The 66,558-nt window shown below is 48.2% G+C and overlaps 2 protein-coding genes across 3 annotated transcripts; both read right to left on the reverse strand.

Annotated features, from left to right (window-relative positions):
• Window positions 1-14,469: 14,469 nt before the first annotated feature.
• LOC142721909 (uncharacterized) lies at window positions 14,470-17,003 on the reverse strand. Its single transcript, XM_075848856.1, has 3 exons — window positions 16,905-17,003; window positions 14,923-16,372; window positions 14,470-14,631 (listed from the first exon to the last, which is right to left on the reverse strand). Exons 1-2 carry the CDS (start codon window positions 17,001-17,003, stop codon window positions 15,392-15,394), a joined length of 1,080 nt encoding a protein of 359 aa, XP_075704971.1. The 3' UTR covers window positions 14,470-14,631; window positions 14,923-15,391.
• Window positions 17,004-50,386: 33,383 nt separating this feature from the next.
• PRR14 (proline rich 14) lies at window positions 50,387-58,411 on the reverse strand. 2 transcript variants are annotated; one of them, XM_075848853.1, is made up of 9 exons: window positions 58,209-58,411; window positions 54,869-55,043; window positions 54,139-54,176; window positions 53,749-53,813; window positions 52,951-53,650; window positions 52,486-52,591; window positions 52,293-52,408; window positions 51,323-51,394; window positions 50,387-51,219 (listed from the first exon to the last, which is right to left on the reverse strand). In XM_075848853.1, the coding sequence occupies exons 1-9, from the start codon at window positions 58,265-58,267 to the stop codon at window positions 50,955-50,957; spliced, it is 1,596 nt and encodes a 531-aa protein (XP_075704968.1). In that variant the 5' UTR covers window positions 58,268-58,411; the 3' UTR covers window positions 50,387-50,954. The 2 variants fall into 2 exon arrangements, with proteins under 2 accessions (XP_075704968.1, XP_075704967.1); XM_075848852.1 differs by having other exon boundaries at window positions 52,951-53,653.
• Window positions 58,412-66,558: the final 8,147 nt, after the last annotated feature.

Raw genomic sequence — 66,558 nt, forward strand, 5'->3', positions numbered from 1 at the left:
TATGTAGCAGCGTCACGCTCCTGTACCGTCATCTCCTCATTATATGTAGCAGCGTCACGCTCCTGTACCGTCATCTCCTCCTCATTATATGTAGCAGCGTCACGCTCCTGTACCGTCATCTCCTCCTCATTATATGTAGCAGCGTCACGCTCCTGCACCGTCATCTCCCCCTCATTATATGTAGCAGCGTCACGCTCCTGTACCATCATCTCCTCCTCATTATATGTAGCAGCGTCACGCTCCTGTACCGTCATCTCATTATATGTAGCAGCGTCACGCTCCTGCACCATCATCTCCTCCTCATTATATGTAGCAGCGTCACGCTCCTGTACCGTCATCTCCTCCTCATTATATGTAGCAGCGTCACGCTCCTGCACCATCATCTCCTCCTCATTATATGTAGCAGCGTCACGCTCCTGTACCGTCATCTCCTCCTCATTATATGTAGCAGCGTCACGCTCCTGTACCGTCATCTCCTCCTCATTATATGTAGCAGCGTCACGCTCCTGTACCATCATCTCCTCATTATATGTAGCAGCGTCACGCTCCTGCACCGTCATCTCCTCATTATATGTAGCAGCGTCACGCTCCTGCACCGTCATCTCCTCATTATATGTAGCAGCGTCACGCTCCTGTACCGTCATCTCCTCCCCATTATATGTAGCAGCGTCACGCTCCTGTACCGTCATCTCCTCCTCATTATATGTAGCAGCGTCACGCTCCTGTACCGTCATCTCCTCCTCATTATATGTAGCAGCGTCACGCTCCTGCACCATCATCTCCTCCTCATTATATGTAGCAGCCTCACGCTCCTGTACCGTCATCTCCTCCTCATTATATGTAGCAGCGTCACGCTCCTGTACCGTCATCTCCTCCTCATTATATGTAGCAGCGTCACGCTCCTGTACCGTCATCCTCCCCCTCATATGTAGCAGCGTCACGCTCCTGTACCATCATCTCCTCATCATTATATGTAGCAGCGTCACGCTCCTGTACCGTCATCTCCTCCTCATTATATGTAGCAGCGTCACGCTCCTGCACCGTCATCTCCCCCTCATTATATGTAGCAGCGTCACGCTCCTGTACCGTCATCTCCTCCACATTATATGTAGCAGCGTCACGCTCCTGTACCGTCATCTCCTCATTATAAGTAGCAGCGTCACGCTCCTGTACCGTCATCTCCTCCTCATTATATGTAGCAGCGTCACGCTCCTGTACCGTCATCTCCTCCTCATTATATGTAGCAGCGTCACGCTCCTGCACCGTCATCTCCTCCTCATTATATGTAGCAGCGTCACGCTCCTGCACCGTCATCTCCTCCTCATTATATGTAGCAGCGTCACGCTCCTGTACCGTCATCTCCTCATTATATGTAGCAGCGTCACGCTCCTGTACCGTCATCTCCCCCTCATTATATGTAGCAGCGTCACGCTCCTGTACCGTCAGCTCCTCCTCATTATATGTAGCAGCGTCACGCTCCTGTACCGTCATCTCCCCCTCATTATATGTAGCAGCGTCACGCTCCTGTACCGTCATCTCCTCCTCATTATAAGTAGCAGCGTCACGCTCCTGTACCGTCATCTCCTCCTCATTATATGTAGCAGCGTCACGCTCCTGTACCATCATCTCCTCCTCATATGTAGCAGCGTCACGCTCCTGTACCGTCATCTCCTCCTCATTATATGTAGCAGCGTCACGCTCCTGTACCGTCATCTCCACATTATATGTAGCAGCGTCACGCTCCTGTACCGTCATCTCCACATTATATGTAGCAGCGTCACGATCCTGTACCGTCATCTCCTCCTCATTATATGTAGCAGCGTCACGCTCCTGTACCGTCATCTCCTCCTCATTATATGTAGCAGCGTCACGCTCCTGTACCGTCATCTCCTCATTATATGTAGCAGCGTCACGCTCCTGTACCGTCATCTCCTCCTCATTATATGTAGCAGCGTCACGCTCCTGTACCGTCATCTCCTCATTATATGTAGCAGCGTCACGCTCCTGTACCGTCATCTCCTCCTCATTATATGTAGCAGCGTCACGCTCCTGCACCGTCATCTCCTCCTCATTATATGTAGCAGCGTCACGCTCCTGTACCGTCATCTCCCCTTCATTATATGTAGCAGCGTCACGCTCCTGTACCGTCATCTCATTATATGTAGCAGCGTCACGCTCCTGTACCGTCATCTCCTCCTCATTATATGTAGCAGCGTCACGCTCCTGTACCGTCATCTCCTCCTCATTATATGTAGCAGCGTCACGCTCCTGTACCGTCATCTCCTCCTCATTATATGTAGCAGCGTCACGCTCCTGTACCATCATCTCCTCATTATATGTAGCAGCGTCACGCTCCTGTACCGTCATCTCCTCCTCATTATATGTAGCAGCGTCACGCTCCTGTACCGTCATCTCCTCCTCATTATATGTAGCAGCGTCACGCTCCTGTACCGTCATCTCCTCCTCATTATATGTAGCAGCGTCACGCTCCTGTACCGTCATCTCCTCATTATATGTAGCAGCGTCACGCTCCTGTACCGTCATCTCCTCCTCATTATATGTAGCAGCGTCACGCTCCTGCACCGTCATCTCCTCATTATATGTAGCAGCGTCACGCTCCTGTACCGTCATCTCCTCATTATATGTAGCAGCGTCACGCTCCTGCACCGTCATCTCCTCATTATATGTAGCAGCGTCACGCTCCTGTACCGTCATCTCCTCCTCATTATATGTAGCAGCGTCACGCTCCTGTACCGTCATCTCCTCATTATATGTAGCAGCGTCACGCTCCTGCACCGTCATCTCCTCATTATATGTAGCAGCGTCACGCTCCTGTACCGTCATCTCATTATATGAAGCAGCGTCACGCTCCTGTACCGTCATCTCCTCCTCATATGTAGCAGCGTCACGCTCCTGTACCGTCATCTCCTCCTCATTATATGTAGCAGCGTCACGCTCCCTGCACCGTCATCTCCCCCTCATTATATGTAGCAGCGTCACGCTCCTGTACCGTCATCTCCTCATTATATGTAGCAGCGTCACGCTCCTGTACCGTCACCTCCTCATTATATGTAGCAGCGTCACGCTCCTGTACCGTCATCTCCTCATTATATGTAGCAGCGTCACGCTCCTGTACCGTCATCTCCTCCTCATATGTAGCAGCGTCACGCTCCTGTACCGTCATCTCCTCATTATATGTAGCAGCGTCACGCTCCTGTACCGTCATCTCCTCCTCATTATATGTAGCAGCGTCACGCTCCTGTACCGTCATCTCCTCCTCATTATATGTAGCAGCGTCACGCTCCTGTACCGTCATCTCCTCCTCATTATATGTAGCAGCGTCACGCTCCTGTACCGTCATCTCCTCCTCATTATATGTAGCAGCGTCACGCTCCTGTACCGTCATCTCCTCATTATATGTAGCAGCGTCACGCTCCTGTACCGTCATCTCCCCCTCATTATATGTAGCAGCGTCACGCTCCTGTACCGTCATCTCCTCCTCATTATATGTAGCAGCGTCACGCTCCTGCACCGTCATCTCCCCCTCATTATATGTAGCAGCGTCACGCTCCTGTACCGTCATCTCCTCCTCATTATATGTAGCAGCGTCACGCTCCTGCACCGTCATCTCCTCCTCATTATATGTAGCAGCGTCACGCTCCTGTACCGTCATCTCCTCATCATTATATGTAGCAGCGTCACGCTCCTGTACCGTCATCTCCTCCTCATTATATGTAGCAGCGTCACGCTCCTGTACCGTCATCTCCTCCTCATTATATGTAGCAGCGTCACGCTCCTGTACCGTCATCTCCTCATTATATGTAGCAGCGTCACGCTCCTGTACCGTCACCTCCTCATTATATGTAGCAGCGTCACGCTCCTGTACCGTCATCTCCTCATTATATGTAGCAGCGTCACGCTCCTGTACCATCATCTCCTCCTCATTATATGTAGCAGCGTCACGCTCCTGTACCGTCATCTCCTCCTCATTATATGTAGCAGCGTCACGCTCCTGTACCGTCATCTCCTCATTATATGTAGCAGCGTCACGCTCCTGTACCGTCATCTCCTCCTCATTATATGTAGCAGCGTCACGCTCCTGTACCGTCATCTCCTCCTCATATGTAGCAGCGTCACGCTCCTGTACCGTCATCTCCTCCTCATTATATGTAGCAGCGTCACGCTCCTGTACCGTCATCTCCTCATTATATGTAGCAGCCTCACGCTCCTGTACCGTCATCTCCTCCTCATTATATGTAGCAGCGTCACGCTCCTGTACCGTCATCTCCTCCTCATTATATGTAGCAGCGTCACGCTCCTGTACCGTCATCTCCTCCTCATTATATGTAGCAGCGTCACGCTCCTGTACCGTCATCTCCTCCTCATTATATGTAGCAGCGTCACGCTCCTGTACCGTCATCTCCCCCTCATTATATGTAGCAGCGTCACGCTCCTGTACCGTCATCTCCCCCTCATTATATGTAGCAGCGTCACGCTCCTGTACCGTCATCTCCTCCTCATTATATGTAGCAGCGTCACGCTCCTGTACCATCATCTCCTCCTCATTATATGTAGCAGCGTCACGCTCCTGTACCGTCATCTCCTCCTCATTATATGTAGCAGCGTCACGCTCCTGTACCGTCATCTCCTCCTCATTATATGTAGCAGCGTCACGCTCCTGTACCGTCATCTCCTCCTCATTATATGTAGCAGCGTCACGCTCCTGTACCGTCATCTCCTCCTCATTATATGTAGCAGCGTCACGCTCCTGTACCGTCATCTCCTCCTCATTATATGTAGCAGCGTCACGCTCCTGTACCGTCATCTCCTCATTATATGTAGCAGCGTCACGCTCCTGTACCGTCATCTCCTCCTCATTATATGTAGCAGCGTCACGCTCCTGCACCGTCATCTCCTCCTCATTATATGTAGCAGCGTCACGCTCCTGTACCGTCATCTCCCCTTCATTATATGTAGCAGCGTCACGCTCCTGTACCGTCATCTCATTATATGTAGCAGCGTCACGCTCCTGTACCGTCATCTCCTCCTCATTATATGTAGCAGCGTCACGCTCCTGTACCGTCATCTCCTCCTCATTATATGTAGCAGCGTCACGCTCCTGTACCGTCATCTCCTCCTCATTATATGTAGCAGCGTCACGCTCCTGTACCGTCATCTCCTCCTCATTATATGTAGCAGCGTCACGCTCCTGTACCGTCATCTCCTCCTCATTATATGTAGCAGCGTCACGCTCCTGTACCGTCATCTCCTCATTATATGTAGCAGCGTCACGCTCCTGTACCGTCATCTCCTCCTCATTATATGTAGCAGCGTCACGCTCCTGTACCGTCATCTCCTCATTATATGTAGCAGCGTCACGCTCCTGTACCGTCATCTCCTCATTATATGTAGCAGCGTCACGCTCCTGTACCGTCATCTCCTCATTATATGTAGCAGCGTCACGCTCCTGTACCGTCATCTCCTCATTATATGTAGCAGCGTCACGCTCCTGTACCGTCATCTCCACATTATATGTAGCAGCGTCACGCTCCTGTACCGTCATCTCCTCCTCATTATATGTAGCAGCGTCACGCTCCTGCACCGTCATCTCCTCATTATATGTAGCAGCGTCACGCTCCTGTACCGTCATCTCCTCCTCATTATATGTAGCAGCGTCACGCTCCTGTACCGTCATCTCCTCCTCATTATATGTAGCAGCGTCACGCTCCTGTACCGTCATCTCCTCCTCATTATATGTAGCAGCGTCACGCTCCTGTACCGTCATCTCCTCCTCATTATATGTAGCAGCGTCACGCTCCTGTACCGTCATCTCCTCATTATATGTAGCAGCGTCACGCTCCTGTACCGTCATCTCCTCCTCATTATATGTAGCAGCGTCACGCTCCTGTACCGTCATCTCCTCATTATATGTAGCAGCGTCACGCTCCTGTACCGTCATCTCCTCCTCATTATATGTAGCAGCGTCACGCTCCTGTACCGTCATCTCCTCATTATATGTAGCAGCGTCACGCTCCTGCACCGTCATCTCCTCCTCATTATATGTAGCAGCGTCACGCTCCTGTACCGTCATCTCCTCCTCATTATATGTAGCAGCGTCACGCTCCTGTACCGTCATCTCCTCCTCATTATATGTAGCAGCGTCACGCTCCTGTACCGTCATCTCCTCCTCATTATATGTAGCAGCGTCACGCTCCTGTACCGTCATCTCCTCCTCATTATATGTAGCAGCGTCACGCTCCTGTACCGTCATCTCCTCCTCATTATATGTAGCAGCGTCACGCTCCTGCACCGTCATCTCCTCCTCATTATATGTAGCAGCGTCACGCTCCTGTACCGTCATCTCCTCATTATATGTAGCAGCGTCACGCTCCTGTACCGTCATCTCCTCCTCATTATATGTAGCAGCGTCACGCTCCTGTACCGTCATCTCCTCCTCATTATATGTAGCAGCGTCACGCTCCTGTACCGTCATCTCCTCATTATATGTAGCAGCGTCACGCTCCTGTACCGTCATCTCCCCTTCATTATATGTAGCAGCGTCACGCTCCTGTACCGTCATCTCCTCCTCATTATATGTAGCAGCGTCACGCTCCTGTACCGTCATCTCCTCATTATATGTAGCAGCGTCACGCTCCTGTACCGTCATCTCCCCTTCATTATATGTAGCAGCGTCACGCTCCTGTACCATCATCTCCTCCTCATTATATGTAGCAGCGTCACGCTCCTGTACCATCATCTCCTCATTATATGTAGCAGCGTCACGCTCCTGTACCGTCATCTCCTCCTCATTATATGTAGCAGCGTCACGCTCCTGTACCATCATCTCCTCCTCATTATATGTAGCAGCGTCACGCTCCTGTACCGTCATCTCCTCATTATATGTAGCAGCGTCACGCTCCTGTACCGTCATCTCCTCATTATATGTAGCAGCGTCACGCTCCTGTACCGCCATCTCCTCATTATATGTAGCAGCGTCACGCTCCTGTACCGTCATCTCCTCCTCATTATATGTAGCAGCGTCACGCTCCTGTACCATCATCTCCTCCTCATTATATGTAGCAGCGTCACGCTCCTGTACCATCATCTCCTCCTCATTATATGTAGCAGCGTCACGCTCCTGTACCGTCATCTCCTCATTATATGTAGCAGCGTCACGCTCCTGTACCGTCATCTCCTCATTATATGTAGCAGCGTCACGCTCCTGTACCGTCATCTCCTCATTATATGTAGCAGCGTCACGCTCCTGTACCGTCATCTCCTCCTCATTATATGTAGCAGCGTCACGCTCCTGTACCGTCATCTCCTCCTCATTATATGTAGCAGCGTCACGCTCCTGTACCGTCATCTCCTCATCATTATATGTAGCAGCGTCACGCTCCTGTACCATCATCTCCTCCTCATATGTAGCAGCGTCACGCTCCTGTACCGTCATCTCCTCCTCATTATATGTAGCAGCGTCACGCTCCTGTACCGTCATCTCCCCCTCATTATATGTAGCAGCGTCACGCTCCTGTACCATCATCTCCTCATTATATGTAGCAGCGTCACGCTCCTGTACCGTCATCTCCTCATTATATGTAGCAGCGTCACGCTCCTGTACCGTCATCTCCTCATTATATGTAGCAGCGTCACGCTCCTGTACCGTCATCTCCTCATCATTATATGTAGCAGCGTCACGCTCCTGTACCGTCATCTCCTCCTCATTATATGTAGCAGCGTCACGCTCCTGTACCGTCATCTCCTCCTCATTATATGTAGCAGCGTCACGCTCCTGTACCGTCATCTCCTCATTATATGTAGCAGCGTCACGCTCCTGTACCGTCATCTCCTCATTATATGTAGCAGCGTCACGCTCCTGTACCGTCATCTCCTCCTCATTATATGTAGCAGCGTCACGCTCCTGTACCGTCATCTCCTCCTCATTATATGTAGCAGCGTCACGCTCCTGTACCGTCATCTCCTCCTCATTATATGTAGCAGCGTCACGCTCCTGTACCATCATCTCCTCATCATTATATGTAGCAGCGTCACGCTCCTGTACCGTCATCTCCTCCTCATTATATGTAGCAGCGTCACGCTCCTGTACCGTCATCTCCTCCTCATTATATGTAGCAGCGTCACGCTCCTGTACCGTCATCTCCTCATTATATGTAGCAGCGTCACGCTCCTGTACCATCATCTCCCCATTATATGTAGCAGCGTCACGCTCCTGTACCGTCATCTCCTCCTCATTATATGTAGCAGCGTCACGCTCCTGTACCGTCATCTCATTATATGTAGCAGCGTCACGCTCCTGTACCGTCATCTCCTCCTCATTATATGTAGCAGCGTCACGCTCCTGTACCGTCATCTCCACATTATATGTAGCAGCGTCACGCTCCTGTACCGTCATCTCCTCCTCATTATATGTAGCAGCGTCACGCTCCTGTACCGTCATCTCCACATTATATGTAGCAGCGTCACGCTCCTGCACCGTCATCTCCTCATTATATGTAGCAGCGTCACGCTCCTGTACCGTCATCTCCTCCTCATTATATGTAGCAGCGTCACGCTCCTGTACCGTCATCTCCTCATTATATGTAGCAGCGTCACGCTCCTGTACCGTCATCTCCTCCTCATTATATGTAGCAGCGTCACGCTCCTGTACCGTCATCTCCTCCTCATTATATGTAGCAGCGTCACGCTCCTGTACCGTCATCTCCTCCTCATTATATGTAGCAGCGTCACGCTCCTGTACCGTCATCTCCTCCTCATTATATGTAGCAGCGTCACGCTCCTGTACCATCATCTCCTCCCCATTATATGTAGCAGCGTCACGCTCCTGCACCGTCATCTCCCCCTCATTATATGTAGCAGCGTCACGCTCCTGTACCGTCATCTCCTCATTATATGTAGCAGCGTCACGCTCCTGTACCGTCATCTCCACATTATATGTAGCAGCGTCACGCTCCTGTACCGTCATCTCCTCATTATATGTAGCAGCGTCACGCTCCTGTACCGTCATCTCCACATTATATGTAGCAGCGTCACGCTCCTGTACCATCATCTCCTCCTCATTATATGTAGCAGCGTCACGCTCCTGTACCGTCATCTCCTCATTATATGTAGCAGCGTCACGCTCCTGTACCGTCATCTCCTCCTCATTATATGTAGCAGCGTCACGCTCCTGTACCGTCATCTCCTCCTCATTATATGTAGCAGCGTCACGCTCCTGTACCGTCATCTCCTCCTCATTATATGTAGCAGCGTCACGCTCCTGTACCGTCATCTCCTCCTCATTATATGTAGCAGCGTCACGCTCCTGTACCGTCATCTCCTCATTATATGTAGCAGCGTCACGCTCCTGTACCGTCATCTCCCCTTCATTATATGTAGCAGCGTCACGCTCCTGTACCGTCATCTCCTCCTCATTATATGTAGCAGCGTCACGCTCCTGTACCGTCATCTCCTCATTATATGTAGCAGCGTCACGCTCCTGTACCGTCATCTCCCCTTCATTATATGTAGCAGCGTCACGCTCCTGTACCATCATCTCCTCCTCATTATATGTAGCAGCGTCACGCTCCTGTACCATCATCTCCTCATTATATGTAGCAGCGTCACGCTCCTGTACCGTCATCTCCTCCTCATATGTAGCAGCGTCACGCTCCTGTACCATCATCTCCTCCTCATTATATGTAGCAGCGTCACGCTCCTGTACCGTCATCTCCTCCTCATTATATGTAGCAGCGTCACGCTCCTGTACCGTCATCTCCTCATCATTATATGTAGCAGCGTCACGCTCCTGTACCATCATCTCCTCCTCATATGTAGCAGCGTCACGCTCCTGTACCGTCATCTCCTCCTCATTATATGTAGCAGCGTCACGCTCCTGTACCGTCATCTCCCCCTCATTATATGTAGCAGCGTCACGCTCCTGTACCATCATCTCCTCATTATATGTAGCAGCGTCACGCTCCTGTACCGTCATCTCCTCATTATATGTAGCAGCGTCACGCTCCTGTACCGTCATCTCCTCCTCATTATATGTAGCAGCGTCACGCTCCTGCACCGTCATCTCCTCATCATTATATGTAGCAGCGTCACGCTCCTGTACCGTCATCTCCTCATTATATGTAGCAGCGTCACGCTCCTGTACCGTCATCTCCTCATCATTATATGTAGCAGCGTCACGCTCCTGTACCGTCATCTCCTCCTCATTATATGTAGCAGCGTCACGCTCCTGTACCGTCATCTCCTCCTCATTATATGTAGCAGCGTCACGCTCCTGTACCGTCATCTCCTCATTATATGTAGCAGCGTCACGCTCCTGTACCGTCATCTCCTCATTATATGTAGCAGCGTCACGCTCCTGTACCGTCATCTCCTCCTCATTATATGTAGCAGCGTCACGCTCCTGTACCGTCATCTCCTCCTCATTATATGTAGCAGCGTCACGCTCCTGTACCATCATCTCCTCATCATTATATGTAGCAGCGTCACGCTCCTGTACCGTCATCTCCTCCTCATTATATGTAGCAGCGTCACGCTCCTGTACCGTCATCTCCTCCTCATTATATGTAGCAGCGTCACGCTCCTGTACCGTCATCTCCTCCTCATTATATGTAGCAGCGTCACGCTCCTGTACCGTCATCTCCTCATTATATGTAGCAGCGTCACGCTCCTGTACCATCATCTCCCCATTATATGTAGCAGCGTCACGCTCCTGTACCGTCATCTCCTCCTCATTATATGTAGCAGCGTCACGCTCCTGTACCGTCATCTCATTATATGTAGCAGCGTCACGCTCCTGTACCGTCATCTCCTCCTCATTATATGTAGCAGCGTCACGCTCCTGTACCGTCATCTCCACATTATATGTAGCAGCGTCACGCTCCTGTACCGTCATCTCCTCCTCATTATATGTAGCAGCGTCACGCTCCTGTACCGTCATCTCCACATTATATGTAGCAGCGTCACGCTCCTGCACCGTCATCTCCTCATTATATGTAGCAGCGTCACGCTCCTGTACCGTCATCTCCTCCTCATTATATGTAGCAGCGTCACGCTCCTGTACCGTCATCTCCTCATTATATGTAGCAGCGTCACGCTCCTGTACCGTCATCTCCTCATTATATGTAGCAGCGTCACGCTCCTGTACCGTCATCTCCTCATTACATGTAGCAGCGTCACGCTCCTGTACCGTCATCTCCCCTTCATTATATGTAGCAGCGTCACGCTCCTGTACCGTCATCTCCTCCTCATTATATGTAGCAGCGTCACGCTCCTGTACCGTCATCTCCTCCTCATTATATGTAGCAGCGTCACGCTCCTGTACCGTCATCTCCCCCTCATTATATGTAGCAGCGTCACGCTCCTGTACCGTCATCTCCTCCTCATTATATGTAGCAGCGTCACGCTCCTGTACCGTCATCTCCTCCTCATTATATGTAGCAGCGTCACGCTCCTGTACCGTCATCTCCACATTATATGTAGCAGCGTCACGCTCCTGTACCGTCATCTCCTCCTCATTATATGTAGCAGCGTCACGCTCCTGTACCGTCATCTCCTCCTCATTATATGTAGCAGCGTCACGCTCCTGTACCATCATCTCCTCCTCATTATATGTAGCAGCGTCACGCTCCTGTACCGTCATCTCCTCCTCATTATATGTAGCAGCGTCACGCTCCTGCACCGTCATCTCCCCCTCATTATATGTAGCAGCGTCACGCTCCTGTACCGTCATCTCCTCATTATATGTAGCAGCGTCACGCTCCTGTACCGTCATCTCCTCCTCATTATATGTAGCAGCGTCACGCTCCTGTACCGTCATCTCCCCTTCATTATATGTAGCAGCGTCACGCTCCTGTACCGTCATCTCCTCCTCATTATATGTAGCAGCGTCACGCTCCTGTACCGTCATCTCCTCATTATATGTAGCAGCCTCACGCTCCTGTACCGTCATCTCCTCATCATTATATGTAGCAGCGTCACGCTCCTGTACCGTCATCTCCTCCTCATTATATGTAGCAGCGTCACGCTCCTGTACCGTCATCTCCCCCTCATTATATGTAGCAGCGTCACGCTCCTGTACCGTCATCTCCTCCTCATTATATGTAGCAGCGTCACGCTCCTGTACCGTCATCTCCCCCTCATTATATGTAGCAGCGTCACGCTCCTGTACCGTCATCTCCTCCTCATTATATGTAGCAGCGTCACGCTCCTGTACCGTCATCTCCTCCTCATTATATGTAGCAGCGTCACGCTCCTGTACCGTCATCTCCTCCTCATTATATGTAGCAGCGTCACGCTCCTGTACCGTCATCTCCTCCTCATTATATGTAGCAGCGTCACGCTCCTGTACCGTCATCTCCTCATTATATGTAGCAGCCTCACGCTCCTGTACCGTCATCTCCTCATCATTATATGTAGCAGCGTCACGCTCCTGTACCGTCATCTCCTCCTCATTATATGTAGCAGCGTCACGCTCCTGTACCGTCATCTCCTCCTCATTATATGTAGCAGCGTCACGCTCCTGTACCATCATCTCCTCCTCATTATATGTAGCAGCGTCACGCTCCTGTACCGTCATCTCCTCCTCATTATATGTAGCAGCGTCACGCTCCTGCACCGTCATCTCCTCCTCATTATATGTAGCAGCGTCACGCTCCTGCACCGTCATCTCCCCCTCATTATATGTAGCAGCGTCACGCTCCTGTACCGTCATCTCCTCCTCATTATATGTAGCAGCGTCACGCTCCTGTACCGTCATCTCCTCCTCATTATATGTAGCAGCGTCACGCTCCTGTACCGTCATCTCCTCCTCATATGTAGCAGCGTCACGCTCCTGTACCGTCATCTCCTCCTCATTATATGTAGCAGCGTCACGCTCCTGTACCGTCATCTCCTCATTATATGTAGCAGCGTCACGCTCCTGTACCGTCATCTCCTCCTCATTATATGTAGCAGCGTCACGCTCCTGTACCGTCATCTCCTCCTCATTATATGTAGCAGCGTCACGCTCCTGTACCGTCATCTCCTCCTCATTATATGTAGCAGCGTCACGCTCCTGTACCGTCATCTCCTCCTCATTATATGTAGCAGCGTCACGCTCCTGTACCGTCATCTCCTCCTCATTATATGTAGCAGCGTCACGCTCCTGTACCGTCATCTCCCCCTCATTATATGTAGCAGCGTCACGCTCCTGTACCGTCATCTCCTCCTCATTATATGTAGCAGCGTCACGCTCCTGTACCGTCATCTCCTCATTATATGTAGCAGCGTCACGCTCCTGTACCGTCATCTCCTCCTCATTATATGTAGCAGCGTCACGCTCCTGCACCGTCATCTCCTCCTCATTATATGTAGCAGCGTCACGCTCCTGTACCGTCATCTCCCCCTCATTATATGTAGCAGCGTCACGCTCCTGTACCGTCATCTCCTCCTCATTATATGTAGCAGCGTCACGCTCCTGTACCGTCATCTCCTCCTCATTATATGTAGCAGCGTCACGCTCCTGTACCGTCATCTCCTCATTATATGTAGCAGCGTCACGCTCCTGTACCGTCATCTCCTCCTCATTATATGTAGCAGCGTCACGCTCCTGTACCGTCATCTCCTCCTCATTATATGTAGCAGCGTCACGCTCCTGCACCGTCATCTCCTCCTCATTATATGTAGCAGCGTCACGCTCCTGTACCGTCATCTCCTCATTATATGTAGCAGCGTCACGCTCCTGTACCGTCATCTCCTCCTCATTATATGTAGCAGCGTCACGCTCCTGTACCGTCATCTCCTCCTCATTATATGTAGCAGCGTCACGCTCCTGTACCGTCATCTCCTCCTCATTATATGTAGCAGCGTCACGCTCCTGTACCGTCATCTCCTCCTCATTATATGTAGCAGCGTCACGCTCCTGTACCGTCATCTCCCCCTCATTATATGTAGCAGCGTCACGCTCCTGTACCGTCATCTCCTCCTCATTATATGTAGCAGCGTCACGCTCCTGTACCGTCATCTCCTCATTATATGTAGCAGCGTCACGCTCCTGTACCGTCATCTCCTCCTCATTATATGTAGCAGCGTCACGCTCCTGTACCGTCATCTCCTCCTCATTATATGTAGCAGCGTCACGCTCCTGTACCGTCATCTCCTCCTCATTATATGTAGCAGCGTCACGCTCCTGTACCGTCATCTCCTCATTATATGTAGCAGCGTCACGCTCCTGTACCGTCATCTCCTCCTCATTATATGTAGCAGCGTCACGCTCCTGTACCGTCATCTCCTCCTCATTATATGTAGCAGCGTCACGCTCCTGCACCGTCATCTCCTCCTCATTATATGTAGCAGCGTCACGCTCCTGTACCGTCATCTCCTCATTATATGTAGCAGCGTCACGCTCCTGTACCGTCATCTCCTCCTCATTATATGTAGCAGCGTCACCCTCGTGCCCTGGTGAGCCGGGTCTATAATTACACGTCCATGTACCTGCGTGTTGTGCGCCCGCTGGGCAGGCTGCTTGCGGCTGGCTCCGGGGTCCTCTGAGGCGGCTCCGTCTCTTCTCTTCCTCTTCCCCGGGGGTCTTTTTCTGTAGGGTTCCTCCAGTGGGGCAGATTCTACGGAGACGTCTCTCTACAGGGAGGGAATAAGACGTCTGCAGATTATCACTAGTACCGGATGTGGCGCTCTGCAGGCTCCGGTGGCCCTCGCTCACCACGTGCGTCCCCCCAGCCATGAACGTGTGAGGCATAGTACCAAACCCTCTGCTGTAAAAGCTGCAGTAATTGCCCACTGTGGCCGCAGTGTTTACAGCAGTGGGTTTGCTATCCTCAGCAGCAGTAGGAGCGGCGGGGCTGTATACGCAGGACGAGACATGGCAGTATATATGTATCATTAACTCCTCCATGACCGCGGCCTCCTCACCTGCATGGTCTCCAGGCTGCCATAACTGCTGATACAGAAGCCATCGATCACGTCTTCCTCCCGCAGCGCACAGCTTTCATCGTCTCTCTTCCGCCGCTTCTTCTTGCGCTGTGGGCGGGGCCAGACCGCTGGCTCTGGACTTGAAGATAAGGAGTTTGCAGGTGACGGGCCCCTGTGCCGGTCTCTTTGGGCCTTTGATCGCCTGCGTGGGAGACGGGGCCCCGGGCGGCTCCTGGGTATATGGTGAGGGGCCTCCATGTCGGGGCCTTTATCCTCCGGGCCGCAGCATATCTCCACACGGCAAGCTTCTCTGGGATCTGCAGGGGTCAGCCGAGGGAGGTGAAGGGGCGGAGTCACCAGTGCTTGCTCACAGGAGGGGCGGCCTCAAGCATGGCCGCAAGACAAGGGGAGGTCTACCGGAGAACGGGGCACTGGAGAAGTCTGTCGGGGGTGGGGGGCACGGACATCACTAAGCCATTAGGATGGCAGAACAAAGACACCGGAAAACCGGGCCTATTCCTAAACCTGAGCAACACAATTCACGGTGAGGGGTAGAACAATGTGGCAAGGGAGGCCGGGGCACTGTGGGCAGGGGAGGCCGGGGGCACTGTGGGCAGGGGAGGCCGGGGGCACTGGAGGCCGGGGGCACTGTGGGCAGGGGAGGCCGGGGGCACTGGAGGCCGGGGAGGCCGGGGGCACTGGGGGCAAGGGAGGCCGGGGGCACGAGAGGCCGGGGGCAGTGGAGGTCGGGGGCAGTGTGGGCAGGAGAGGCTTGGGGCAGGGGAGGCAGGGGGCACTGTGGGCAGGGGAGGTCGGGGGCAATGTGGGCAGGGGAGGTCAGGGGCAGTGGAGGCCGGGGGCAGGGGAGATCGGGGGCACTGTGGGCAGGGGAGGCCGGGGGCACTGTGGGCAGGGGAGGCCGGGGGCACTGTGGGCAGGGGAGGCCGGGGGCACTGGAGGCCGGGGGCAGTGGAGGTCGGGGGCAGTGTGGGCAGGAGAGGCTTGGGGCAGGGGAGGCAGGGGGCACTGTGGGCAGGGGAGGTCGGGGGCAATGTGGGCAGGGGAGGTCAGGGGCAGTGGAGGCCGGGGGCAGGGGAGATCGGGGGCACTGTGGGCAGGGGAGGCCGGGGGCACTGTGGGCAGGGGAGGCCGGGGGCACTGTGGGCAGTGGAGGCAGGGGGCACTGTGGGCAGTGGAGATAGGGGGCACTGTGGGCAGTGGAGATAGGGGGCACTGGAGGCCGGGGGCACTGTGGGCAGTGGAGATCGGGGGCACTGTGGGCAGGGGAGGCCGGGGACACTGTGGGCAGGGGAGATCCGGGGGCACTGTGGGCAGTGGAGATCCGGGGCACTGTGGGCAGGGGAGGCCGGGGACACTGTGGGCAGGGGAGGCCGGGGGCACTGTGGGCAGTGGAGATCCGGGGCACTGTGGGCAGGGGAGATAGGGGGCACTATCACTAAACACTTGTGGCCTGGGGTGTTATGGGGCAAAACAGTCACCAGGGGGCAGAATATAGAGGGGAGCAGACGATTCACTGACGGTACATGGAGGGAGTGGTGACCCCAGGGCCTGATGAGAAGCAGTGACTCTAGTGATGGGGCCGGATGAGAGGGAGGGGAGTAGTCCCTGTGTGGGGAGGCGGCAGCAGCGGGGACTCCGCAGGATGAGGTTTGGTCTGCTACCTGAGCTGGGGGTCTTCTCCGGGACTCGGGGGTCGCCGGGATTCTCTCTCCTCTTCCCCCGGACCTGTCTCCGGTCTTTTTCCTTTCTCTTTAGGCCCCGCCTTCCGCACTCAACGTCCTGCGTGAAAAAACGTGATTACGTCATTCCATAGTTAAATGACACGGCTGCCATTTTCCGGTAGGCAAGACGCAAGAAAAATGGCCGCTTTCACGCCTCTTCCATATCATGGCTACAAGTGGTCGACGGCAACCGGGTCTTAGGCAAAATGTCCTCCATTTCACAGACACAAGATCAGTTACCGAAAGAGGATTGCTGTGTGCTGCTGTGGCGGACGGCAGACAGAACACAGTCCAACTAATGACCCTCACACAGCGGTAACACTGCACACCCTGCTCCATCCCAGGAAATATATATATATACCCCACCCCAGACACCTCACTAAGGATGTACTGATCCTGAGTTATATCCTGTATTATACTCCAGAGCTGCACTCACTATTCTGCTGGTGGAGTCACTGTGCACATACATTAATTACTTATCCTGTACTGATCCTGAGTTATATCCTGTATTATATTCCAGAGCGGCACTCACTATTCTGCTGGTGGAGTCTCTGTGTACATACATTACATTACTTACCCTGTACTGATCCTGAGTTACATCCTGTATTATACTCCAGAGCTGCACTCACTATTCTGCTGGTGGAGTCACTGTGTACATACATTACATTACTTATCCTGTGCTGATCCTGAGTTATATCCTGTATTATACTCCAGAGCTGCACTCACTATTCTGCTTGTGGAGTCACTGTGTACATACATTACTTATCCTGTACTGATCCTGAGTTACATCCTGTATTATACTCCAGAGCTGTACTCACTATTCTGCTGGTGGGGTCACTGTGTACATATATTACATTACTTATCCTGTACTGATCCTGAGTTATATCCTGTATTATACTCCAGAGCTGCAATCACTATTCTGCTGGTGGAGTCACTGTGTACATACATTACATTACTTATCCTGTACTGATCCTGAGTTACATCCTGTATTACACTCCAGAGCTGCACTCACTATTCTGCTGGTGCAGTCACTGTGTACATACATTACATTACTTATCCTGTACTGATCCTGAGTTATATCCTGTATTATACTCCAGAGCTGCACTCACTATTCTGCTGGTGGTGTCACTGTGTACATACATTACTGATCCTGTACTGATCCTGAGTTACATCCTGTATTATACTCCAGAGCTGCACTCACTATTCTGCTGGTGGAGTCACTGTGTACATACATTACATTACTTATCCTGTACTGATCCTGAGTTACATCCTGTATTATACTCCAGAGCTGCACTCACTATTCTGCTGGTGGAGTCACTGTGTACATACATTACTTATCCTGTACTGATCCTGAGTTACATCCTGTATTATACTCCAGAGCTGCACTCACTATTCTGCTGGTGGAGTCACGGTGTACATACATTACATTACTTATCCTGTACTGATCCTGAGTTACATCCTGTATTATACTCCAGAGCTGCACTCACTATTCTGCTGGTGGAGTCACGGTGTACATACATTACATTACTTATCCTGTACTGATCCTGAGTTACATCCTGGATTATACTCCAGAGCTGCACTCACTGTTCTGCTGGTGGAGTCACTGTGTACATACATTACTTATCCTGTACTGATCCTGAGTTACATCCTGTATTATACTCCAGAGCTGCACTCACGATTCTGCTGGTGGAGTCACTGTACATACATTACATTACTTATCCTGTACTGATCCTGAGTTACATCCTGTGTTATACTCCAGAGCTGCGCTCACTATTCTGCTGGTGGAGTCACTGTGTACATACATTACATTACTTATCCTGTACTGATCCTGAGTTATATCCTGTATTATACTCCAGAGCTGCACTCACTATTCTGCTGGTGGAGTCACTGTGTACATACATTACTTATCCTGTACTGATCCTGAGTTACATCCTGTGTTATACTCCAGAGCTGCACTAACTATTCTGCTGGTGGAGTCACTGTGTACATACATTACATTACTTATCCTGTACTGATCCTGAGTTACATACTGTATTATACTCCAGAGCTGCACTCACTATTCTGCTGGTGGAGTCACTGTGTACATACATTACATTACTTATCCTGTACTGATCCTGAGTTACATCCTGTATTATACTCCAGAGCTGCACTCACTATTCTGCTGGTGGAGTCACGGTGTACATACATTACATTACTTATCCTGTACTGATCCTGAGTTACATCCTGTATTATACTCCAGAGCTGCACTCACTATTCTGCTGGTGGAGTCACTGTGTATATACATTACTTATCCTGTACTGATCCTGAGTTACATCCTGCATTATACTCCAGAGCTGCACTCACTATTCTGCTGGTGGAGTCACTATGTACATACATTACATTATTTATCCTGTACTGATCCTGAGTTATATCCTGTATTATACTCCAGAGCGGCACTCACTATTCTGCTGGTGGAGTCACTGTGTACATACATTACATTACTTATCCTGTACTGATCCTGAGTTACATCCTGTATTATACTCCAGAGCTGCACTCACTATTCTGCTGGTGGAGTCACTGTGTACATACATTACATTACTTATCCTGTACTGATCCTGAGTTACATCCTGTATTATACTCCAGAGCTGCACTCACTATTCTGCTGGTGGAGTCACTGTGTATATACATTACTTATCCTGTACTGATCCTGAGTTACATCCTGCATTATACTCCAGAGCTGCACTCACTATTCTGCTGGTGGAGTCACTGTGTACATACATTACATTACTTATCCTGTACTGATCCTGAGTTACATCCTGTATTATACTCCAGAGCTGCACTCACTATCCTGCTGGTGGAGTCACTGTGTACATACATTACATTACTTATCCTGTACTGATCCTGAGTTATATCCTGTATTATACTCCAGAGCTGCACTCACTATTCTGCTGGTGGAGTCACTGTGTACATACATTACTTATCCTGTACTGATCCTGAGTTACATCCTGTATTATACTCCAGAGCTGCACTCACTATTCTGCTGGTGGAGCCACTGTGTACATACATTACTTATCCTGTACTGATCCTGAGTTACATCCTGTATTATACTCCAGAGCTGCACTCACTATTCTGCTGGTGGAGTCACTGTGTACATACATTACATTACTTATCCTGTACTGATCCTGAGTTATATCCTGTATTATACTCCAGAGCTGCACTCACTGTTCTGCTGGTGGAGTCACTGTGTACATACATTACTTATCCTGTACTGATCCTGAGTTACATCCTGTATTATACTCCAGAGCTGCACTCACTATTCTGCTGGTGGAGTCACGGTGTACATACATTACATTACTTATCCTGTACTGATCCTGAGTTACATCCTGTATTATACTCCAGAGCTGCACTCACTATTCTGCTGGTGGAGTCACTGTGTATATACATTACTTATCCTGTACTGATCCTGAGTTACATCCTGCATTATACTCCAGAGCTGCACTCACTATTCTGCTGGTGGAGTCACTGTGTACATACATTACATTACTTATCCTGTACTGATCCTGAGTTATATCCTGTATTATACTCCAGAGGTGCACTCACTATTCTGCTGGTGGAGTCACGGTGTACATACATTACATTATTTATCCTGTACTGATCCTGAGTTATATCCTGTATTATACTCCAGAGCGGCACTCACTATTCTGCTGGTGGAGTCACTGTGTACATACATTACATTACTTATCCTGTACTGATCCTGAGTTACATCCTGTATTATACTCCAGAGCTGCACTCACTATTCTGCTGGTGGAGTCACTGTGTACATACATTACATTACTTATCCTGTACTGATCCTGAGTTACATCCTGTATTATACTCCAGAGCTGCACTCACTATTCTGCTGGTGGAGTCACTGTGTATATACATTACTTATCCTGTACTGATCCTGAGTTACATCCTGCATTATACTCCAGAGCTGCACTCACTATTCTGCTGGTGGAGTCACTGTGTACATACATTACATTACTTATCCTGTACTGATCCTGAGTTACATCCTGTATTATACTCCAGAGCTGCACTCACTATCCTGCTGGTGGAGTCACTGTGTACATACATTACATTACTTATCCTGTACTGATCCTGAGTTATATCCTGTATTATACTCCAGAGCTGCACTCACTATTCTGCTGGTGGAGTCACTGTGTACATACATTACTTATCCTGTACTGATCCTGAGTTACATCCTGTATTATACTCCAGAGCTGCACTCACTATTCTGCTGGTGGAGTCACTGTGTATATACATTACTTATCCTGTACTGATCCTGAGTTACATCCTGCATTATACTCCAGAGCTGCACTCACTATTCTGCTGGTGGAGTCACTGTGTACATACATTACATTACTTATCCTGTACTGATCCTGAGTTATATCCTGTATTATACTCCAGAGGTGCACTCACTATTCTGCTGGTGGAGTCACGGTGTACATACATTACATTATTTATCCTGTACTGATCCTGAGTTATATCCTGTATTATACTCCAGAGCGGCACTCACTATTCTGCTGGTGGAGTCACTGTGTACATACATTACATTACTTATCCTGTACTGATCCTGAGTTACATCCTGTATTATACTCCAGAGCTGCACTCACTATTCTGCTGGTGGAGTCACTGTGTACATACATTACATTACTTATCCTGTACTGATCCTGAGTTACATCCTGTATTATACTCCAGAGCTGCACTCACTATTCTGCTGGTGGAGTCACTGTGTATATACATTACTTATCCTGTACTGATCCTGAGTTACATCCTGCATTATACTCCAGAGCTGCACTCACTATTCTGCTGGTGGAGTCACTGTGTACATACATTACATTACTTATCCTGTACTGATCCTGAGTTACATCCTGTATTATACTCCAGAGCTGCACTCACTATCCTGCTGGTGGAGTCACTGTGTACATACATTACATTACTTATCCTGTACTGATCCTGAGTTATATCCTGTATTATACTCCAGAGCTGCACTCACTATTCTGCTGGTGGAGTCACTGTGTACATACATTACTTATCCTGTACTGATCCTGAGTTACATCCTGTATTATACTCCAGAGCTGCACTCACTATTCTGCTGGTGGAGCCACTGTGTACATACATTACTTATCCTGTACTGATCCTGAGTTACATCCTGTATTATACTCCAGAGCTGCACTCACTGTTCTGCTGGTGGAGTCACTGTGTACATACATTACTTATCCTGTACTGATCCTGAGTTACATCCTGTATTATACTCCAGAGCTGCACTCACTATTCTGCTGGTGGAGTCACTGTACATACATTACATTACTTATCCTGTACTGATCCTGAGTTACATCCTGTGTTATACTCCAGAGCTGCACTAACTATTCTGCTGGTGGAGTCACTGTGTACATACATTACATTACTTATCCTGTACTGATCCTGAGTTATATCCTGTATTATACTCCAGAGCTGCACTCACTATTCTGCTGGTGGAGTCACTGTGTACATACATTGCATTACTTATCCTGTACTGATCCTGAGTTATATCCTGTATTATACTCCAGAGCTGCACTCACTATTCTGCTGGTGGAGTCACTGTGTACATACATTTACATTACTTATCCTGTACTGATCCTGAGTTACATCCTGTGTTATACTCCAGATCTGCATTCACTATTCTGCTGGTGGAGTCACTGTGTATATACATTACTTATCCTGTACTGATCCTGAGTTACATCCTGTATTATACTCCAGAGCTGCACTCACTATTCTGCTGGTGGAGTCACTGTGTACATACATAACATTACTTATCCTGTACTGATCCTGAGTTACATCCTGTATTATACTCCAGAGCTGAGCTCACTATTCTGCTGGTGGAGTCACTGTGTACATACATTACATTACCTATCCTGTACTGATCCGGAGTTATATCCTGTATTATACTCCAGAGCTGCACTCACTATTCTGCTGGTGGAGTCACTGTGTACATACATTACATTACTTATCCTGTACTGATCCTGAGTTATATCCTGTATTATACTCCAGAGCTGCACTCACTATTCTGCTGGTGCAGTCACTGTGTATATACATTACATTACTTATCCTGTACTGATCCTGAGTTATATCCTGTATTATACTCCAGAGCTGCACTCACTATTCTGCTGGTGGAGTCACTGTGTACATACATTACATTACTTATCCTGTACTGATCCTGAGTTACATCCTGTATTATACTCCAGAGCTGCACTCACTATTCTGCTGGTGGAGTCACTGTGTACATACATAACATTACTTATCCTGTACTGATCCTGAGTTACATCCTGTATTATACTCCAGAGCTGAGCTCACTATTCTGCTGGTGGAGTCACTGTGTACATACATTACATTACTTATCCTGTACTGATCCTGAGTTATATCCTGTATTATACTCCAGAGCTGCACTCACTATTCTGCTGGTGGAGTCACTGTGTACATACATTACTTATCCTGTACTGATCCTGAGTTATATCCTGTATTATACTCCAGAGCTGCACTCACTATTCTGCTGGTGCAGTCACTGTGTATATACATTACATTACTTATCCTGTACTGATCCTGAGTTATATCCTGTATTATACTCCAGAGCTGCACTCACTATTCTGCTGGTGGAGTCACTGTGTACATACATTACATTACTTATCCTGTACTGATCCGGAGTTACATCCTGTATTATACTCCAGAGCTGCACTCACTATTCTGCTGGTGGAGTCACTGTGTACATACATTACATTACTTACCCTGTACTGATCCTGAGTTATATCCTGTATTATACTCCAGAGCTGCACTCACTATTCTGCTGGTGGAGTCACTGTGTACATACATTACATTACTTATCCTGTACTGATCCTGAGTTATATCCTGTATTATACTCCAGAGCTGCACTCACTATTCTGCTGGTGGAGTCACTATGTACATACATTACATTATTTATCCTGTACTGATCCTGAGTTATATCCTGTATTATACTCCAGAGCTGCACTCACTATTCTGCTGGTGGAGTCACTATGTACATACATTACATTACTTATCCTGTACTGATCCTGAGTTATATCCTATATTATACTCCAGAGCTGCACTCACTATTCTGCTGGTGGAGTCACTGTGTACATACATTGCATTACTTATCCTGTACTGATCCTGAGTTACATCCTGTGTTATACTCCAGATCTGCATTCACTATTCTGCTGGTGGAGTCACTGTGTATATACATTACTTATCCTGTACTGATCCTGAGTTACATCCTGTATTATACTCCAGAGCTGCACTCACTATTCTGCTGGTGGAGTCACTGTGTACATACATAACATTACTTATCCTGTACTGATCCTGAGTTACATCCTGTATTATACTCCAGAGCTGAGCTCACTATTCTGCTGGTGGAGTCACTGTGTACATACATTACATTACCTATCCTGTACTGATCCTGAGTTATATCCTGTATTATACTCCAGAGCTGCACTCACTATTCTGCTGGTGGAGTCACTGTGTACATACATTACATTACTTATCCTGTACTGATCCTGAGTTATATCCTGTATTATACTCCAGAGCTGCACTCACTATTCTGCTGGTGCAGTCACTGTGTATATACATTACATTACTTATCCTGTACTGATCCTGAGTTATATCCTGTATTATACTCCAGAGCTGCACTCACTATTCTGCTGGTGGAGTCACTGTGTACATACATTACATTACTTATCCTGTACTGATCCTGAGTTACATCCTGTATTATACTCCAGAGCTGCACTCACTATTCTGCTGGTGGAGTCACTGTGTACATACATAACATTACTTATCCTGTACTGATCCTGAGTTACATCCTGTATTATACTCCAGAGCTGAGCTCACTATTCTGCTGGTGGAGTCACTGTGTACATACATTACATTACTTATCCTGTACTGATCCTGAGTTATATCCTGTATTATACTCCAGAGCTGCACTCACTATTCTGCTGGTGGAGTCACTGCGTACATACATTACATTACTTATCCTGTACTGATCCTGAGTTATATCCTGTATTATACTCCAGAGCTGCACTCACTGTCCTGCTGGTGGAGTCACTGTGTACATACATTACATTATTTATCCTGTACTGATCCTGAGTTATATCCTATATTATACTCCAGAGCTGCACTCACTATTCTGCTGGTGGAGTCACTATGTACATACATTACATTATTTATCCTGTACTGATCCTGAGTTATATCCTGTATTATACTCCAGAGCTGCACTCACTATTCTGCTGGTGGAGTCACTATGTACATACATTACATTACTTATCCTGTACTGATCCTGAGTTATATCCTATATTATACTCCAGAGCTGCACTCACTATTCTGCTGGTGGAGTCACTGTGTACATACATTGCATTACTTATCCTGTACTGATCCTGAGTTATATCCTGTATTTTACTCCAGAGCTGCACTCACTATTCTGCTGGTGGAGTCACTGTGTACATACATTACATTACTTATCCTGTACTGATCCTGAGTTACATCCTGTATTATACTCCAGAGCTGCACTCACTATTCAGCTGGTGGAGTCACTGTGTACATACATTACATTACTTATCCTGTACTGATCCTGAGTTACATACTGTATTATACTCCAGAGCTGCACTCACTATTCTGCTGGTGGAGTCACTGTGTACATACATTACATTACTTATCCTGTACTGATCCTGAGTTACATCCTGTATTATACTCCAGAGCTGCACTCACTATTCTGCAGGTGGAGTCACTGTGTACATACATTACATTACTTATCCTGTACTGATCCTGAGTTACATCCTGTATTATACTCCAGAGCTGCACTCACTATTCTGCTGGTGGAGTCACTGTGTACATACATTATATTACTTATCCTGTACTGATCCTGAGTTACATCCTGTATTATACTCCAGAGCTGCACTCACTATTCTGCTGGTGGAGTCACTGTGTACATACATTACATTACTTACCCTGTACTGATCCTGAGTTATATCCTGTATTATACTCCACAGCTGCACTCACTATTCTGCTGGTGGAGTCACTGTGTACATACATTACATTACTGATCCTGTACTGATCCTGAGTTACATCCTGTATTATACTCCAGAGCTGCACTCACTATTCTGATGGTGGAGTCACTGTGTACATACATTACATTACTTATCCTGTACTGATCCTGAGTTATATCCTGTATTATACTCCAGAGCTGCACTCACTATACTGCTGGTGGAGTCACTGTGTACATACATTACATTACTTACCCTGTACTGATCCTGAGTTACAACCTGTATTATACTCCAGAGCTGCACTCACTATTCTGCTGGTGGAGTCACTGTGTACATACATTACATTACTTACCCTGTACTGATCCTGAGTTACATCCTGTATTATACTCCAGAGCTGCACTCACTATTCTGCTGGTGGAGTCACTGTGTACATACATTACATTACTGATCCTGTACTGATCCTGAGTTACATCCTGTATTATACTCCAGAGCTGCACTCACTATTCTGATGGTGGAGTCACTGTGTACATACATTACATTACTTATCCTGTACTGATCCTGAGTTATATCCTGTATTATACTCCAGAGCTGCACTCACTATTCTGCTGGTGGAGTCACTGTGTACATACATTACATTACTTATCCTGTGCTGATCCTGAGTTACATCCTGTATTATACTCCGGAGCGGCACTCACTATTCTGCTGGTGGAGTCCTTGTGTACATACATTACATTACTTATCCTGTACTGATTCTGAGTTATATCCTGTATTATACTCCACAGCTGCACTCACTATTCTGCTGGTGGAGTCACTGTGTACATACATTACTTATACTGTACTGATCCTGAGTTACATCCTGTATTATACTCCAGAGCTGCACTCACTATTCTGCTGGTGGAGTCACTGTGTACATACATTACATTACTGATCCTGTACTGATCCTGAGTTACATCCTGTATTATACTCCAGAGCTGCACTCACTATTCTGATGGTGGAGTCACTGTGTACATACATTACTTACCCTGTACTGATCCTGAGTTACATCCTGTATTATACTCCAGAGCTGCACTCACTATTCTGATGGTGGAGTCACTGTGTACATACATTACATTACTTATCCTGTACTGATCCTGAGTTACATCCTGTATTATACACCAGAGCTGCACTCACTATTCTGCTGGTGGAGTCACTGTGTACATACATTACTTATCCTGTACTGATCCTGAGTTACATTCTGCATTATACTCCAGAGCTGCACTCACTATTCTGCAGGTGGAGTCACTGTGTACATACATTACATTACTGATCCTGTACTGATCCTGAGTTACATCCTGTATTATACTCCAGAGCTGCACTCACTATTCTGCTGGTGGAGTCACTGTGTACATACATTACATTACTTATCCTGTACTGATCCTGAGTTATATCCTGTATTATACTCCAGAGCTGCACTCACTATTCTGCTGGTGGAGTCACTATGTACATACATTACTTATACTGTACTGATCCTGGGTTACATCCTGTATTATACTCCAGAGCTGCACTCACTATTCTGCTGGTGGAGTCACTGTGTACTTACATTACATTACTTATCCTGTACTGATCCTGAGTTACATCCTGTATTATACTCCAGAGCTGCACTCACTATTCTGCTGGTGGAGTCACTGTGTACATACATTACTTATCCTGTACTGATCCTGAGTTACATCCTGTATTATACACCAGAGCTGCACTCACTATTCTGCTGGAGGAGTCACTGTGTACATACATTACATTGCTTATCCTGTACTGCTCCTGAGTTACATCCTGTATTATACCCCAGAGCTGCACTCACTATTCTGCTGGTGGACTCACTGTGTACATACATTACTTATCCTGTACTGATCCTGAGTTACATCCTGTATTATACTCCAGAGCTGCACTCACTATTCTGCTGGTGGAGTCACTGTGTACATACATTACATTACTGATCCTGTACTGATCCTGAGTTATATCCTGTATTATTCTCCAGAGCTGCACTCACTATTCTGCAGGTGGAGTCACTGTGTACATACATTACTTGTCCTGTACTGATCCTGAGTTATATCCTGTATTATACTCCGGAGCTGCACTGACTATTCTGCTGGTGGACTCACTGTGTACATACATTACATTACTTATCCTGTACTGATCCTGAGTTACATCCTGTATTATACTCCGGAGCTGCACTCACTATTCTGCTGGTGGAGTCACTGTGTACATACATTACATTACTTATCCTGTACTGTTCCTGATTTACGTCCTGTATTATACTCCAGAGCTGCACTCACTATTCTGCTGGTGGAGTCACTGTGTATATACATTACATTACTTATCCTGTACTGATCAGGAGTTATATCCTGTATTATACTCCAGAGCTGCACTCACTATTCTGCTGGTGGAGTCACTGTGTACATACATTACATTACTTATCCTGTACTGATCCTGAGTTATATCCTGTATTATACTCCGGAGCGGCACTCACTATTCTGCTGGTGGAGTCACTGTGTACATACATTACATTACTTATCCTGTACTGATCCGGAGTTATATCCAGTATTATACTCCAGAGCTGCACTCACTATTCTGCTGGTGGAGTCACTATGTACATACATGACATTACTTAACCTGTACTGATCCTGAGTTATATCCTGTATTATACTCCAGAGCTGCACTCATTATTCTGCTGGTGGGGTCACTGTGTACATACATTACTTATCCTGTACTGATCCTGAGTTACATCCTGTATTATACCCCAGAGCTGCACTCACTATTCTGCTGGAGGAGTCACTGTGTACATACATTACATTACTTATCCTGTACTGATCCTGAGTTACATCCTGTATTATACTCCAGAGCTGCACTCACTTTTCTGCTGGTGGAGTCACTGTGTACATACATTACATTACTGATCCTGTAGTGATCCTGAGTTACATCCTGTATTATACTCCAGAGCTGCACTCACTATTCTGCTGGTGGTGTCACTGTGTACATACATTACATTACTTATCCTGTGCTGATCCTGAGTTATATCCTGTATTATACTCCAGAGCTGCACTCACTATTCTGCTGGTGGAGTCACTGTGTACATACATTACTTATCCTGTGCTGATCCTGAGTTATATCCTGTATTATACTCCAGAGCTGCACTCACTATTCTGCTGGTGGAGTCACTGTGTACATACATTACATTACTTATCCTGTACTGATTTTGAGTTATATCCTGTATTATGCTCCAGAGCTGCACTCACTATTCTGCTGGTGGAGTCACTATGTACATACATGACATTACTTATCCTGTACTGATCCTGAGTTATATCCGGTCTTATTCTCCAGAGCTGCTCTCACTATTCTGCTGGTGGAGTCACTATGTACATACATGACATTACTTATCCTGTACTGATCCTGAGTTATATCCAGTATTATACTCCAGAGCTGCACTCACTATTCTGCAGGTGGAGTCACTGTGTACATACATTACATTACTGATCCTGTACTGATCCTGAGTTACATCCTGTATTATACTCCAGAGCTGCACTCACTATTCTGCTGGTGGAGTCACTGTGTACATACATTACATTACTTATCCTGTGCTGATCCTGAGTTACATCCTGTATTATACTCCAGAGCTGCACTCACTATTCTGCTGGTGGAGTCACTGTGTACATACATTACATTACTTATCCTGTACTGATCCTGAGTTACATTCTGCATTATACTCCAGAGCTGCACTCACTATTCTGCAGGTGGAGTCACTGTGTACATACATTACATTACTGATCCTGTACTGATCCTGAGTTACATCCTGTATTATACTCCAGAGCTGCACTCACTATTCTGCTGGTGGAGTCACTGTGTACATACATTACATTACTTATCCTGTACTGATCCTGAGTTATATCCTGTATTATACTCCAGAGCTGCACTCACTATTCTGCTGGTGGAGTCACTGTGTACATACATTACTTATACTGTACTGATCCTGGGTTACATCCTGTATTATACTCCAGAGCTGCACTCACTATTCTGCTGGTGGAGTCACTGTGTACATACATTACATTACTTATCCTGTGCTGATCCTGAGTTACATCCTGTATTATACTCCAGAGCTGCACTCACTATTCTGCTGGTGGAGTCACTGTGTACTTACATTACATTACTTATCCTGTACTGATCCTGAGTTACATCCTGTATTATACTCCAGAGCTGCACTCACTATTCTGCTGGTGGAGTCACTGTGTACATACATTACATTACTGATCCTGTACTGATCCTGAGTTACATCCTGTATTATACTCCAGAGCTGCACTCACTATTCTGCTGGTGGAGTCACTGTGTACATACATTACTTATACTGTACTGATCCTGAGTTATATCCTGTATTATACTCCAGAGCTGCACTCACTATTCTGCTGGTGGAGTCACTGTGTACATACATTATATTACTTATCCTGTACTGATCCTGAGTTATATCCAGTATTATACTCCAGAGCTGCACTCACTATTCTGCTGGTGGAGTCACTGTGTACATACATTACTTATACTGTACTGATCCTGGGTTACATCCTGTATTATACTCCAGAGCTGCACTCACTATTCTGCTGGTGGAGTCACTGTGTACATACATTACATTACTTATCCTGTGCTGATCCTGAGTTACATCCTGTATTATACTCCAGAGCTGCACTCACTATTCTGCTGGTGGAGTCACTGTGTACATACATTACATTACTTATCCTGTACTGATCCTGAGTTACATCTTGTATTATACTCCAGAGCTGCACTCACTATTCTGCTGGTGGAGTCACTGTGTACATACATTACTTATACTGTACTGATCCTGGGTTACATCCTGTATTATACTCCAGAGCTGCACTCACTATTCTGCTGGTGGAGTCACTGTGTATATACATTACATTACTTATCCTGTACTGATCCTGAGTTATATCCTGTATTATACTCCAGAGCTGCACTCACTATTCTGCTGGTGGAGTCACTGTACATACATTACATTACTTATCCTGTACTGATCCTGAGTTACATCCTGTATTATACTCCAGAGCTGCACTCCCTATTCTGCTGGTGGAGTCACTGTACATACATTACATTACTTATCCTGTACTGATCCTGAGTTACATCCTGTATTATACTCCAGAGCTGCACTCACTATTCTGCTGGTGGAGTCACTGTGTACATACATTACATTACTTATCCTGTACTGATCCTGAGATATATCCTGTATTATACTCCGGAGCGGCACTCACTATTCTGCTGGTGGAGTCACTGTACATACATTACATTACTTATCCTGTACTGAGCCTGAGTTACATCCTGTATTATACTCCAGAGCTGCACTCCCTATTCTGCTGGTGGAGTCACTGTGTACATACATTACATTACTTATCCTGTACTGATCCTGAGTTACATCCTGTATTATACTCCAGAGCTGCACTCCCTATTCTGCTGGTGGAGTCACTGTGTACATACATTACATTACTTATCCTGTACTGCTCCTGAGTTATATCCTGTATTATACTCCAGAGCTGCACTCACTATTCTGCTGGTGGAGTCACTGTGTACATACATTACATTACTTATCCTGTACTGATCCTGTATTATGCTCCAGAGCTGCACTCACTATTCTGCTGGTGGAGTCACTGTGTACATACATCACATTACTTACCCTGTACTGATCCTGAGTTATATCCTGTATTATACTCCAGAGCTGCACTCACTATTCTGCAGGTGGAGTCACTGTGTACATACATTACATTACTTATCCTGTACTGATCCTGAGTTACATCCTGTATTATACTCCGGAGCTGCACTCACTATTCTGCTGGTGGAGTCACTGTGTACATACATTACATTACTTATCCTGTACTGATCCTGAGTTATATCCTGTATTATACTCCAGAGCTGCACTCACTATTCTGCTTGTGGAGTCACTGTGTTCATACATTACTTATCCTGTACTGATCCTGAGTTACATCCTGTATTATACTCCGGAGCTGCACTCACTATTCTGCTGGTGGAGTCACTGTGTACATACATTATATTACTTGTCCTGTACTGATCCTGAGTTATATCCTGTATTATACTCCGGAGCGGCACTCACTATTCTCCTGGTGGAGTCACTGTGTACATACATTACATTACTTATCCTGTACTGTTCCTGAGTTACCTCCTGTATTATACTCCAGAGCTGCACTCACTATTCTGCTGGTGGAGTCACTGTGTATATACATTACATTACTTATCCTGTACTGATCCGGAGTTATATCCTGTATTATACTCCGGAGCGGCACTCACTATTCTGCTGGTGGAGTCACTGTGTACATACATTATATTACTTATCCTGTACTGATCCTGAGTTATATCCAGTATTATACTCCAGAGCTGCACTCACTATTCTGCTGGTGGAGTCACTGTGTACATACATTACATTACTTACCCTGTACTGATCCTGAGTTATATCCTGTATTATACTCCAGAGCTGCACTCACTATTCTGCTGGTGGAGTCACTGTGTACATACATTACATTACTTATCCTGTACTGATCCTGAGTTACATCCTGTATTATACTCCGGAGCTGCACTCACTATTCTGCTGGTGGAGTCACTGTGTACATACATGACATTACTTATCCTGTACTGATCCTGAGTTATATTCTGTATTATACTCCAGAGCTGCACTCACTATTCTGCTGGTGGAATCACTGTATACATACATTACTTATCCTGCACTGATCCTGAGTGACATCCTGTACTATACTCCAGAGCTGCACTCACTATTCTGCTGGTGCAGTCACTGTGTATATACATTACATTACTTATCCTGTACTGATCCTGAGTTACATCCTGTATTATACTCCAGAGCTGCACTCACTATTCTGCTGGTGGAGTCACTGTGTACATACATTACATTACTTGTCCTGTACTGATCCTGAGTTATATCCTGTATTATACTCCGGAGCTGCACTCACTATTCTGCTGGTGGAGTCACTGTGTACATACATTACATTACTTATCCTGAGTTACATCCTGTATTATACTCCGGAGCTGCACTCACTATTCTGCTGGTGGAGTCACTGTGTACATACATTACATTACTTATCCTGTACTGATCCTGAGTTACATCCTGTATTATACTCCGGAGCGGCACTCACTATTCTGCTGGTGGAGTCACTGTGTACATACATTACTTGTCCTGTACTGATCCTGAGTTATATCCTGTATTATACTCCGGAGCTGCACTGACTATTCTGCTGGTGGACTCACTGTGTACATAAATTACATTACTTATCCTGTACTGTTCCTGATTTACGTCCTGTATTATACTCCAGAGCTGCACTCACTATTCTGCTGGTGGAGTCACTGTGTATATACATTACATTACTTATCCTGTACTGATCCTGAGTTATATCCTGTATTATACTCCGGAGCGGCACTCACTATTCTGCTGGTGGAGTCACTGTGTATATACATTACATTACTTATCCTGTACTGATCCAGAGTTATATCCAGTATTATACTCCAGAGCTGCACTCACTATTCTGCTGGTGGAGTCACTATGTACATACATGACATTACTTAACCTGTACTGATCCTGAGTTATATCCTGTATTATACTCCAGAGCTGCACTCATTATTCTGCTGGTGGGGTCACTGTGTACATACATTACACTACTTATCCTGTACTGCTCCTGAGTTATATCCTGTATTATACTCCAGAGCTGCACTCACTATTCTGCTGGTGGAGTCACTGTGTACATACATTACATTACTTATCCTGTACTGATCCTGAGTTCTATCCTGTATTATGCTCCAGAGCTGCACTCACTATTCTGCTGGTGGAGTCACTATGTACATACATGACATTACTTATCCTGTACTGATCCTGAGTTATATCCGGTCTTATTCTCCAGAGCTGCACTCACTTTTCTGCTGGTGGAGTCACTGTGTACATACATTACATTACTGATCCTGTACTGATCCTGAGTTACATCCTGTATTATACTCCAGAGCTGCACTTACTATTCTGCTGGTGGTGTCACTGTGTACATACATTACATTACTTATCCTGTGCTGATCCTGAGTTATATCCTGTATTATACTCCAGAGCTGCACTCACTATTCTGCTGGTGGAGTCACTGTGTACATACATTACTTATCCTGTGCTGATCCTGAGTTATATCCTGTATTATACTCCAGAGCTGCACTCACTATTCTGCTGGTGGAGTCACTGTGTACATACATTACATTACTTATCCTGTACTGATTTTGAGTTATATCCTGTATTATGCTCCAGAGCTGCACTCACTATTCTGCTGGTAGAGTCACTATGTACATACATGACATTACTTATCCTGTACTGATCCTGAGTTATATCCGGTCTTATTCTCCAGAGCTGCACTCACTATTCTGCTGGTGGAGTCACTGTGTACATACATTACATTACTTATCCTGTACTGATCCTGAGTTACATCCTGTATTATACCCCAGAGCTGCACTCACTATTCTGCTGGAGGAGTCACTGTGTACATACATTACATTACTTATCCTGTACTGATCCTGAGTTACATCCTGTATTATACTCCAGAGCTGCACTCACTATTCTGCTGGTGGAGTCACTGTGTATATACATTACATTACTGATCCTGTACTGATCCTGAGTTACATCCTGTATTATACTCCAGAGCTGCACTCACTATTCTGCTGGTGGAGACACTGTGTACATACATTACATTACTGATCCTGTACTGATCCTGAGTTACATCCTGTATTATTCTCCAGAGCTGCAGTCACTATTCTGCTGGTGGAGTCACTGTGTACATACATTACATTACTTATCCTGTGCTGATCCTGAGTTATATCCTGTATTATACTCCAGAGCTGCACTCACTATTCTGCTGGTGGAGTCACTGTGTACATACATTACTTATCCTGTACTGATCCTGAGTTATATCCTGTATTATACTCCAGAGCTGCACTCACTATTCTGCTGGTGGAGTCACTGTGTACATACATTACATTACTTACCCTGTACTGATCCTGAGTTATATCCTGTATTATACTCTGGAGCGGCACTCACTATTCTGCTGGTGGAGTCACTGTACATACATTACATTACTTATCCTGTACTGATCCTGAGTTATATCCTGTATTATACTCCAGAGCTGCACTCACTATTCTGCTGGTGGATTCACTGTGTACATACATTACATTACTGATCCTGAGTTATATCCTGTATTATACTCCAGAGCTGCACTCACTATTCTGTAGGTGGAGTCACTGTGTACATACATTACTTATCCTGTACTGATCCTTAGTTACATCCCGTATTATACTCCAGAGCTGTGCTCACTATTCTGCTGGTGGAGTCACTGTATACATACATTACATTACTTATCCTGTACTGATCCTGAGTTATATCCTGTATTATACTCCAGAGCTGCACTCACTATTCTGCTGGTGGAGTCACTGTGTACATACATTACATTACTTATCCTGTACTGATCCTGAGTTATATCCTGTATTATACTCCAGAGCTGCACTCACTATTTTGCTGGTGGAGTCACTGCGTACATACATTACATTACTTATCCTGTACTGATCCTGAGTTATATCCTGTATTATACTCCAGAGCTGCACTCACTATTCTGCTGGTGGAGTCACTGTGTACATTACATTACTTATCCTGCACTGATCCCGAGTTATATCCGGTCTTATACTCCAGAGCTGCACTCACTATTCTGCTGGTGGAGTCACTGTGTACATACATTACATTACTTATCCTGTACTGATCCTGAGTTACATCCTGTATTATACTCCGGAGCTGCACTCACTATTCTGCTGGTGGAGTCACTGTGTACATACATTACATTACTTATCCTGTACTGATCCTGAGTTACATCCTGTATTATACTCCGGAGCTGCACTCACTATTTTGCTGGTGGAGTCACTGCGTACATACATTACATTACTTATCCTGTACTGATCCTGAGTTATATCCTGTATTATACTCCAGAGCTGCACTCACTATTCTGCTGGTGGAGTCACTGTGTACATTACATTACTTATCCTGCACTGATCCCGAGTTATATCCGGTCTTATACTCCAGAGCTGCACTCACTATTCTGCTGGTGGAGTCACTGTGTACATACATTACATTACTTATCCTGTACTGGCCCTGAGTTACATCCTGTATTATACTCCAGAGCTGCACTCACTATTCTGCTGGTGGAGTCACTGTGTACATACATTACTTATCCTGTACTGATCCTGAGTTACATCCTGTATTATACTCCGGAGCTGCACTCACTATTCTGCTGGTGGAGTCACTGTGTACATACATTACATTACTTGTCCTGTACTGATCCTGAGTTACATCCTGTATTATACTCCAGAGCTGCACTCACTATTCTGCTGGTGGAGTCACTGTGTACATACATTACATTACTGATCCTGAGTTACATCCTGTATTATACTCCAGAGCTGCACTCACTATTCTGCTGGTGGAGTCACTGTGTACATACATTACATTACTTATCCTGTACTGATCCTGAGTTATATCCTGTATTATGCTCCAGAGCTGCACTCACTATTCTGCTGGTGGAGTCACTATGTACATACATGACATTACTTATCCTGTACTGATCCTGAGTTACATCCTGTATTATACTCCGGAGCTGCACTCACTATTCTGCTGGTGGAGTCACTGTGTACATACATTACTTGTCCTGTACTGATCCTGAGTTATATCCTGTATTATACTCCGGAGCTGCACTGACTATTCTGCTGGTGGACTCACTGTGTACATAAATTACATTACTTATCCTGTACTGTTCCTGATTTACGTCCTGTATTATACTCCAGAGCTGCACTCACTATTCTGCTGGTGGAGTCACTGTGTATATACATTACATTACTTATCTTGTACTGATCCTGACTTATATCCTGTATTATACTCCGGAGCGGCACTCACTATTCTGCTGGTGGAGTCACTGTGTACATACATTACATTACTTATCCTGTACTGATCCGGAGTTATATCCTGTATTATGCTCCAGAGCTGCACTCACTATTCTGCTGGTGGAGTCACTATGTACATACATGACATTACTTATCCTGTACTGATCCTGAGTTATATCCGGTCTTATTCTCCAGAGCTGCACTCACTTTTCTGCTGGTGGAGTCACTGTGTACATACATTACATTACTGATCCTGTACTGATCCTGAGTTACATCCTGTATTATACTCCAGAGCTGCACTTACTATTCTGCTGGTGGTGTCACTGTGTACATACATTACATTACTTATCCTGTACTGATCCGGAGTTATATCCTGTATTATGCTCCAGAGCTGCACTCACTATTCTGCTGGTGGAGTCACTATGTACATACATGACATTACTTATCCTGTACTGATCCTGAGTTATATCCGGTCTTATTCTCCAGAGCTGCACTCACTTTTCTGCTGGTGGAGTCACTGTGTACATACATTACATTACTTATCCTGTGCTGATCCTGAGTTATATCCTGTATTATACTCCAGAGCTGCACTCACTATTCTGCTGGTGGAGTCACTGTGTACATACATTACTTATCCTGTACTGATTTTGAGTTATATCCTGTATTATGCTCCAGAGCTGCACTCACTATTCTGCTGGTAGAGTCACTATGTACATACATGACATTACTTATCCTGTACTGATCCTGAGTTATATCCGGTCTTATTCTCCAGAGCTGCACTCACTATTCTGCTGGTGGAGTCACTGTGTACATACATTACTTATCCTGTACTGATCCTGAGTTACATCCTGTATTATACCCCAGAGCTGCACTCACTATTCTGCTGGAGGAGTCACTGTGTACATACATTACATTACTTATCCTGTACTGATCCTGAGTTACATCCTGTATTATACTCCAGAGCTGCACTCACTATTCTGCTGGTGGAGTCACTGTGTATATACATTACATTACTGATCCTGTACTGATCCTGAGTTACATCCTGTATTATACTCCAGAGCTGCACTCACTATTCTGCTGGTGGAGACACTGTGTACATACATTACATTACTGATCCTGTACTGATCCTGAGTTACATCCTGTATTATTCTCCAGAGCTGCAGTCACTATTCTGCTGGTGGAGTCACTGTGTACATACATTACATTACTTATCCTGTGCTGATCCTGAGTTATATCCTGTATTATACTCCAGAGCTGCACTCACTATTCTGCTGGTGGAGTCACTGTGTACATACATTACTTATCCTGTACTGATCCTGAGTTATATCCTGTATTATACTCCAGAGCTGCACTCACTATTCTGCTGGTGGAGTCACTGTGTTCATACATTACATTACTTACCCTGTACTGATCCTGAGTTATATCCTGTATTATACTCTGGAGCGGCACTCACTATTCTGCTGGTGGAGTCACTGTACATACATTACATTACTTATCCTGTACTGATCCTGAGTTATATCCTGTATTATACTCCAGAGCTGCACTCACTATTCTGCTGGTGGATTCACTGTGTACATACATTACATTACTGATCCTGAGTTATATCCTGTATTATACTCCAGAGCTGCACTCACTATTCTGTAGGTGGAGTCACTGTGTACATACATTACTTATCCTGTACTGATCCTTAGTTACATCCCGTATTATACTCCAGAGCTGTGCTCACTATTCTGCTGGTGGAGTCACTGTATACATACATTACATTACTTATCCTGTACTGATCCTGAGTTATATCCTGTATTATACTCCAGAGCTGCACTCACTATTCTGCTGGTGGAGTCACTGTGTACATACATTACATTACTTATCCTGTACTGATCCCGAGTTATATCCTGTATTATACTCCAGAGCTGCACTCACTATTCTGCTGGTGGAGTCACTGTGTACATACATTACATTACTTATCCTGTACTGATCCTGAGTTATATCCTGTATTATACCCCAGAGCTGCACTCACTATTCTGCTGGAGGAGTCACTGTGTACATACATTACATTACTTATCCTGTACTGATCCTGAGTTACATCCTGTATTATACTCCAGAGCTGCACTCACTATTCTGCTGGTGGAGTCACTGTGTATATACATTACATTACTGATCCTGTACTGATCCTGAGTTACATCCTGTATTATACTCCAGAGCTGCACTCACTATTCTGCTGGTGGAGACACTGTGTACATACATTACATTACTGATCCTGTACTGATCCTGAGTTACATCCTGTATTATTCTCCAGAGCTGCAGTCACTATTCTGCTGGTGGAGTCACTGTGTACATTACATTACTTATCCTGCACTGATCCCGAGTTATATCTGGTCTTATACTCCAGAGCTGCACTCACTATTCTGCTGGTGGAGTCACTGTGTACATACATTACATTACTTATCCTGTACTGACCCTGAGTTACATCCTGTATTATACTCCAGAGCTGCACTAACTATTCTGCTGGTGGAGTCACTGTGTACATACATTACATTACTTATCCTGTACTGGCCCTGAGTTACATCCTGTATTATACTCCAGAGCTGCACTCACTATAATGCTGGTGGAGTCACTGTGTACATACATTACTTATCCTGTACTGATCCTGAGTTACATCCTGTATTATACTCCGGAGCTGCACTCACTATTCTGCTGGTGGAGTCACTGTGTACATACATTACATTACTTATCCTGTACTGATCCTGAGTTACCTCCTGTATTATACTCCAGAGCTGCACTCACTATTCTGCTGGTGGAGTCACTGTGTACATACATGACATTACTTAACCTGTACTGTTCCTGAGTTACCTCCTGTATTATACTCCAGAGCTGCACTCACTATTCTGCTGGTGGAGTCACTGTGTACATACATTACATTACTTGTCCTGTACTGATCCGGAGTTATATCCTGTATTATACTCCGGAGCTGCACTCACTATTCTGCTGGTGGAGTCACTGTGTACATACATTACATTACTTATCCTGTACTGATCCTGAGTTACATCCTGTATTATACTCCAGAGCTGCACTCACTATTCTGCTGGTGGAGTCACTGTGTACATACATTACTTATCCTGTACTGATCCTGAGTTACATCCTGTATTATACTCCGGAGCTGCACTCACTATTCTGCTGGTGGAGTCACTGTGTACATACATTACATTACTTATCCTGTACTGATCCTGAGTTACATCCTGTATTATACTCCGGAGCTGCACTCACTATTCTGCTGGTGGAGTCACTGTGTACATACATTACATTACTTGTCCTGTACTGATCCTGAGTTACATCCTGTATTATACTCCAGAGCTGCACTCACTATTCTGCTGGTGGAGTCACTGTGTACATACATTACATTACTGATCCTGAGTTACATCCTGTATTATACTCCAGAGCTGCACTCACTATTCTGCTGGTGGTGTCACTGTGTACATACATTACATTACTTATCCTGTGCTGATCCTGAGTTATATCCTGTATTATACTCCAGAGCTGCACTCACTATTCTGCTGGTGGAGTCACTGTGTTTCATACATTACTTATTCTGTACTGCTCCTGAGTTATATCCTGTATTATACTCCAGAGCTGCACTCACTATTCTGCTGGTGGAGTCACTGTGTACATACATTACATTACTTTTCCTGTACTGATCCTGAGTTACATCCTGTATTATACTCCAGAGCTGCACTCACTATTCTGCTGGTGGAGTCACTGTGTACATACATTACATTACTTATCCTGTACTGATCCTGAGTTACATCCTGTATTATACACCAGAGCTGCACTCACTATTTTGCTGGTGGAGTCACTGTGCACATACATTACATTACTTATCCTGTACTGATCCCGAGTTATATCCTGTATTATACTCCAGAGCTGCACTCACTATTCTGCTGGTGGAGTCACTGTGTACATACATTACATTACTGATCCTGAGTTATATCCTGTGTTATACTCCAGAGCTGCACTCACTATTCTGTAGGTGGAGTCACTGTGTACATACATTACTTATCCTGTACTGATCCTTAGTTACATCCCGTATTATACTCCAGAGCTGTGCTCACTATTCTGCTGGTGGAGTCACTGTGTACATACATTACATTACTTATCCTGTACTGATCCTGAGTTATATCCTGTATTATACTCCAGAGCTGCACTCACTATTCTGCTGGTGGAGTCACTGTGTACATACATTACATTACTTATCCTGTACTGATCCTGAGTTATATCCTGTATTATACTCCAGAGCTGCACTCACTATTTTGCTGGTGGAGTCACTGCGTACATACATTACTTATCCTGTACTGATCCTGAGTTATATCCTGTATTATACTCCAGAGCTGCACTCACTATTCTGCTGGTGGAGTCACTGTGTACATTACATTACTTATCCTGCACTGATCCCGAGTTATATCCGGTCTTATACTCCAGAGCTGCACTCACTATTCTGCTGGTGGAGTCACTGTGTACATACATTACATTACTTATCCTGTACTGATCCTGAGTTATATCCTGTATTATACTCCAGAGCTGCACTCACTATTCTGCTGGTGGAGTCACAGTGTACATACATTACTTATCCTGTACTGATCCTGAGTTACATCCTGTATTATACACCAGAGCTGCACTCACTATTTTGCTGGTGGAGTCACTGTGCACATACATTACATTACTTATCCTGTACTGATCCCGAGTTATATCCTGTATTATACTCCAGAGCTGCACTCACTATTCTGCTGGTGGAGTCACTGTGTACATACATTACACTACTTACCCTGTACTGATCCTGAGTTAAATGCTGTATTATACTCCAGAGCTGCACTCACTATTCTGCTGGGGGAGTCACTGTGTACATACATTACATTACTTATCCTGTACTGATCCTGAGTTACATCCTGTATTATACTCCAGAGCTGCACTCACTATTCTGCTGGAGGAGTCACTGTGTACATACATTACATTACTTTTCCTGTACTGATCCTGAGTTACATCCTGTATTATACTCCAGAGCTGCACTCACTATTCTGCTGGTGGAGTCACTGTGTATATACATTACTTATCCTGTACTGCTCCTGAGTTATATCCTGTATTATACCCCAGAGCTGCACTCACTATTCTGCTGGTGGAGTCACTGTGTACATACATTACATTACTGATCCTGAGTTATATCCTGTATTATACTCCAGAGCTGCACTCACTATTCTGCAGGTGGAGTCACTGTGTACATACATTACTTATCCTGTACTGATCCTGAGTTACATCCTGTATTATACTCCAGAGCTGTGCTCACTATTCTGCTGGTGGAGTCACTGTATACATACATTACATTACTTATCCTGTACTGATCCTGAGTTATATCCTGAATTATACTCCAGAGCTGCACTCACTATTCTGCTGGTGGAGTCACTGTGTACATACATTACATTGCTTATCCTGCACTGATCCTGAGTTATATCCGGTCTTATTCTCCAGAGCTGCACTCACTATTCTGCTGGTGGAGTCACTGTGTACATACATTACATTACTTATCCTGAGTTATATCCTGTATTATACTCCAGAGCTGCACTCACTATTCTGCTGGTGGAGTCACTGTGTACATTACATTACTTATCCTGCACTGATCCCGAGTTATATCCGGTCTTATACTCCAGAGCTGCACTCACTATTCTTCTGGTGGAGTCACTGTGCACAAACCTTACATTACTTATCCTGTACTGATCCTGAGTTACATCCTGTATTATACTCCGGAGCTGCACTCACTATTCTGCTGGTGGAGTCACTGTGTACATACATTACATTACTTATCCTGTACTGATCCTGAGTTATATCCTGTATTATACTCCAGAGCTGCACTCACTATTCTGCTGGTGGAGTCACTGTGTACATACATTACTTATCCTGTACTGATCCTGAGTTACATCCTGTATTATACTCCAAAGCTGCACTCACTATTCTGCTGGTGGAGTCACTGTGTACATACATTACTTATCCTGTACTGATCCTGAGTTACATCCTGTATTATACACCAGAGCTGCACTCACTATTTTGCTGGTGGAGTCACTGTGCACATACATTACATTACTTATCCTGTACTGATCCTGAGTTACTTCCTGTATTATACTCCAGAGCTGCACTCACTATTCTGCTGGTGGAGTCACTGTGTACATACATTACATTACTTACCCTGTACTGATCCTGAGTTATATCCTGTATTTTACTCCAGAGCTGCACTCACTATTCTGCTGGTGGAGTCACTGTGTACATCAATTACATTACTTATCCTGTACTGATCCTGAGTTATATCCTTTATTATACTCCAGAGCTGCACTCACTATTCTGCTGGAGGAGTCACTGTGTACATACATTACTTTTCCTGTACTGATCCTGAGTTACATCCTGTATTATACTCCAGAGCTGCACTCACTATTCTGCTGGTGGAGTCACTGTGTACATACATTACTTATCCGGTACTGATCCTGAGTTACATCCCGTATTATACTCCAGAGCTGCACTCACTGTCCTGCTGGTGGAGTCACTGTGTACATACATTACATTACTTATCCTGTACTGATCCTGAGTTACATCCTGCATTATACTCCAGAGCTGCACTCACTATTCTGCTGGTGGAGTCACGGTGTATATACATTACATTACTTATCCTGTACTGCTCCTGAGTTATATCCTGTATTATACCCCAGAGCTGCACGCACTATTCTGCTGGTGGAGTCACTGTGTACATACATTACTTATCCTGTACTGATCCAGAGTTACATCCTGTATTATACTCCAGAGCTGCACTCACTATTCTGCTGGTGGAGTCACTGTGTACATACCTTACATTACTTATCCTGTACTGATCCTGAGTTACATCCTGTATTATACTCCAGAGCTGCACTCACTATTCTGCTGGTGGAGTCACTGTGTACATACATTACTGATCCTGAGTTATATCCTGTATTATACTCCAGAGCTGCACTCACTATTCTGCAGGTGGAGTCACTGTGTACATACATTACTTATCCTGTACTGATCCTGAGTTACATCCTGTATTATACTCCAGAGCTGTGCTCACTATTCTGCTGGTGGAGTCACTGTATACATACATTACATTACTTATCCTGTACTGATCCTGAGTTATATCCTGAATTATACTCCAGAGCTGCACTCACTATTCTGCTGGTGGAGTCACTGTGTACATACATTACATTGCTTATCCTGCACTGATCCTGAGTTATATCCGGTCTTATTCTCCAGAGCTGCACTCACTATTCTGCTGGTGGAGTCACTGTGTACATACATTACATTACTTATCCTGAGTTATATCCTGTATTATACTCCAGAGCTGCACTCACTATTCTGCTGGTGGAGTCACTGTGTACATTACATTACTTATCCTGCACTGATCCCGAGTTATATCCGGTCTTCTACTCCAGAGCTGCACTCACTATTCTTCTGGTGGAGTCACTGTGCACAAACCTTACATTACTTATCCTGTACTGATCCTGAGTTACATCCTGTATTATACTCCGGAGCTGCACTCACTATTCTGCTGGTGGAGTCACTGTGTACATACATTACTTATCCTGTACTGATCCTGAGTTACATCCTGTATTATACTCCAAAGCTGCACTCCCTATTCTGCTGGTGGAGTCACTGTGTACATCAATTACATTACTTATCCTGTACTGATCCTGAGTTATATCCTTTATTATACTCCAGAGCTGCACTCACTATTCTGCTGGAGGAGTCACTGTGTACATACATTACTTATCCGGTACTGATCCTGAGTTACATCCCGTATTATACTCCAGAGCTGCACTCACTATTCTGCTGGTGGAGTCACTGTGTACATACATTACTTATCCGGTACTGATCCTGAGTTACATCCCGTATTATACTCCAGAGCTGCACTCACTGTCCTGCTGGTGGAGTCACTGTGTACATACATTACATTACTTATCCTGTACTGATCCTGAGTTACATCCTGTATTATACTCCAGAGCTGCACTCACTATTCTGCTGGTGGAGTCACTGTGTACATACATTACTTATCCTGTACTGATCCAGAGTTACATCCTGTATTATACTCCAGAGCTGCACTCACTATTCTGCTGGTGGAGTCACTGTGTACATACATTACATTACTGATCCTGAGTTATATCCTGTATTATACTCCAGAGCTGCACTCACTATTCTGGTGGTGGAGTCACTGTGTACATACATTACTTATCCTGTACTGATCCTGAGTTACATCCTGTATTATACACCAGAGCTGCACTCACTATTTTGCTGGTGGAGTCACTGTGCACATACATTACATTACTTATCCTGTACTGATCCTGAGTTACATCCTGTATTATACTCCAGAGCTGCACTCACTATTCTGCTGGTGGAGTCACTGTGTACATACATTACATTACTGATCCTGAGTTACATCCTGTATTATACTCCAGAGCTGCACTCACTATTCTGCTGGTGGAGTCACGGTGTATATACATTAAATTACTTATCCTGTACTGCTCCTGAGTTATATCCTGTATTATACCCCAGAGCTGCACGCACTATTCTGCTGGTGGAGTCACTGTGTACATACATTACTTATCCTGTACTGATCCGGAGTTACATCCTGTATTATACTCCAGAGCTGCACTCACTATTCTGCTGGTGGAGTCACTGTGTACATACCTTACATTACTTATCCTGTACTGATCCTGAGTTACATCCTGTATTATACTTCAGAGCTGCACTCACTATTCTGCTGGTGGAGTCACTGTGTACATACATTACATTACTGATCCTGAGTTATATCCTGTATTATACTCCAGAGCTGCACTCACTATTCTGGTGGTGGAGTCACTGTGTACATACATTACTTATCCTGTACTGATCCTGAGTTACATCCTGTATTATACACCAGAGCTGCACTCACTATTTTGCTGGTGGAGTCACTGTGCACATACATTACATTACTTATCCTGTACTGATCCTGAGTTACATCCTGTATTATACTCCAGAGCTGCACTCACTATTCTGCTGGTGGAGTCACTGTGTACATACATTACATTACTTATCCTGTACTGATCCTGAGTTACATCCTGTATTATACTTCAGAGCTGCACTCACTATTCTGCTGGTGGAGTCACTGTGTACATACCTTACATTACTTATCCTGTACTGATCCTGAGTTACATCCTGTATTATACTTCAGAGCTGCACTCACTATTCTGCTGGTGGAGTCACTGTGTACATACATTACATTACTGATCCTGAGTTATATCCTGTATTATACTCCAGAGCTGCACTCACTATTCTGGTGGTGGAGTCACTGTGTACATACATTACTTATCCTGTACTGATCCTGAGTTACATCCTGTATTATACACCAGAGCTGCACTCACTATTTTGCTGGTGGAGTCACTGTGCACATACATTACATTACTTATCCTGTACTGATCCTGAGTTACATCCTGTATTATACTCCAGAGCTGCACTCACTATTCTGCTGGTGGAGTCACTGTGTACATACATTACTTATCCTGTACTGATCCTGAGTTACTTCCTGTATTATACTCCAGAGCTGCACTCACTATTCTGCTGGTGGAGTCACTGTGTACATACATTACATTACTTACCCTGTACTGATCCTGAGTTATATCCTGTATTATACTCCAGAGCTGCACTCACTATTCTGCTGGTGGAGTCACTGTGTACATACATTACTTTTCCTGTACTGATCCTGAGTTACATCCTGTATTATACTCCAGAGCTGCACTCACTATTCTGCTGGTGGAGTCACTGTGTACATACATTACATTACTGATCCTGAGTTATATCCTGTATTATACTCCAGAGCTGCACTCACTATTCTGCAGGTGGAGTCACTGTGTACATACATTACTTATCCTGTACTGATCCTGAGTTATATCCTGTATTATACTCCAGAGCTGCACTCATTCTGCTGGTGGAGTCACTGTGTACATACATTACATTGCTTATCCTGCACTGATCCTGAGTTATATCCGGTCTTATTCTCCAGAGCTGCACTCACTATTCTGCTGGTGGAGTCACTGTGTACATACATTATATTACTGATCCTGAGTTATATCCTGTATTATACTCCAGAGCTGCACTCCCTATTCTGCTGGTGGAGTCACTGTGTACATACATTACATTGCTTATCCTGCACTGATCCTGAGTTACATCCTGTATTATACTCCAGAGCTGCACTCACTATTCTGCTGGTGGAGTCACTGTGTACATACATTACATTACTTACCCTGTACTGATCCTGAGTTATATCCTGTATTATACTCCAGAGCTGCACTCACTATTCTGCTGGGGGAGTCACTGTGTACATACATTACATTACTTCTCCTGTACTGATCCTGAGTTATATCCTGTATTATACTCCAGAGCTGCACTCACTATTCTGCTGGTGGAGTCACTGTGTACATACATTACATTACTTATCCTGTACTGATCCTGAGTTACATCCTGTATTATACTCCAGAGCTGCACTCACTATTCTGCTGGTGGAGTCACTGTGTACATACATTACTTATCCTGTACTGATCCTGAGTTACATCCCGTATTATACTCCGGAGCTGCACTCATTATTCTGCTGGTGGAGTCACTGAAACTTCGACTATATTTTGCGGAGAATAAACCTGAAGATACATCCTTTTCAATAAATTGTGAAGCCCATAATGCCACGATTAGGCCGCATGCACACGACCGTAAACATGTGACACCCGCGAGCCGCCCGCAAATAGTGGGACGTGCACATGGCCGCGTCCATTATTTCTCATGAGCCTGGACCGCAGAACACGGCTGTAATAAGACACGGCTCCCGGGTCATGCATGGACCGTGGAAACCAGTTGTGTGCATGGCCCCATAGAAATGAACGGGGCCGCAATTGTCCTGTGAATTTTCGGGGGAATTGCGGCCGCAGAAGCACGGTCATGTGGCCTAAGGGGGAAACGCATAGAAACGGCTTCCAGGCTTTAGAAATGGAGGGATTCTTGGTTATTAGAGGAAGAAGCTGCTGGAACAGAATCATCACCCGGAGTTGGGGGACTGAACGTGAGTCCGACAGTAGGATCAGATGGTCGCAACGTAAAGGTCCTGCTCATGCCTAGAATACACTCCTACACTTGGCCCAGAAATGACCTTATCCTGATCTTTATAGGTCCCTGGAGACTTTACCAGAAGGCGATGTTCTTTTGCGCGACGTGTCGCTTCCCACTTTTCCTTTAGCTAATGGAGACTTATTGGAAACGGACATCGCAGCTGAAGAACATCTTACACCGTAAGACTCCAGGACCTGATGGGTCCCCAATTGTGAACCTCCTAATCCCACTTCTGAACTCTGTTCCCTTTTCCCGTATCTTTGGAAGCACATTTCTCGGTTACCCCAAAAGAGAACAAGGATCGTCCTGTGTGTCCGAATTATAGACCCATCTCGCTAATCCACGTGGATGTAAAGATTTTTCCACAGGTCGGGCCTTGCAGATGAAGACTCTGGAGGGCGGTGATCACCCTGATCAGGCGGGAGTCGTCCCAGAGACAAGCGGGTGACCAATCCTGAAGAGTAACAGATCCCACTTCTTTGGTTCTGTCTGAAGTTGTGCCTCTCGCTGGGATTATGGGGGTAGATCTTGAAGCGATGAGGCTTTTTGACACTGCTGAAAGGAGTCACCTCAGTCCCTACTCCACAAATTACCGTGAAGGGATTTTTGTCTCAATCGATCAGCGTCGCTCAGGCAGGGTTGTCCGCGCTCTCATCCTATCGGTCGTGGTGATCGAGCCGCTTCGTCAGGACGGCTGCAATTCCTATAACCGGACAGTCTCATAAATGCGCCCTTTTCACTGATAATCTATTGCTTCTGACCTTCCCCGTTCTCCGCTCCCCCATCATGTGGCCAAATTCATTCAAGTACCTTGATCCGCGTGGGGGGGGGGGGGGTACACGACCATATTAAGTATCTGGGAAATTCATGGACCCCCCTCAATCAACACTTTTTGAAGCAAACGTTATTCCTACTTGAAGGGAAGTCCTCGGGGATTTGTCGCGCCGGTCACCACGCAATCTATCCTGATTAGGGGGAACGACCCTCCTCCCTGGGACTTTCTACCTTTTTAGAGCTTCTCCGATCCATGTCCCTCGCTTGTGCATTCACATCTTACAGGACATGATTTGGTTTAGGGTTGTAGAGGCCGGGAGTCTCGGTCTGTTATAGACGCCCCCCGTGTTAGCGGAGGTTCCGGACCATTACCCCCATAGCCACACTCATTACCGTCTCGCCCACGTTGGGTCTCTATTGAATGGAATGCCAATACTGATTTACTGCCTTGGATGGCTCCGAAATTGCACCCATTTATTATGTGCCCGCTCCTCTCGCACTGTGGGATAGGACAGGCAAGTTACACGACTATTTCTCTTGATCCACCAGCAGCCCAACTTTTTGGTAACCCCGATTTTCTACTGGGCCTCCAAACGCAGTTTTAAATGGTGGATAGACAAAGATCTCCCCCGTATTGGGAACTAATCCTAATCGATCTCACTACACGCAACGCCGGAGAATAAGGTGCGCGCAGATTAGACACGGACTCTGAATATTGCGGTGAGCTCGCCTACTGAAGGCCGATGTGTGATCGCAATCACATCTTGTCCCGGATATAGTCCCGCGTAGCTACGGCAACACAAACTTCCAGACATGGAGGGTTGGGAACGGGACTTATCAAAAACCTTCTCATTGAGATAACGGCAGAGGGAGCGGAGACGACATCGATAGTGCAGCGAAACGTTTAGTGAGTGGCTAGAACCGAGCAGCTGAGCGCTCCGCCACTCCGTGTCTGTTCATCTTTTTCCGGAAATCAATGTATCGGAGGATGGGCTCATAGACTTTCTATTGGGTCCGTCCTCCGCTTCTGCCACTTCATTTTAGCGATCGGTTGGGGGAATCTGTTTTCGGACCCCCCACCAATCAAAACGTCTGACATCACTACGACACGTCAGGAGTTTGTTAAACATTTAGCTGCCCTTTAAATGAGGCCACCTATCAAGTGCTGCTGTGCTGGTACAATGTGTAGTCCCATGGAGACTTGCAGCAATGTTCCCAGCCTCATCCCCTCTGTGCTTACACAGTTGTAGACAGGCGGGTCCGCACTTCTATGTATATATGGTGGGAATACGGGAGGGCGAGACGATGCTGGATACGTATTTATATGTTACTTTACTTAATCTACGTTTATCATCCACACAAGCGTTGAAGCAAAACCGTTCCAGGAATCTCATACATGGATCATAGATTTGTTTCCTTCCTTTTTTTGGCTGCCAAAATTGCAATAGGCCCCGCTAAGAAGAAAACCGCGATTCTAAAACTCTAGAAAATGTAAACTCAACAACGCTCAATGAGCGACCACGTAAAACCGTGACCATAAAGAAGCCCATTCCAGGAGACGTGGCAGCCTCGTATGGAGGATTTTGGGAGTTTGGTAGCGGTACGTGGATTAGGTGAGGGCCGTATGACTATGTGACACCCTCCCCTCCTTTGTGGGTGTCTCCTTTCCCCCCCACCATCATAGGCTTCATTATTCCTCCGTTGTTTGGACCGTGAACGTCTGGTAAATGACCGTAATCCCACCATTGTTTAGAACCTTTATTGATACAAACGGCGGCTTCAATTACATTGTAAAACTCAAGAAAAACACTGAAACAAAGCGCCACGTGCAAAGTCCCGACACCGCCCGGCCCCAGTATCTTGTGCGAGGCGTCGCGGGGACGAGCGCGGAGCCATTTTTTGTTATATGTTTGTTGGAGGAAAAGGGGGCGAGGGCCATGTCTACCCGGCGGCGGCTACGAGCCGCTGTACATCTCCACTGTCATTTATAATAAATTAGTTGGGCCACTGACTTCTTTTTTTGCAGATGTGGCGAGGGAGGTGTAAAAGCCCAAAAGTCACCCGAATATTTCCTCATTAAAAAGCAAAACTGTGCCAGAGAGGAGTGTAACCTGCCCCCGCCACAGAGATCGCCTTCTCTTCTGTAACCGCAGCACTGACCATACCGGGGGTCTCACGGGTGAAAGCTTTTACCACACTGGCAGTGAAGAGGAGGGGGGGGGGGGCGCTCACTGGTCGGACGGGGACGGGGGGCTCACTGGTCGGACGGGGGGGGGGGGCTCACTGGTCGGACGGGGGGGGGGGGGGGGGCTCACTGGTCGGACAGGTCTTCCTGCAGCGCCGCCTCCAGCTGGTTCAGCTTGTGCTGCAGTAACAGTTCATAGTTGACGTTTTCCTCCGTGCCGCCGGCCGCTGTGCGTCTCCGGGTGCGACCCCCTCCTTTTCCTTTTTTCTTCCGCTTGCGTGGAGCGCAGCCCCCATCCTTAAAGATCATAATCCGTCGTAGTGGCCGCTGACTGGTAAGGAGCAGCGTGCCGCCCTTCATTATTGGCTCTTCAAATATAGTTTCAAATTTTCTGAACATGTGAATAGAAGAGTAAAGGGTCCACGTTGGCACAACTCCACTGTTTACCATCTCCAACCCCCTACCCAGCAGTGCCCCGACTCCCCACTTCTGACCTTTTCTCTGTAGGGGTGTGGTAGTTTTTATTTGTGTAGATTTCCTCCAGACTGAAGTCTTCTTTCTGCAACCTTAACAAATAAATAAGACTAAACACAGGCGCTTAGGTCACCGGTACGTCAGGGCGCGGGCTGTCGGGGGCCACGTCTGCAGCGGTCACCGGTACGTCAGGGCGCGGGCTGTCGGGGGCCACGTCTGCAGCGGTCACCGGTACGTCGGGGCGCGGGCTCTCGGGGGCCACGTCTGCAGCGGTCACCGGTACGTCGGGGCGCGGGCTCTCGGGGGCCACGTCTGCAGCGGTCACCGGTACGTCGGGGCGCGGGCTCTCGGGGGCCACGTCTGCAGCGGTCACCGGTACGTCGGGGCGCGGGCTCTCGGGGGCCACGTCTGCAGCGGTCACCGGTACGTCGGGGCGCGGGCTCTCGGGGGCCACGTCTGCAGCGGTCACCGGTACGTCGGGGCGCGGGCTCTCGGGGGCCACGTCTGCAGCGGTCACCGGTACGTCGGGGCGCGGGCTCTCGGGGGACACGTCTGCAGCGGCCACCGGTACGTCGGGGCGCGGGCTCTCGGGGGACACGTCTGCAGCGGCCACCGGTACGTCGGGGCGCGGGCTCTCGGGGGACACGTCTGCAGCGGCCACCGGTACGTCGGGGCGCGGGCTCTCGGGGGACACGTCTGCAGCGGCCACCGGTACGTCGGGGCGCGGGCTCTCGGGGGACACGTCTGCAGCGGCCACCGGTACGTCGGGGCGCGGGCTCTCGGGGGACACGTCTGTGCATTTCTGGCACCATCCTAGTCCAGAGATGAATAGATATCACTGGCCCATCAGATGGCGCCGGCCTCATAGACCTGCATTACACGCTGGCACGGTTCGGTCGTGCTCCGGTATCTTCCTCGCAGCCTCTTATCACCCGGAACCAATAACTGTTTTGCATTAAGAGAACAGAAAACATTCGGGTGGCCTCTTACCGGACACGTTTGGGGAGGCCCAGTGGCGTCAGCTTCCCCTCCTGTTTTAACGCCCTCTTCCTTATCTGGATGGTGGACACTTTACTCTCTTTGGAACAAGAAAGATTTTCTGGATTCTGAAAAGTTGAGACAGGGCAGATTGTAGTTACAACACGAGGCGGAGCGCTCCCTCCCGCGAACAGTCTGGTCTCACCTTGAAGTCTGGAGGAGATTCCCTTGTTACCTGCACCTCAACTCCACTGAGGCCCTGCTCCCTATCCAAGCAGAGGCCGGCAGGAGACCCCTCATTGTGGACGGAACTGGATGGGTGGAATCAAAACACAACAAAGGGGGTTGAAACAGATGGAAAACGAGCGGCCTGAAGAGCGAAGCCCGGGGGGGGGGGTTGGGGGGACGCCGAGAGGTAAAAGACGGGGAGACCAGAAGGAGAAGAGACATTAGAGAAGACACCAGGCAGCGCGGCCACTCCTGGGAGACGTCACAGTAAAGGGAGGATAGGAAAGGAGAGCCACAATCAGGGGCCCGGCCCGGACTGAGAGCTGCTATTCCTTTATGTGTGTCTGCCTACTGATATAACCTGTGTCTAGCACAGCAAACAAGGGGCAGAGCTGCTCTACTGTAACCCCACGAGAAGACCCAGAGATCCGGGATATATTACCCACACAGAGGCCTCCTCCAATCCCCCGGCGGGTACGACGACGGCCTCAGAACACACGGATGATTCTCCTTTCGCAGGCAGGACAGGGAGAACGGAATGACGGAGAGGTCCCGGCACTCTTCCACCGCTCCCAGGCTGTGCCGCCTCCTCCTGCAGGTACACGGCTCCGTGGTGCGCTCCATCATATCCAGGCTGTGCCTCTGCTTGTGCGGGGCGAGGGGCAGTACGGGACAGGACAGGCAGCGCTGGAGGGGGGGGCGGCACAATATGGACGCAGATCGGCAAGTCTCAATCTGCAGCTTAAGAGGCGCTTTCTGCAGTTGGGGGGGTGACGGATTGTCCTCGGTTGTGCCGTCTCCATGCAGCAATGCAGAAGAGGGATCATGAGGCACACGGTCCCCAGGGTCTACAGTAGAAGACTGGGCAGGGCCCCTGGACACCTCCTGCTGACTTGGTTCACATAGATGGGCGCCATCCTCGGAGTCCTGGGCATCTCTTCGACTTTTAATTGGGGTGAGAAAAATTTCGGCAAAGCTCTCTAACTTGGAACGGACACTGTTAAATAGTGGAACCAAACCCCACCCAGGCACCTCTTTTGGAGGCGATAACGGCGGTTGCAGTACAGCCGGCTGACCAGCAGGTAATGTGTGGGAAGAGCCACGTGTGGAGACGGGGAGGACTGTAGAGGACGGGGTGATCACTGCTGGATGGCAGAAGAACAGAATATTACATTAATAGCAGAATACCGAGGAGCTTGTTTAATCCCCCCCCCCCCCCCGACTACTCCACTCATCTTACCCAGATCTTTACACAAGTTTCCCGAGCTCAGTCTGTGTAACACCCGATCCTCAGCCCCTGACGACCTGCAGTAGAAGAATGAGAGTTATACACAGTCCATGCATTAACAGGTTACAGATCCTACACTGACTGGGGGAGCAATGTGAACGGAAAACTATGGAAACGGCCGATCACCAGAAGAAGCCTCAGTGACCAGAAGAAGCCTCAGTGACCAGAAGAAGCCTCAGTGACCAGAAGAAGCCTCAGTGACCAGAAGAAGCCTCAGTGACCAGAAGAAGCCTCAGTGACCAGAAGAAGCCTCAGTGACCAGAAGAAGCCTCAGTGACCGAGCCGGACACTACAACACCAAACGGATTCCGCCACAACAAGTAGGATATAAAGTATGCATACCGCTCACATGGTGGGGTCTTCACCTGAAGCTGCTCAACCTGTAAAAAGAGAAAAAATAAATTCTTAAAAAAACGCCTCCTGAAACAATGGGGAGACGCCACAACCCTGATAATCAGCCACGAAATCACAGGACAGAGGGGCAGAAACGTCATAATCAGAGCGGTCACTTATAGAACGCTCAATTTACAAAGATGGACGAGGAAGAGAGAGAAATGTCCACATGACCAGGAGGTGAAGGAAACGCCGGCACTGGAGGATGATGGGAGTCCAGACACCCCCCCCCCTTCACAGCTGTGATTACCAGCCCCCCCCCTCCTTCACAGCTGTGATTACCATCCCCCACCCCCTTCACAGCTGTGATTACCATCCCCCACCCCCTTCACAGCTGTGATTACCAGCCCCCCCACCCCCTTCACAGCTGTGATTACCAGCCCCCCCACCCCCTTCACAGCTGTGATTACCAGCCCCCCCACCCCCTTCACAGCTGTGATTACCAGCCCCCCCACCCCCTTCACAGCTGTGATTACCAGCCCCCCCCCTCCTTCACAGCTGTGATTACCATCCCCCACCCCCTTCACATCTGTGGTTACCATCCCCCCCCACATCTGTGGTTACAATCCCCCACCCCCTTCACAGCTGTGGTTACCATCCCCCCCCACAGCTGTGGTTACCATCCCCCACCCCCTTCACAGCTGTGGTTACCATCCCCCCCCCCCCCTTATCTCTTCACCTGGGATTTTATACTGACGATGTCTCTCAGCTCCACAGACAGGATCCTCCTCCTCTCTCGCTCCATGGGAGACGCCAGCTGGAGGGGGCTGGGCACACATCTGGGTGAGGGGACGGCAGGCCGGGGGTCTTCATGGTGCTGCGGAGGAGTCTTTATACAATCAACAGGGGACGGACTGTAAAAAAATAATAATTATCGACTCCTGATTGTGGCAAATGTAATTCCCATCATCCATGTATATCACCCCCCAAACTGTAAGGAGCAATAGGGGGCGTAGGGAGCGGTAGGGGGGGGGGGCGCGCCTGACCCGCCGGCGTAGGGAGCGGTAGGGGGGGGGGCCTGACCCGCCGGCGTAGGGAGGGGGCCTGACCCGCCGGCGTAGGGAGGGGGCCTGACCCGCCGGCGTAGGGAGGGGGCCTGACCCGCCGGCGTAGGGAGCGGGCCTGACCCGCCGGCGTAGGGAGCGGGCCTGACCCGCCGGCGTAGGGAGCGGGCCTGACCCGCCGGCGTAGGGAGCGGGCCTGACCCGCCGGCGTAGGGAGCGGGCCTGACCCGCCGGCGTAGGGAGCGGGCCTGACCCGCCGGCGTAGGGAGCGGGCCTGACCCGCCGGCGTAGGGAGCGGGCCTGACCCGCCGGCGTAGGGAGCGGGCCTGACCCGCCGGCGTAGGGAGCGGGCCTGACCCGCCGGCGTAGGGAGCGGGCCTGACCCGCCGGCGTAGGGAGCGGTAGGGGGGGGGGCCTGACCCGCCGTCGTAGGGGTGGCCTGACCCGCCGGCGTAGGGAGCGGTAGGGGGCGGGGCCTGACCCGCCGGCTTAGGGAGGGGCCTGACCCGCCGGCTTAGGGAGGGGCCTGACCCGCCGGCTTAGGGAGGGGCCTGACCCGCCGGCTTAGGGAGGGGCCTGACCCGCCGGCTTAGGGAGGGGCCTGACCCGCCGGCTTAGGGAGGGGCCTGACCCGCCGGCTTAGGGAGCGGTAGGGGGGGGCCTGACCCGCCGTCGTAGGGGTGGCCTGACCCGCCGGCGTAGGGAGCGGTGGGGGGGGGGGCCTGACCCGCCGGCGTAGGGAGCGCGCCTGACCCGCCGGCGTAGGGAGCGCGCCTGACCCGCCGGCGTAGGGAGCGCGCCTGACCCGCCGGCGTAGGGAGCGCGCCTGACCCGCCGGCGTAGGGAGCGGTAGGGGGGGGCCTGACCCGCCGGCGTAGGGGGCGGTAGGGGGGGGCCTGACACGCCGTCGTAGGGGGCGGTAGGGGGGGGGCCTGACCCGCCGTCGTAGGGGGGGCCTGACCCGCCGTCGTAGGGGGCGGGGCCTGACCCGCCGGCGTAGGGAACGGTAGGGGGGGGGCCTGACCCGCCGGCGTAGGGGGCGGTAGGGGGGGGGCCTGACACGCCGTCGTAGGGGGCGGTAGGGGGGGGGCCTGACCCGCCGTCGTAGGGGGGGCCTGACCCGCCGTCGTAGGGGGCGGGGCCTGACCCGCCGGCGTAGGGAACGGTAGGGGGGGGGCCTGACCCGCCGGCGTAGGGAGCGGTAGGGGGGGGGGCCTGACCCGCCGGCGTAGGGAGCGGTAGGGGGGGGGGCCTGACCCGCCGGCGTAGGGAGCGGGAGGGCCTGACCCGCCGGCGTAGGGAGCGGGAGGGGGGGGGGCCTGACCCGCCGGCGTAGGGAGCGGTAGGGGGGCCTGACCCGCCGGCGTAGGGAGCGGTAGGGGGGGCCTGACCCGCCGGCGTAGGGAACGGTAGGGGGGGGCCTGGCCCGCCGGCGTAGGGAGCGGGGGCCTGACCCGCCGGCGTAGGGAGCGGGGGCCTGACCCGCCGGCGTAGGGAGCGGGGGCCTGACCCGCCGGCGTAGGGAGCGGGGGCCTGACCCGCCGGCGTAGGGAGCGGGGGCCTGACCCGCCGGCGTAGGGAGCGGGGGCCTGACCCGCCGGCGTAGGGAGCGGGGGCCTGACCCGCCGGCGTAGGGAGCGGGGGCCTGACCCGCCGGCGTAGGGAGCGGGGGCCTGACCCGCCGGCGTAGGGAGCGGGGGCCTGACCCGCCGGCGTAGGGAGCGGGGGCCTGACCCGCCGGCGTAGGGAGCGGGGGCCTGACCCGCCGGCGTAGGGAGCGGGGGCCTGACCCGCCGGCGTAGGGAGCGGGGGCCTGACCCGCCGGCGTAGGGAGCGGGGTCCTGACCCGCCGGCGTAGGGAGCGGGGGCCTGACCCGCCGGCGTAGGGAGCGGGGGCCTGACCCGCCGGCGTAGGGAGCGGGGGCCTGACCCGCCGGCGTAGGGAGCGGGGGCCTGACCCGCCGGCGTAGGGAGCGGGGGCCTGACCCGCCGGCGTAGGGAGCGGGGGCCTGACCCGCCGGCGTAGGGAGCGGGGGCCTGACCCGCCGGCGTAGGGAGCGGAGGCCTGACCCGCCGGCGTAGGGAGCGGCAGGGGGGGGGGGTCTGACCCGCCGGCGTAGGGAGCGGCAGGGGGGGGGGGTCTGACCCGCCGGCGTAGGGAGCGGCAGGGGGGGGGGTCTGACCCGCCGGCGTAGGGAGCGGCAGGGGGGGGGGTCTGACCCGCCGGCGTAGGGAGCGGCAGGGGGGGGGTCTGACCCGCCGGCGTAGGGAGCGGCAGGGGGGGGGGGTCTGACCCGCCGGCGTAGGGAGCGGCAGGGGGGGGGGGTCTGACCCGCCGGCGTAGGGAGCGGCAGGGGGGGGGGGTCTGACCCGCCGGCGTAGGGAGCGGCAGGGGGGGGGTCTGACCCGCCGGCGTAGGGAGCGGCAGGGGGGGGGGTCTGACCCGCCGGCGTAGGGAGCGGCAGGGGGGGGGGGTCTGACCCGCCGGCGTAGGGAGCGGCAGGGGGGGGGGGTCTGACCCGCCGGCGTAGGGAGTGGAAGGGGGGGGGGTCTGACCCGCCGGCGGCCTCTGATCTCTGAAGTTCAGAAGAAGATCGTGGGAGGGGGGGGTTTTGGGGGACAAAACTGCTGCAAAGGCTCCACCCACAGCAACCAATCAAGTCTCTGCTTCTATCTACCAACGGACCGCTGCAAAATCATAGGTGGAACCTGAGTGGTTGCTACGGGCGACGCCTCCACTTCTGAGAAGTCTCCCCTAGGGCTGCTGTCGCCCCCTCCCCACGTGTTATCTCCCCCACACGCAGAACAAGCTGCAAACAAAGACGGAAGAAAACTGTCCCCGGGACGGGATCATCTACGCGGTCAGTACACGGAAAACCAAGTTACGGCTCCGCTTGTCCTTAATGTTTGCAGTGCTGAGCAGCCGGTTGTGGGAGGGCCCGCACAGCTAATCATACACCCAGTATCAGCACAGCGGAGACCTCCGGGACACCGGCCTCCTGGAATGACACTTACCGGTATACGAGGAGTCGCTTCGTCCGGTGATGACGTGAACTCTTATCTCGTGACGTCATTGCTTCAGCCGGGCTGTCGGTGCTACGGTCGTGGAGCGCTCAGCGTCCCATTAAGGCACTTCCGGTATAGACCCCGCCTTCTCCGGTGCAACGTCACGACGCTTCACATTGTTTCTGCAGTTACACGCCACGTGACTTAAAGAACAAATCAGAGGAGCAGAAAATAGCTACGCCACATCCTGCTCTTTAATAATGATTCCACCAATCAGCGGCTGTCGTCTGGTCATGTGACACTTATAGCCAATCACCGTTTCACACAACCCGGTAGCAGTGACTGATTTTCTGAAGGGACGCGGTAAGCCACGTGAATACCCGACTACCACCCGCGCCCCAACACCCCCCCGACCCGACTACCGCCCGCGCCCCAACACGACCCGACTACCACCCGCGCCCCAACACCCCCCCACCCGAATATCACCCGCGCCCCAACACCCCCCCGACCCGACTACCGCCCGCGCCCCAACACGACCCGACTACCACCCGCGCCCCAACACCCCCCCACCCGAATATCACCCGCGCCCCAACATCCCCTTGACCATCAACAACCGGATATCTCCCGCCACTCAACACCTGACACAGTTGATTTCCATTGGGCCAATGCTCACGACTGTGGAGTCCATGGAGCGCAGACGTGTCATTATACTGACCGTGCCTTAAACCCAGGTTGCACACAACTGCTTCCAACCACGTTATATACCACAAATCACCTGAAGCCCCCGCCACTAATATAACACACAGCACATACCACTATAAACCACAGAGATAAGCCACAAATCACCTGAAGCCCCCGCCACTAATATAACACACAGCACATACCACTATAAACCAGAGATAAGCCACAAATCACCTGAAGCCCCCGCCACTAATATAACACACAGCGCATACCACTATAAACCACAGAGATAAGCTACAAATCACCTGAAGCCCCCGCCACTAATATAACACACAGCACATACCACTATAAACCAGAGATAAGCCACAAATCACCTGAAGCCCCCGCCACTAATATAACACACAGCACATACCACTATAAACCAGAGATAAGCCACAAATCACCTGAAGCCCCCGCCACTAATATAACACACAGCGCATACCACTATAAACCACAGAGATAAGCTACAAATCACCTGAAGCCCCCGCCACTAATATAACACACAGCACATACCACTATAAACCAGAGATAAGCCACAAATCACCTGAAGCCCCCGCCACTAATATAACACAGCACATACCACTATAAACCAGAGATAAACCACAAATCACCTGAAGCCCCCGCCACTAATATAACACACAGCGCATACCACTATAAACCAGAGATAAGCCACAAATCACCTGAAGCCCCCGCCACTAATATAACACACAGCACATACCACTATAAACCACAGAGATAAGCCACAAATCACCTGAAGCCCCCGCCACTAATATAACACACAGCACATACCACTATAAACCACAGAGATAAGCCACAAATCACTTGAAGCCCCCGCCACTAATATAACACACAGCGCATACCACTATAAACCACAGAGATAAGCCACAAATCACCTGAAGCCCCCGCCACTAATATAACACACAGCACATACCACTATAAACCAGAGATAAGCCACAAATCACCTGAAGCCCTCGCCACTAATATAACACACAGCGCATACCACTATAAACCACAGAGATAAGCCACAAATCACCTGAAGCCCCCGCCACTAATATAACACACAGCACATACCACTATAAACCACAGAGATAAGCCACAAATCACCTGAAGCCCCCGCCACTAATATAACACACAGCACATACCACTATAAACCAGAGATAAACCACAAATCACCTGAAGCCCCCGCCACTAATATACCACACAGCACATACCACTATAAACCACAGATAAGCCACAAATCACCTGAAGCCCCCGCCACTAATATAACACACAGCACATACCACTATAAACCACAGAGATAAGCCACAAATCACCTGAAGCCCCCGCCACTAATATAACACAGCACATACCACTATAAACCACAGAGATAAGCCACAAATCACCTGAAGCCCCCGCCACTAATATAACACACAGCACATACCACTATAAACCACAGAGATAAACCACAAATCACCTGAAGCCCCCGCCACTAATATAACACACAGCACATACCACTATAAACCACAGAGATAAACCACAAATCACCTGAAGCCCCCGCCACTAATATAACACACAGCACATACCACTATAAACCACAGAGATAAACCACAAATCACCTGAAGCCCCCGCCACTAATATAACACACAGCACATACCACTATAAACCACGGAGAAATACACAAATCACCTGAAGCCCCCGCCACTAATATAACACACAGCACATACCACTATAAACCACAGAGATAAACCACAAATCACCTGAAGCCCCCGACACTAATATAACACACAGCACATACCACTATAAACCACAGAGATAAACCACAAAACACCTGAAGCCCCCGCCACTAATATAACACACAGCACATACCACTATAAACCACAGAGATAAACCACAAATCACCTGAAGCCCCCGCCACTAATATAACACACAGCGCATACCACTATAAACCACAGAGATAAGCTACAAATCACCTGAAGCCCCCGCCACTAATATAACACACAGCGCATACCACTATAAACCACAGAGATAAGCCACAAATCACCTGAAGCCCCCGCCACTAATATAACACACAGCACATACCACTATAAACCACAGAGAAATACACAAATCACCTGAAGCCCCCGCCACTAATATAACACACAGCGCATACCACTATAAACCACAGAGAAATACACAAATCACCTGAAGCCCCGCCACTAATATAACACAGCACATACCACTATAAACCACAGAGATAAACCACAAATCACCTGAAGCCCCCGCCACTAATATAACACACAGCACATACCACTATAAACCACAGAGATAAACCACAAATCACCTGAAGCCCCCGCCACTAATATAACACACAGCACATACCACTATAAACCACAGAGATAAGCCACAAATCACCTGAAGCCCCCGCCACTAATATAACACACAGCACATACCACTATAAACCAGAGATAAGCCACAAATCACCTGAAGCCCCCGCCACTAATATAACACACAGCACATACCACTATAAACCACAGAGATAAGCCACAAATCACCTGAAGCCCCCGCCACTAATATAACACACAGCGCATACCACTATAAACCACAGAGATAAGCCACAAATCACCTGAAGCCCCCGCCACTAATATAACACACAGCACATACCACTATAAACCAGAGATAAGCCACAAATCACCTGAAGCCCTCGCCACTAATATAACACACAGCGCATACCACTATAAACCACAGAGATAAGCCACAAATCACCTGAAGCCCCCGCCACTAATATAACACACAGCACATACCACTATAAACCACAGAGATAAGCCACAAATCACCTGAAGCCCCCGCCACTAATATAACACACAGCGCATACCACTATAAACCAGAGATAAACCACAAATCACCTGAAGCCCCCGCCACTAATATAACACACAGCACATACCACTATAAACCACAGAGATAAACCACAAATCACCTGAAGCCCCCGCCACTAATATAACACACAGCACATACCACTATAAACCAGAGATAAGCCACAAATCACCTGAAGCCCTCGCCACTAATATAACACACAGCGCATACCACTATAAACCACAGAGATAAGCCACAAATCACCTGAAGCCCCCGCCACTAATATAACACACAGCACATACCACTATAAACCAGAGATAAGCCACAAATCACCTGAAGCCCTCGCCACTAATATAACACACAGCGCATACCACTATAAACCACAGAGATAAGCCACAAATCACCTGAAGCCCCCGCCACTAATATAACACACAGCACATACCACTATAAACCACAGAGATAAGCCACAAATCACCTGAAGCCCCCGCCACTAATATAACACACAGCGCATACCACTATAAACCAGAGATAAACCACAAATCACCTGAAGCCCCCGCCACTAATATAACACACAGCACATACCACTATAAACCACAGAGATAAACCACAAATCACCTGAAGCCCCCGCCACTAATATAACACACAGCACATACCACTATAAACCAGAGATAAGCCACAAATCACCTGAAGCCCTCGCCACTAATATAACACACAGCGCATACCACTATAAACCACAGAGATAAGCCACAAATCACCTGAAGCCCCCGCCACTAATATAACACACAGCACATACCACTATAAACCACAGAGATAAGCCACAAATCACCTGAAGCCCCCGCCACTAATATAACACACAGCGCATACCACTATAAACCACAGAGATAAACCACAAATCACCTGAAGCCCCCGCCACTAATATAACACATAGCGCATACCACTATAAACCACAGAGATAAGCCACAAATCACCTGAAGCCCCCGCCACTAATATAACACACAGCACATACCACTATAAACCACAGAGATAAGCCACAAATCACCTGAAGCCCCCGCCACTAATATAACACAGCACATACCACTATAAACCACAGAGATAAGCCACAAATCACCTGAAGCCCCCGCCACTAATATAACACACAGCACATACCACTATAAACCACAGAGATAAACCACAAATCACCTGAAGCCCCCGCCACTAATATAACACACAGCACATACCACTATAAACCACAGAGATAAACCACAAATCACCTGAAGCCCCCGCCACTAATATAACACACAGCACATACCACTATAAACCACAGAGATAAACCACAAATCACCTGAAGCCCCCGCCACTAATATAACACACAGCACATACCACTATAAACCACGGAGAAATACACAAATCACCTGAAGCCCCCGCCACTAATATAACACACAGCACATACCACTATAAACCACAGAGATAAACCACAAATCACCTGAAGCCCCCGACACTAATATAACACACAGCACATACCACTATAAACCACAGAGATAAACCACAAAACACCTGAAGCCCCCGCCACTAATATAACACACAGCACATACCACTATAAACCACAGAGATAAACCACAAATCACCTGAAGCCCCCGCCACTAATATAACACACAGCGCATACCACTATAAACCACAGAGATAAGCTACAAATCACCTGAAGCCCCCGCCACTAATATAACACACAGCGCATACCACTATAAACCACAGAGATAAGCCACAAATCACCTGAAGCCCCCGCCACTAATATAACACACAGCACATACCACTATAAACCACAGAGAAATACACAAATCACCTGAAGCCCCCGCCACTAATATAACACACAGCGCATACCACTATAAACCACAGAGAAATACACAAATCACCTGAAGCCCCGCCACTAATATAACACAGCACATACCACTATAAACCACAGAGATAAACCACAAATCACCTGAAGCCCCCGCCACTAATATAACACACAGCACATACCACTATAAACCACAGAGATAAACCACAAATCACCTGAAGCCCCCGCCACTAATATAACACACAGCACATACCACTATAAACCACAGAGATAAGCCACAAATCACCTGAAGCCCCCGCCACTAATATAACACACAGCACATACCACTATAAACCAGAGATAAGCCACAAATCACCTGAAGCCCCCGCCACTAATATAACACACAGCACATACCACTATAAACCACAGAGATAAACCACAAATCACCTGAAGCCCCCGCCACTAATATAACACACAGCACATACCACTATAAACCACGGAGAAATACACAAATCACCTGAAGCCCCCGCCACTAATATAACACACAGCACATACCACTATAAACCACAGAGATAAACCACAAATCACCTGAAGCCCCCGACACTAATATAACACACAGCACATACCACTATAAACCACAGAGATAAACCACAAAACACCTGAAGCCCCCGCCACTAATATAACACACAGCACATACCACTATAAACCACAGAGATAAACCACAAATCACCTGAAGCCCCCGCCACTAATATAACACACAGCGCATACCACTATAAACCACAGAGATAAGCTACAAATCACCTGAAGCCCCCGCCACTAATATAACACACAGCGCATACCACTATAAACCACAGAGATAAGCCACAAATTACCTGAAGCCCCCGCCACTAATATAACACACAGCACATACCACTATAAACCACAGAGAAATACACAAATCACCTGAAGCCCCCGCCACTAATATAACACACAGCGCATACCACTATAAACCACAGAGAAATACACAAATCACCTGAAGCCCCGCCACTAATATAACACAGCACATACCACTATAAACCACAGAGATAAACCACAAATCACCTGAAGCCCCCGCCACTAATATAACACACAGCACATACCACTATAAACCACAGAGATAAACCACAAATCACCTGAAGCCCCGCCACTAATATAACACACAGCACATACCACTATAAACCACAGAGATAAGCCACAAATCACCTGAAGCCCCCGCCACTAATATAACACACAGCACATACCACTATAAACCAGAGATAAGCCACAAATCACCTGAAGCCCCCGCCACTAATATAACACACAGCACATACCACTATAAACCACAGAGATAAGCCACAAATCACCTGAAGCCCCCGCCACTAATATAACACAGCACATACCACTATAAACCACAGAGATAAGCCACAAATCACTTGAAGCCCCCGCCACTAATATAACACACAGCGCATACCACTATAAACCACAGAGATAAGCCACAAATCACCTGAAGCCCCCGCCACTAATATAACACACAGCACATACCACTATAAACCAGAGATAAGCCACAAATCACCTGAAGCCCTCGCCACTAATATAACACACAGCGCATACCACTATAAACCACAGAGATAAGCCACAAATCACCTGAAGCCCCCGCCACTAATATAACACACAGCACATACCACTATAAACCACAGAGATAAGCCACAAATCACCTGAAGCCCCCGCCACTAATATAACACACAGCGCATACCACTATAAACCAGAGATAAACCACAAATCACCTGAAGCCCCCGCCACTAATATAACACACAGCACATACCACTATAAACCACAGAGATAAACCACAAATCACCTGAAGCCCCCGCCACTAATATAACACACAGCACATACACTATAAACCAGAGATAAGCCACAAATCACCTGAAGCCCTCGCCACTAATATAACACACAGCGCATACCACTATAAACCACAGAGATAAGCCACAAATCACCTGAAGCCCCCGCCACTAATATAACACACAGCACATACCACTATAAACCACAGAGATAAGCCACAAATCACCTGAAGCCCCCGCCACTAATATAACACACAGCGCATACCACTATAAACCACAGAGATAAACCACAAATCACCTGAAGCCCCCGCCACTAATATAACACATAGCGCATACCACTATAAACCACAGAGATAAGCCACAAATCACCTGAAGCCCCCGCCACTAATATAACACACAGCACATACCACTATAAACCACAGAGATAAGCCACAAATCACCTGAAGCCCCCGCCACTAATATAACACAGCACATACCACTATAAACCACAGAGATAAGCCACAAATCACCTGAAGCCCCCGCCACTAATATAACACACAGCACATACCACTATAAACCACAGAGATAAACCACAAATCACCTGAAGCCCCCGCCACTAATATAACACACAGCACATACCACTATAAACCACAGAGATAAACCACAAATCACCTGAAGCCCCCGCCACTAATATAACACACAGCACATACCACTATAAACCACAGAGATAAACCACAAATCACCTGAAGCCCCCGCCACTAATATAACACACAGCACATACCACTATAAACCACGGAGAAATACACAAATCACCTGAAGCCCCCGCCACTAATATAACACACAGCACATACCACTATAAACCACAGAGATAAACCACAAATCACCTGAAGCCCCCGACACTAATATAACACACAGCACATACCACTATAAACCACAGAGATAAACCACAAAACACCTGAAGCCCCCGCCACTAATATAACACACAGCACATACCACTATAAACCACAGAGATAAACCACAAATCACCTGAAGCCCCCGCCACTAATATAACACACAGCGCATACCACTATAAACCACAGAGATAAGCTACAAATCACCTGAAGCCCCCGCCACTAATATAACACACAGCGCATACCACTATAAACCACAGAGATAAGCCACAAATCACCTGAAGCCCCCGCCACTAATATAACACACAGCACATACCACTATAAACCACAGAGAAATA

Source organism: Rhinoderma darwinii, unplaced genomic scaffold (assembly GCF_050947455.1).
Source record: "Rhinoderma darwinii isolate aRhiDar2 unplaced genomic scaffold, aRhiDar2.hap1 Scaffold_525, whole genome shotgun sequence".
Lineage (NCBI taxonomy): Eukaryota > Metazoa > Chordata > Amphibia > Anura > Rhinodermatidae > Rhinoderma > Rhinoderma darwinii.

Coding starts and splice junctions, on each gene's coding strand:
- LOC142721909 (XM_075848856.1), bottom strand. CDS start 17,003: ATGGAGCAGGGTGTGCAGTGTTACCGCTGTGTGAGGGTCATTAGTTGG. Junction 16,373..16,904: donor CACACAGCAATCCTCTTTCG/GTAACTGATCTT, acceptor GTTTAGTGATAG/TGCCCCCTATCTCCCCTGCC.
- PRR14 (XM_075848852.1), bottom strand. CDS start 58,267: ATGACGTCACGAGATAAGAGTTCACGTCATCACCGGACGAAGCGACTC. Junction 53,814..54,138: donor AAGACCCCACCATGTGAGCG/GTATGCATACTT, acceptor CTTCTACTGCAG/GTCGTCAGGGGCTGAGGATC. Junction 53,654..53,748: donor AAACTTGTGTAAAGATCTGG/GTAAGATGAGTG, acceptor TCTGCCATCCAG/CAGTGATCACCCCGTCCTCT.